The sequence below is a fragment of the Suillus fuscotomentosus genome, assembly GCF_016647785.1.
Source record: "Suillus fuscotomentosus strain FC203 chromosome Unknown F5891scaffold_203, whole genome shotgun sequence".
Lineage (NCBI taxonomy): Eukaryota > Fungi > Basidiomycota > Agaricomycetes > Boletales > Suillaceae > Suillus > Suillus fuscotomentosus.
Genome location: NW_024539715.1, coordinates 4,246 through 70,770, shown reverse-complemented (window position 1 = coordinate 70,770; position 66,525 = coordinate 4,246). Strand labels below are relative to the sequence as shown.

At 46.5% G+C, this 66,525-nt stretch overlaps 7 protein-coding genes across 7 annotated transcripts; all 7 read left to right on the top strand.

The window, feature by feature from the left end:
• Positions 1-20,706: 20,706 nt before the first annotated feature.
• Positions 20,707-20,886, top strand: F5891DRAFT_901016 (uncharacterized protein; the record flags this gene model as incomplete). Its single annotated transcript, XM_041373465.1, has 1 exon — positions 20,707-20,886. A coding segment is annotated over one exon (180 nt), but the record flags the coding sequence as incomplete, so codon positions are not given.
• A 219-nt stretch (positions 20,887-21,105) lies between these two features.
• F5891DRAFT_966965 (uncharacterized protein) lies at positions 21,106-21,327 on the top strand (the record flags this gene model as incomplete). Its single annotated transcript, XM_041376249.1, has 1 exon — positions 21,106-21,327. A coding segment is annotated over one exon (222 nt), but the record flags the coding sequence as incomplete, so codon positions are not given.
• Positions 21,328-21,534: 207 nt separating this feature from the next.
• On the top strand, positions 21,535-21,999 carry F5891DRAFT_904765 (uncharacterized protein; the record flags this gene model as incomplete). The annotated part of the gene is made up of 1 exon (XM_041373528.1): positions 21,535-21,999. A coding segment is annotated over one exon (465 nt), but the record flags the coding sequence as incomplete, so codon positions are not given.
• A 909-nt stretch (positions 22,000-22,908) lies between these two features.
• Positions 22,909-23,828, top strand: F5891DRAFT_1199776 (uncharacterized protein; the record flags this gene model as incomplete). Its single annotated transcript, XM_041368785.1, has 2 exons — positions 22,909-23,376; positions 23,448-23,828. 2 exons carry the CDS (start codon positions 22,909-22,911, stop codon positions 23,826-23,828), a joined length of 849 nt encoding a protein of 282 aa, XP_041216901.1.
• Positions 23,829-24,516: 688 nt separating this feature from the next.
• On the top strand, positions 24,517-24,790 carry F5891DRAFT_905439 (uncharacterized protein; the record flags this gene model as incomplete). The annotated part of the gene is made up of 2 exons (XM_041373535.1): positions 24,517-24,652; positions 24,699-24,790. Coding segments are annotated over 2 exons (228 nt in total), but the record flags the coding sequence as incomplete, so codon positions are not given.
• Positions 24,791-27,883: 3,093 nt separating this feature from the next.
• F5891DRAFT_988196 (uncharacterized protein) lies at positions 27,884-28,816 on the top strand (the record flags this gene model as incomplete). The annotated part of the gene is made up of 4 exons (XM_041377986.1): positions 27,884-27,974; positions 28,107-28,283; positions 28,323-28,442; positions 28,539-28,816. 4 exons carry the CDS (start codon positions 27,884-27,886, stop codon positions 28,814-28,816), a joined length of 666 nt encoding a protein of 221 aa, XP_041216899.1.
• Positions 28,817-31,121: 2,305 nt separating this feature from the next.
• On the top strand, positions 31,122-32,664 carry F5891DRAFT_988195 (uncharacterized protein; the record flags this gene model as incomplete). The annotated part of the gene is made up of 7 exons (XM_041377985.1): positions 31,122-31,248; positions 31,324-31,415; positions 31,477-31,639; positions 31,693-31,860; positions 31,908-31,939; positions 32,023-32,318; positions 32,397-32,664. The coding sequence occupies 7 exons, from the start codon at positions 31,122-31,124 to the stop codon at positions 32,662-32,664; spliced, it is 1,146 nt and encodes a 381-aa protein (XP_041216898.1).
• Between the last annotated feature and the right edge of the window lie 33,861 nt (positions 32,665-66,525).

Here is a 66,525-nt window from a genome sequence, read left to right as displayed (position 1 = left end):
CGAGTAATATCAAGAAGAGTTGTAACACTTTGTTTTCGAGTGGGATTTGCGGCTTTGGAATGCGAGGTTGGTGTATTATCAATTGTGAACGTTGCTTCAAGATCATCTAGCTTGAAATCCAGTGAGTTTGACGGTTCCTCCCATACTGTGGCGCTGCAATTCTGATCATTGATTTTGGTCCAGAAGAAGGGCTTCAGTCTTGGCCCAGTGGGTTTTGCTTTATTTCCTATCCTGATTGCAGATCCACTCGGTGGGGGCGGAGGTGGAACTCCTGGGGGTCTTGGTGGAAACTGGAATGATGAAGCGTTGAGCGGAGGAGGCAGCGGGGGTGGAGGTGGTGGAGGTGGAGGTGACGAAATTGCGGAACCTGAAGAAGGGAATGATAGGAGTGGTGGTGGCGGAGGAGGAGGAGGGGGAGGGGGAGGAGGGGGAGAATGAAAGGTCATCTGACTGATGTCCTTCGACTCAATGGTGAGGGGCTCTTTCCGATTTGGAACAGCCCACGGAGAAAGAGGTGGTGGAGGTGGAGGGGGGAGACGCCGGTCGCGTTCAATGTTGTGCTTACATCTATTTCTTCGGCGTTCGCACAAAAATCGCTCTAGATTTGAAAACCTGTGGCGGAGGTGGAGGGGGCGCATTCCTTGACTTGAACTCGATTTCTGACATAGATGTCGAGGTCGCAGGCCAATAGCTGCCTGAGCTTTGAAAACCTCTGTCTTCAGTGCTATTAGTGTCGTTGTCTCGCTTGGCAAGATTCTCAATGGTGCGGGTCGCAATGAGTTGGGCGTCCATGTCGGAAGCTCTTTCCTCTTGCCTCGTTTGAAAACGTGAGTAGACTGATTCAAGAGCTCGTTTGAGGTACACAACCTCCTTGTCTTTGGTGGAAAGAGCATCACTCATTTTACTCAGCTGATTCATAATCAGCTGCGCCACATAGGTTATGGATGAGTAACATGCCTGAAGCTGCAATTTATTCATTTCTTCATGGAGCGAGTGAAGCCCTTGCCCTTTCGCGCTCTTTCCTTGCTTGGTCCTCCTAAATCAAATGGATAAACAGTTGTTCAGCGAAGTGAATTAATATAACCCACAACATCGCGCGCGTTATTCGAAATTTGAGAGTTCAAGCGCTCAAGTTCCGCCTGTAGTTGGGTAGCTTCCTTCTCCTTCTGCATCAGCCGTTGAACAAGTTTGTTCTGTCGCAGAATCGGTTTGACCATTACCACTGATATAACAGTATTCGCACCTCATTTCCCCCTTTGCTAGAAGTATTCGGCTTCTGCTGATTTGATCCTGTGCGTTGTTCAAGCCTTGTCTTGAGTGCCGAGTTCTTTGTTGTATATATGAGATTATTAACAAAACGAGCTTGGATGCACGCACCGTCTGGATCAGATCATCTATTTGGACACGAAGGTTTTCCAGCTCGCGCTTCGTCCCACTATCGACGGCATCTATAATTATATCCTGGCCAATAATGGGCCGGATTGCATCCAGAAACCTCGTAATCAGAGGGATCCAGCCCAAGTCACTACGTGGAGGGTAAGTGCGCTTCAAGACACACCACGAACCAACGCTTACATATCATCTGCAGTAAAAATCTGATCCAAAAATGTATCCACTATAGCTAGTTGATCAACTTGACGTTCCTGTTACTCTGTCAAATCATGTCATCAACCTTCTGGAAGAGGACTTACAATTCAGCATCACTCTTCATGATAGAAGATAAGTGGTGCAAAATACTCATTGATATAGACCCGAGCCCCACGTTGTTCGCGCTTTGTAGAAGATCATCCAGGAAAATGTCTGATTCAGAGCGTTCCCTTCCGTACCCCTGACCGCCTCGCACGGCGTTTCGTGTTCGCTCTCGTAGATCCTCTTCATCCTCGTACTTCTCCTCCGTATAAAGATCCAGTTGGGTCAGTAGAGAGTCTGGCGGTTTTGTATAGCGGAGAGTCTAGAAGATGGCTCTAGTTATCGTACAAAGTGGCATGATGATGAGCCAGATCATTTCTTACCACTATGACTTCATTTAAGCCACGCCGTCCGAACTCTTCGCGCAATAAGATGCGGTCTTCCAGGGATTCAGGACAGTTAGTGAGGGCATTTACGAGGGCCATGAAAGCAGTTCGTGCCTCCCATATACCATCTTCATCATGTGAGGATGTATTGTTGGCTGCAGTGTCGTTACTCTGGTCTGATATACCCAAAGCAGCAACCAGAAACTCGAAGCGGTACTGTTCATCATAGGCGATGCGATATTCTGATGATGCAGCTATGACGGCCTTGTGACCCTGATTGGGCGAGAGTACGCATATTGCGGCGAGAAGTTCGGCAGCAAGCATGCGTGTCTTCAGAGAGGCACCGTAGAAAGAATACGCTATATGAGTAATGATTGTGGGAGACGACAAAACGCTGTCAAATCCAGCCTACGAACGGATCAGGTCCATCATGAGGCCTAGTCAAACGAAGATCACGTTTACCTGAGTGTTGAGGAGTACCCTGAGGCATTTGATGATCTCTAGCAGTACTGTGCTTTCTATGTCCGCAAGAACTGTCCTCTTCCCGCCCTTACCAACGAGTGCCGCAAGCGCGCTACCTATTGCGTTCATGCCATCTTCCGTGATAAATTCCTCGATCCACGGTAACTTTGCAGTAGACAGATGTACTCGGAGGGAAATCAGATGCTTGACAACCCTAGCATCCGTCTTCATGCTGCGCAAGCCGTCAACATATCGCTTTGCAGATATCGTACTCTCTGCTTCGGCATTCTTCTCTCCACCTGAAGACGCCCACCAGTTACCAAACATACTGCCAGTAGTCTGTGCTGGCAGGGGTTGCGTCGTCTCCGCGACTTTGTCAAATTCGCCACTAGATCGATTGAGAGCGGGGGTCATAACCGGTGGCACAGCGGCGCTTGTACTCCAAGTCACCATTGATAAACGCTTCAGTATTCCTGAGTCGCCTGTTAGCTGTGGAACAAGACGAGGAAGGTAAGCTCCCCCGCCAGAAACTGCCAATGTGGACTGTGTAGACTGAGATGGTCGAGGAGTCCTTCCGTCGAGAGTCGAATGGAAAGCCCGTGCTTGGTCAATAATTTGACGTTTCTTAGCAGCTGGTAATATATACATCTTGTCCCTTGCATCTCCTTTCAATCCCATGTGGTCCTGTTGATAAAATGAAACCGTGGTCATAGACAGATAAGTACAGGCTTTCTTACGAGGCAACGTTCGAACTCGGCTTGATCGATCTCTAATATCTCATCTTCTAGAATACTCGATTGCGTTACCGACATGATGCTTCCGCCAGTCCGTTGCTCGACAAAGACTGGATCGCTCACGCTCATGCGCTTCTTTGACAACGACGGCGACGGCGAGGCAGGAGGTGCCGGCGACGGCGAGGCAGGAGGTGCCGGCTGCTGCCACGCAAAGAGACTCGTAATTGAACCACGCCAATCTGGAGAGGCTGATCGAGCGGTGCTAGTATTCGCCGTCAGTGCATCGAGGGTAGACTTCTTCTGCTTTGTAGTACCCTCCGCATCGTCCGATTCTGCTTGTATGTCCTCAAAGCGCTTCAGGGTGTCCTCGGAAGGCTGTACAGAAAATGGTAAAAGAGCTCGCGGGCGAAGGTACCATTCCTCTGGTACGCAGAACTGCAATGTAGGTTTTTGGCAGGAATTTGCCAAATATGACTGGACGAGGTCGGACAATACTGACGAGGATGAGATCCTCGAAGCTAATAAGGAAGTATACGGTATGATGGATGAGCATTACATTATAAAACAACACATCAGCCTCACCGCCATCCTGAATGATATATTCAAGGTTACCTCCCCCAGCCATGGGCAAACTCTTAGTAAGACCCAAGTCCTCGACCACAAAACGAATGACATCCTCTACGATCGAGCTCCGAGCATAATATACCGTCCAAGTAAACCCGTCATGAATCTCGGGCACACGCGCAAACGAGAGAGACAAGGAGAGAGCCGCGTGTAGCGAAACCAAGCGTAGTGTTGGGGAATGCAAATGGGACGTCAGAGGAAACGTGGAGAAGTGCCTCTGAGATGAATTTATCACTGGATAGTTTGATTGTTTCAGTAGAGGAGCGATGGGAGTCGATGGGTCGATTATGCCTAAGTCATTCGGAAGACGAAGCGGTAAGTTTCAAGACCAAGAAATACAAGCAATACATGTGCGCGAGATTGCGTACCATCCCCGAGAGCCTCGAGTTCCGCCTCTTCCCACTTACGACCATTCGGTTGACTACAAACGTGCTGCAGGGCCCAACCAGTATCATGTAGCTCCCCGAGGACACTAGATATCACTTCCTCTTGAGCAGTCAGTACTCCGATAAGGTCCTGCGCGAGTGCATCAGATGACACGCTAGGGTGGTGAAGAGATCCGTTAGCCAGCAGGACAGGTACAATGAGCGAGTCGTCTGCCATAGCAGTTTACGTATTTTACAATCGTGACAATGCTAACTTCATCCAGTTCGATCACCCGATGATGGCCAGTGGAAGTCAGAAGTTATGTTACTTGAGCTCGTCTCAGTTACTAGAGTCTAGGCCTGCCAGGTCCTGCCTATTCTGCAGATGAATTCCGGACTGGGAAAACAGGTCATGGGAATAAGATATTTATTCTAGGTTCCGGAGAGTGAGGCAAACACCGCGACTCGACTCGCTATTATAATGCACAAGGGGTAAAGTGCTCAAGCGCTCATGGCGAGCAGTCCGTCTTCGATCGATCCTCACTGTCGGGCAACAGACACTTGTCCAAGTTCACCACTACCCCAACCAATATCTTTCCATCGTATCATAAAATGTCGGATCCGAGTGAGTGGAATGGAATAAATACAACAAACAAGACAACAAGTGGGCGAGACTGTACAAGAGAGCCCAACAGATACTGGGAAAAATTGGCGACAATATCATGCCACAGACGAAGTGCCCTCCGTGTCCACCGACGGATGCACCATATAATACACTCTTACATTTTCTCCATATTGAGTGCTGGATGACTGAGCCGGCGCAGACTCATCCGTCATAGACTCTGGCAGCGAGTCTTGAACGTCGCCACGCACCTCGATGAGGTAGTTGTCCTACAAGTTATGAGCATAGAACGACAGGGCAAGACCACCAGAAATATCTCACCTTCACTAACTTCCTCAGTAGTTTTGAAATGAGCTCCTTCTCATACTCCAGTTCATCCACATCCTGAATCTCCGATTCCTTCAGCTCCAAATACCAATCAATCAGCTCATCACGGTCAACTCCCCGCCCAGTCTCACGCTCAACTGCAGACAGATGCAAAACTACAAGGCTCTGTAGTGTCATGTATTTGTCGTGCGTTATGATCATCCTTCTCTTTGGGGCGGGGGCAGGCGGTGGTGCAACATCAGGCACCATGCTGGCCGCGCGCGACGTTGACGATGGTCCAGCACCACCACTGCTCGTAGCAGTGCGGTTCAGGGCCATGCCCAGAGAGCTTTCCTCCTCCATCTGGTCCATCGCTTCTATCTCTGCTGCACTCATCTCGATATCTTGGCTTTCTTCAATTGCATCTGAGGTCTCATTGGCAGGAATGTTCCGCGCCTCGCGCTCGCCCTCTATTTCTTCCTCATCGAAGTCGATATCGTCTTGTTCGACGTGGATGATACTTTGGCGCAGAAGAGTGTATGCTTCTCGCACGAAAACTGGCGTGATTTCTGCTGTGCAGTTGGCACGCGCGATGGCTTCGCTCAAGCGGATCATTGATTCGAGTTGACGAACAGTGATCCTGTAGGAATGACGCCCTGCTCCTGTTGCGTCATCCTGTCGGAGGATACGGTACTTCTCTACAAGAATATCGGCGGCCTCTGGAGTCAGCTGCACAAAAATCAGTAATATCCGACAGACATCAAGTTGTATCCTACTTTGGGGTTAAACGTCCTGGCATACCGGATGTACCGCTGCAGAGCTTCCGTACTGAACTCCGGATTAATAGCTTCATCCTGGAACCGATGCACGTTTACAATGTGCTTAGCGATGTTCAAATCCGTCTTCTCATCGCACTCGTCTAGTACAACAAAGAACAGATCGAACCTGCTCATAATCGGAGCGCTCATAGCGACGTTGGCTCTTAACGTCCGCTTGCGATCGTAGCGTCCACCGATGGGATTAGCTGCAGCGAGGATGCTCGTGCGAGCATTGAGGGTCGCATGGATGCCTGCCTTCGCAATAGAGATTGTCTGTTGTTCCATCGCCTCGTGAATAGCAACTTGGTCGGAAATGTCCATCTTGTCGAATTCATCGATAGCGCAAATGCCATTGTCTGCAAGCATGAGTGCACCAGCTTCGATCGTGAAGTCACCGGTCTCTTCGTCTTTGACGACGGCAGCTGTCAGACCTGCTGCCGACGAGGCTTTGCCGGATGTATAGACTGCTCGCGGGAGAAAAGAGCAAATGTATCTGTTGGTGCATTAGCAGTTGGTTTAGTATGCTTCTTATCAGCAGCTAAAACGCACTTCAAGAATTGTGATTTTGAGGTGGAAGGATCGCCGACAATGCAGATGTTAATGTCCCCACGGAGGTGCATGCCCTCAGCTGTTTGTTTGTGGACACCGCCCATTAGCTGCAGAAGGAGTCCTTTTTTGACAATTTCGTGACCGTACACGGTGGGTGCAATGCTCTCCACCAGCCGAGAGTATATGTGATCCGAGTCGATCATGCTCTTGAGCTCATCAAACTCAGGCTCTGTCAGTGAGCGGAGGAATGCCTGTCCATCTTCTTCACCCTCCTCCTCCTCTCCGCGAACATTAGTGCCACCCTAGAGGAAAAATTAAGATTCTTTAACGTGATCACAAGCACACATACATACCCTGCCATCAGCGTCATGTACCATGCAGGCTAGGAATGCAGTCTTGTACTGCATGTCCCGCACACCAAGACTCTTGAGCCCCGTCACACCACTTCCACCTACACCACCTGTTGACGCGTTTGCCCCACCCTTACTCGCTTCACGCATTAGCTCCGCTTTGTTTCCACCTGGCAGCCCGAGCTGGCTGACATCTGGGACAACAATAAAGGTCCCAGTGAAAACACATTTATCTCCTGCCTTGGCACGTTCGACAAGTTCAGAACGAAGGATGACGTCCAGAGATCGAGGCATGGAACCGGTGGGTATCTCGGATGGATTCTCCTGTATGCGGACCTTCTGCCAATCCGTGAATTTGGAAGTATCGATTTGAAGCTGCCATGCGACGCGGTTTCCACATGTAGGGTTAGGACAGAGACTTGGCTGGACGTATATAAGCGCCCACATCAATGTATTTTTGAGGGACGTAACTTTACCTCGGTGTATTTGAATTGCTGCTCTATTTCGTTGACGAGACCACCGCAGACTTCACAGATGAAGCTACCGTACAGGAGTTCAGGCCTCACTTCGCTAGTGCGAGTGACAGTGCCGCTGATACTCATGAGGGTGCCTATCTTATCGGTTCTTAGATCGCGGATGCCGGATACTAGAGGTAGATGGTAGAATGCGATATTGAATTCTCGTGACTGGAGGTTTGCAGAGTCGGTTGTAGCGGCTGTAGGATTTATCTTGAGGTACTCGGGCTCATATTCTGCGACAAGATTGTGCAGGGCGCGACGGAGGTAGGAAAGGAAACGATAGTACTGCTTCTGAATAGCGTCTGCAAGGACGTCGTCTTTTTGGAGGAGATGTGTAAAGTCGACATAAAGGGTGGTTATCTCGTATTCACGCATAGTGTGGATTTGCTGGATGTAGATCAATTCGCCCTCGATGACCTCAGGAAGGTCGCCATCGGATGCGGGCGTTGAGGCCAATGCAACTTCTTCAGTAAACCTGCAAAAAACAAATCAGAAGACACAAAAGATATATTTGATGTGACCTACGTCTTCAAGAAAGACTCAAAGCTCTCTGACACGCTCTCGCCAACAGCATCTCTAACAAGTGGGACATCACCGTTTTGTTGATTTCTGGGTCGCCTTCTCCGTCTCGCTGTAGCACCGTCTTCTTCTGCCTCCTCAGCTTCATCGTCGTTAAATGCAAGTGCATCAGACGCCGGTCTCCTGCCTGCAGATCTGGGTGTTCCATTAGAAGAGGACATGGCGGCCATGGGAGCGCTGCTTGGTGGCAACGACGACCTAGGTGCTGGTGGAGATGGTGGTTCGTCGATATCCATGTTACTGAATTGAAGGAAGAAAATGGCAAATCGATCGAAAGTTGATGAATACAATTACTTTGATCGCGACGCGTTAAAACACGAGTTTGCCTGCCCTCAAGCGCGAGGTGTCACATCTGTGACACTGACACGTGATGCAGTCAAGCTTAATACTCGCGTGACCATGACTCACCTAATTAGTCTTGTATGCAGCAGCTGCTTGGAAGCATGCAAAATTCAGTACTCTATCTCAGTCTATGTTTTTAGCTTAGTACCAGCAGTGCTGTTGTAATGCAGGTAAATTAGGGTATCAGCTTTGTATGAACTGGTATGATGCAAGATTAGCCTTTATTTGCGAATATCACTGCGGGTCATACTCTGTTTGTCCTCACTCAAGGCTTCAAACGAACGCTTCATTACTGTCACAGATGACCGCCACGGATTCCGAACTAGAGCCTCTCGATCCTGCATATGTGGCAGATGTGCTTTCCAGACCTCCTTTTGTTCAGATCCCAGGCGTGTGCAACGTTCGCGATCTAGGTTCATATCCTACTGCGACTCCAGACGTAGTTACAAAGCCTGGTTATGCCTATCGTTCAGCAGAGCTCTCCAGCATCACCGAAGAAGGTTCATTCTTCAAGTCTGCTTAATATACGAAAACTCACTCCAATGCAAGGTGCACGGAAAATGGTCTCGCTCGGAATTTTGACCGTTTTTGATCTACGATCAGATCCGGAGATGAGGAAGTACAGCTCTCCGATACCTACCATTGAGGGTGTAGATGTAGTCCCCACGCCTGTGTTCAAGAACGAGGATTACAGTCCAGAAAAGCTCGCCAAGTGCGTACGTGCTGCCACCGTACCGCCCCATTTATCACTGACCTTCCTCAAGAAAGTTTGAACTCTACGCAACCGGAACAACAGAGGTATGCGACCTGATCAAATATTTTGTTATGTAATCGAGCTCCTGCAGTCTTTTATGATCCTTTACTCCCAAATACTAGAACATGGCGGGCCCGCATTTGGTACCATTCTGCGCCATGTCAGGGACAAACCAAACTCTCCTTTCATCTTTCACTGCACAGGTTCGTTCATACTTCCTCTCATTTCGGTAGTTTCTTAATTTTTGTTAGCTGGGAAAGATCGGACAGGAGTCATCGCTGCCATCCTTCTCAAGGTAATCGCTACCGTCGGTCTCTTTCAGCATCATAAACTCATCCCTTCTAGCTAGCAGGCGTGGACAATCACTTTATCTCACAAGATTATTCCCTTACACGAGTAGGGCGCGAACCAGACCGCGCAAAGGTCCTAGGAAGACTCTCGAAAGAGCCTTTGTTCGCTGCCAACTCTGAAGCTGCAATGCGCATGCTGACATCTCGGTATGCAAAATACAAATCCTCCAACACTGATCCTCAGCGCATTTCCTTAGATACGAGACCATGCGAGCCTTCTTCAATCTCTTGGAGGAGAAGTATGGCGGCGTAGAGACGTATGTCAAGACCTATACCGAGCTAACAGACCAAGACCTGAAAGCCATTCGTTCAAACCTCGTCGTCACAACAAAGTCCCGGATGTAGATATCTTGATCTCTTGTCACTTACTTTACATCATATGACCGACGCCCATCGCCACTGCCCATCATTTTTTCATGTTATTCACCATTAAAGTATTATGTGCATGTATGTACCGAGAAGTCCGCTGCAAATCAAGCCAGTCAAAATCAAACCTAATCACCCCTTCCTGGGTCCCACCACAGGTAAGCCCAGAGTCCGCCTCGTCCTCTGTTGCATTACCCCTGGTGCTGTCGCACCCTGTAACGTGCTCGCCAGCAGCCCATTCTGCCTTGCCTTTGGATTGAGCGGGCTCAGCGCAGGCTTCTGCGGAATAATCGGTGGCACCGGGAGGTCGCCTGTCACTCGCCGCCGCATCGGGGGTTTGGCGGATACGGGCGGCGAGAGCGGTGTAATAGTGATATCATCCTGAGATGAGGCGTTCCCAAGATCCTGACGTCGCGCTTTCTCGTGCTTGCTTTGCAGTGCGCGGAAATGATTGAGAAGTTCTTGCCATTTGATCTCATCGCGGCCGAGCTTGGAGCGTGAGGCGATGGGATTGGGTATCCTAGAATTTGGTTATCATCAGCGCATGATGAAATGAGAATGCATAAACTCACGCTTTTGGAGCAATATGAAGGAAGCCGGCGGAGTTGACTGCGTTAAGACGGTTACGGAGTGAGACGAAAGCGGTAGATTGTGGGAGCAGCATGAGTAACCCATATAGACACTTGAACAAGTAGGGGTAACGTTCAGGCTCCAGGAGTTGAAGGCGTAGGTCTTCCGAAACATCATCAATCTCTGATTCATCTCATTAATAGATAACTCACAAGTGAACACAGGAGATTCAATCAGCTGCACCAATTTGTCGACCTGGACCAGCAGTGGAACGGTGATCTCCAAATCAGCACTGGCGTGACATTTATTAGTAACAATCAAATACGTCACATAAAACAAACCCACAAGATTGATAGCAAATTTGATGCATGCTCGTAAGCCTGCGCAAGCAGGCACAACGAAAACACTGCAACCGGATTATGACACCATGACCTGTAAAGCGTGGTAAACAGTGCTTGGCCATCTTGCTGCACATGTCACATCAGTCAAGAAATCAAACGAGAATGCGACGAACCAACCCTTGTCTCAAGGCTCTTCAGCCGTTTGCGAAACTCCGCCAGTTCAGGCGAAGTAATCAAGATCATATTCAACTTCTGTACGATGTCGCTTGCAAACTCCAGATCCTGTATAATAACAGTCAGCTAATATTGCAATAGGGACCACGAAAAACAAGCAACCTCTTCTTTCTCTAAAATCTCTGCAAACGTTTTATATATCCTCTCCGTATTGAGATTAAGACACAACTGGCGAATGATGAGACTGCCACGGGCCTCAAGAAGCTTCCTATCTGTGCTGAAGAGTTCGAGAAGATTCATCATGAAAACCTTGAAATAGCTCTCTTCCGAGGAGGACGATATTTGCGCGAGGAGCTGCAGGTCGTGCTTGATAACCTAACAAAAATATGAGTCACGCGATGCAAGTCGATGCATATTTGAGTACCTCTTCGGACGAATCTGACAGCGTCTTCAGCAACGCCGGAAAAGTACCATCATCCATCGCAAGAATCTGACAATCTTCTCAGTTTGTACATTCTCCAGACGGATTCAATCACACCTTCTTGGGTGCTTTCTGGTGCAGCATTATAAGCCACTTCAGTGCAGTAACCCTAGTTTGCTCATGTTCACTCAAAAACTGTATCGTCAGTTCATTAACCGTCGCCTGATAATTAAACTGGTCTGCTTCCTCCTGCACGGGCGAAGGGGGCGTTGGAGCTGGAGCTGGCGGAGGTGGTGGAGCACCCGATACACTATTGGATGACATGCGTGATTGAGGCCTGCTCGAAGACTCCGTGACGGTAGTTTGCATTGTCCCTGAGCGAGGACGCTGTGTCAGGGTGGTCTTATCGGTTGAAGACGACGGCTGGTTATCGGCCATTGACTCGGGAGAAGAGGCGTCTCTGGACGGTGGCTGGACGGTTATTTGCCGTGAAGGTTGGGGATTTGGGGCTGGTGAGCTTGCTGGCGCAACTGGCTTCTCCGTTGTGTTCTGTCGGGGTAGGCTCTCCACTGGTCCGGGTAGGTTTTGAATGACGTTCATAAGTAGCTTGTTGGTCCGGAGCGCAGCCGACTGGATCATAGGAACATGGTGTGCTAGATTCGGGAGTATGGCAGGAATAAGACGAGGCGTGAAAGGCACCATAACATCGGGCACAAATGTCAAAAACTCGGCAAGCCAACGAAGGGCCGTAGATTGTTGAATTTCGTCATCTGCATGCAAGGTAAGTACCGTGCAATGTTAGCTTCGATGGAAACAGCTCACGTTGGTTGTCGAGTTGTTGTATGAGAATTTCTATTATGGCTGCATAGTCTATCCGTACACCCTGCCCCGGAACCAAGGCTGCGCGAGCAGTGAGCACTTTCAACGAACGCATTTAAACAACACCTACCCCCAGTGCCACGATAGTCTTCTGATTTGTGCTCATCCTTTAAACTGAACTCTCCATCATGATCGTGACCAAAGTCACTCTCAGGGATGAAAAGTGCGCGTTCAGAGTGAGACATCGTGATGTCAGGAAGCTTCTCATCTGGCCGTCGTAGATCGGAGGATTCATCATGTTCTTCTTTGCGTTGACGAACCATGCTGACGTCTCTGATTTCACGTAGGAAATCGGCAAGAATGTTTTCCGTGGCTACGCGCACATCCTCGGTTGGGTCTGATAAGTACTTCCTGGACAGATGCATCAGCGAGGACCTCGAGCCACAAACCTTCCGACTCACAGGAGGCCGTCTAAAAACTCTGGGAGGTATGTTATAAGTTCGAGCTCCGGAACCGAGTCAAGCACCGTTATCCATGATACTAAGTAGCTCCTTGTGAATGGACTGATAACATATATCCTGTCTTGCAGAAGTGGAATAAAGCGCGCGAGGGAGAATGCCTTCTTCTGCACAGAGACGTTTTCTCCTAGGGATCGGTCATCGGGGTAAGTAACAAGTATACTCTGCTCCTGAGAATCGAACAGGTCACGAATCCTCTCCGTCTCTGGATACTGCGGAATATACACCGAAGCTGTCTCTGCCACGATATCCTTCAAGAGTCGATCAAGCAGCTCCGCTCCATTCTTGACTGATAGTTCTGAATCAGCGGCTAGCTGAGAAGTTCGGCTCAGTCGTAATGCAAAACTTGACGAGGAGCTACCGCACTTTACTGAGGGCGTCAAATATAGGGTTGAAATAAACAAGAACTTCGCCCTTGGAGACCTTGGCGATGTTGTACAGACATTCGGCGGAGAAATATCGTATTCTGTTCTCAGGATCCGTAAAGCATGCCAGAACAGGTTCGACGAATTTCTCCATGTAAGGGGCGACGTCCACACCGAGGGCAATGGCTGTACCAGCTAGGCCAATGAGACCTCCGTTCCTGATGTGAAGTGGATTTGACGGATTGCTGAACATGTCCACCAACTGTTCAATGATCTGGGTTATACGACGCTGGTCACTTTGCTGGTGGCATTCCCGAATCTGCCTGAGAACGATCAACGCATTAATATTGACTGCAAGTGAGTATTACTACTTCTCTAATTCAAGAGCGGCTGCCTTTCTCTTCTCATAAATCTTGTCTACAAGCTGTTTTGCCACAGTAGTGTCTGCAAGACAATGTCAAGTAATAATTTGACTGTGAGCAAAAGACTTACCCATGACTCCAGTTACCCTGCAGTATACAACAAACCTGACTGCACAGATATTATTGAGAAAAGCGGCGTCAAGCCACCTCTGGTTGACGGAACAAACTGAGTATACCAGCCCGCCGCGTTCGGTGATCGCCACGTCACGTGATTCTCCTGACAATGCACAGTCGCTGAGTCAGCTTACCTCAATTTATTTATGTTGAGGTACTATTTTTGACTCAGATCGCGGATTTTCAAATAAGTCGAACTGTCCAGCGTTGCATATAGGGCCTGCGCAGGTATTACGGTATGGTACTATCAGTCAAAACAAACAGGCAAAGTGTTGAGTATTCTCATACGAGTTATGTAAGACGGGAGGTTGACTATCATTATCACAAATCAAATGGGTTCTAACTTCTTGACTCATTTAGTCTGGTGTTAATCGCCGAGTCACTCAAAGTCCGTTATCGATATTTTTTGAATCCATATGGGCCGTGCGAGAGAGATGGTGCACTACCAACCCTGCTGGCGCCTTCTGCCGCAACTACGGGCTTGTATTATCTTTCAAGAATAAGCCCTCTTTCGGTGCTTTCTCGGTTCGCTCTCGGCTCACTGGCCCGTTCCTCACTAGGTTTGAGGCTTATTTACGTATCGATAAATATCACCCATTCTACCTTGGGCTACCTAGGCATCTCGTACCCTCTCTCTAGCCATGGCAACTACGGAAAGTGCTACTGACGAGAAATCCTTCCACGTGAAGGAGAAACCTCACTGCATCAAGGAGGATATTGAGACACCCACCGGAGAAGACACAGACGAGATTGTTGTCCTTGAGAACGAGCGAGATATTGCAACGCACGTCATTTCCGTGGACGACGATCCTAATCTGAGCCCTTGGACCCTTCGAGCTTTCTTCATCGGCCTCGGCCTTTCCGCCTTTGGTGGATCCCTAGGTAAAGCAGTCGACATCATCCAATCGAGGCTCTTACTCACTTGCACTGCTTCCTAGCTCAAATTTATTACTTTAAACCTGTGAGAGTTTCTTGATCAAACGTCAATTCGGAGGCCTCATTCGGGTTGACACTCCAGCAAACTGTCCTTGTATCTCTGATGTTCCTCGGCATCATATCCTATGTGATTGGCCTTGCTATGGAAACATTCATTCCCCGCCATGGATTGCTCCGATACCTGAATCCAGTGCGTCCGAGTCTTCCACGTAGCCCCTGATCTTGGAGTTCATTCGTATTAGGGGCCCTTCAATAAGAAGGAGAATGCGTTCGTCATCATCATGGCCAGTGCAGCCGCGAACTCTGCATTGGGTACGGAAGTCCTCGCTGTCCAACGGTCCGCTCTCAATCCAATTCTTCTGTCGGTAGTGACTGACGACCCATCAGTTTGTATTATAACATCGTACCGAATACTGGCTCATCAATCATTTTGTTGTTCTCTTCTCAACTGCTCGGGTGCGTTGCGTCGATGTACTCCTTACTTCACCTATCGCTGAAGCCGCGAACCACAGCTATGGGATAGGCGGTCTGATGCGAGGTATTTTTGCATCCGGCAGTAGCTATACTTGGAATCTCAACTCATGACACTGAATCAGGGATCCTCCTCTATCCATCGAAGATGTTGTACCCTGTCGTTCTCCCGTTGCTCTCCATGCTCGACGCTTTCTATCACGATGGCATCAAAGCACGTCGAAAGCTTACGGTCTTCTATCTTGTCTTTACTGCGTATGTTTAAACTTCATAATCTGATGTTCAATTTTTAATCATCTTGACTTCAGAATCTTTATATGGGAGATTTTTCCCGAATGGATATTCCCACTGCTTACCGGTCTCTCGATATTCTGCCTCGCTGCTCCTAACAATGCTACTGTCTCTCGTGTGTTTGGTGGTTCCAACGGAAACGAGGGCCTCGGTTTATTGTCCCTGTGCTTCGACTGGCAGGTAGTGCTGCCATCTCGATCTTGGGAACACTTGTGTTGAACTCAATTTGTTTAGTACATCTCGGGTGGTTTGAACCCGATGTCTATCCCACTGAAAGCTCAGGTTAGTTGGCACACCGGTGCGTACGACGTTTCTAACGTTTACCCTAGCTCTCCAGCTTCATTGGTTATCTTCTCTGCATGTATGTAATTTCAGTCACATCCCAAAATATCACTGAGGGAGGTGAAGGGTTGTCTTTGTCGCCGTATTCTACAACAATATTTGGGAATCTCAGAACTTCCCGTTTGTACGTAATATTCTCGTTGCGCTTTTCAACCTCCAGGCTAACAATACACCAATTAGTTGGCGCAGCTCCTCTTTTACGAGAACGGGACTGTCTACAACCAGACTTTGATTATGGATTCCAACTATGAGGTGGATCCTACCTTAGTGGCAGCACAGGGGCTGCCATTCTACGCCGGCACCTGGGTTGTTAACCTGCTGACAACCAATCTCGTATGCGATGAATGACTGCTGGTGTAAAATGCTTTGCTCATAGTTCCAACGCAGGCATTGGGTGCAACGTTCACTCACTTACTCCTGTGGAACAAAGATGACCTTCGTGCAGCCTGGACTTGGATCAACATGGACACATTGAGGAGTTGGCGTGCTAATTTCGATTGGAAGTTGTGGAAACACAGTGGGAAAAGGGAAGTCACCGCTAACACTGAGGACCTCGACCCGCATTACCGAGAGATGCTGAAGGTTAGTCCTCCTGACATGCGATAGAGACCTTACTATTAACATATTACTCTGCAGTATCCAGATGCTCCGAATAGTTGGTACTTCTTGACGTTCGTTATCTCCTTCATTCTTGGATTGGTCGTCATATACAAGACAGATTCCACGCTTCCCTGGTGAGCAACATTCTCACTCTCCATCTGACGAAATTTTATATCATGTCCCTCAAGGTGGGGCTTCATTGTCGCAGTACTCTTGGCCGCTGTGTCTATCTTGTTCTTCACCGCGTTGTACGCTATCACCGGCATTTCGCTTTCCATCCGCGAGTATTGTTTTTGCTCTATAGGTGCCCTGAGTTGATCTTTTAGTGAAGAAACCCTAGTCCAGATGATTGCTGGCTACCTACACAAAGGAAAACCCATGGCGAACATGTTCTTTGTTCGTTTTGCCATCATTTCCAGTCTTTGACCAAACTGATGTTGGTATTCACAGGTTCTTTACAGCTATGTACGCATCTTCATTTTCACCTCCTCGACCTTTTGATTTATTTTCTCCCTAGAATGCCGTGTCTCAAGCAATGCTGCTCCTAAGCGATCTGAAGATCGCTCAATGTATGTGCGCGTTATTTGTCGGGAAAGGCGTCTCTCACTGGCGGATTCCTAGACGCCAAACTGCCTCCCCGTGCTGCATTCACAGCCCAGATCATTGGCACCTTACTCGGCGCTGGTCTCAACTATGGTTAGGGAGCCATCTTGCCTATTCATTCTCCATATTTGACTTGTTTTAGAATTAATGGATTCTATCATCAATAATCAACGCGAAATACTGTTGTCTGTACAAGGAACGAATATCTGGTCTGGCCAGCAACCTCAAGCATACAACTCGCAAGCCATTGCGTGGGGTGGCCTTGCTCATGAACTCTTTTCGTCTGGTCAAAGATACCAGTGGGTTCCTTTATCCTATGTCATCGGCCTGGTTGTTCCTCTTCCTTTCTGGATCATTCACCGTTACTGGCCGAAACTGCGCATGGATTACTATTACACTCCTATCATCTGGTACGTTCTCAATTCATCAATCACCATTATTCGAAGCTCATTATATGAACAGTGCGTATCTCGGAACTCTTTGTGTTGGAATAAACTCCTCGGTTTTGTCGTATTTCGCGATCGCGTTCTTGTCTCAGTGGTGGCTCCGCACTAGGTACCCGCGTTGGTTCAAGGAATACAACTATCTGGTTGGTGCAGGTAAGCTCTGTGGCCTTTTTATCTCGACCAGTAACATAACGCTATACTATAGCCCTTGATGGTGGAACGCAGGTCATGGTGTTCATTCTCTCCTTTGCGGTCCAAGGGGCTGCTGGAACATCGCACCTTTTCCCGGAATGGTGGGGTGCAGACCAAAACGGAAACTACGACCACTGCTTGTATCTCTAAATACCACGCTCTTAGTCTATTACATCAGGTTGATGTGTTTTTGTAATCATACAGCAGGGTTAAAAATATTTAAGACAGGTTTTAATGTTATCTGGAATGCAAAGAACATTCTTGAAATTTAAACTAACATATATACCATGAGCCCATTCAGCAACTGTTGTTTGAAAGAACATTTCGCCAAACCAAACATTATTGGTCGGCACACACTACCGAAATTCAAGCTCAGTCTGAATAGTGAGTGACACATCGGGGTCAGCAATATCTAAGAGTGCTTTACATGTTGTACAAAATGCGAAGACAATACTTCAAACTTTGGGCAGTCGAAAACTTCATGTATTTGTAGACATTTTCACCTTGATTAAGTAACAAATATATAAATTGGCATAGATGTCTAGCTTAACTTGAAATTTTGGCGGTCAAAGTTTTGTCAAACATTAAAAGAAACAGTTCCTCCAGATGCGGAGGAAACCGGCTGCAATTATTGACCAATAGTATGACATGAAGATAAGTAGTAGAGCCCCCCAAAATGAACGCTGAACTATGTACCAAGTAGGAAGGTGTGGTGGGTGATCAAAATCTAGCTAGCAAGGTGACAGTAAAGGTAAGAAAGAGATATACAAATGAACTAAGAACGAGCTCACCAAGCGAGGTGATGGTAAAGGTAAGAAAGGGGACAAGCTCAATCTAACATCACGCCGCCTGCTAAGTAAGCATAGCTCCACCATAGGAGGACGGAGCCTGAAAGAGGATTGACTCAATCCTGAAAGACATGTGAAAGGCGGGACCACTAAACACGATCAGCACCGAACACGCCCACTGAGAGTGGAGAGTATTTGAGTCAAGCTCAAATGGAAGTTATGTCGCTCATGATGATGCTAGATATCATGCGGCCCATTAGCTTAGTATAAATAAAATTACACCCAACTAATGGGCCTCACACAATTTCAGAAGGCATCCGTGCACCGGTATAGCCAAGAAACAGTTCCTCCAGATGCGGAGGAAACTGGCTGCAATTATTGACCAATAGTATGACACAAAGATAAGTAGTAGAGCCCCCCAAAGATATAAACTGAAGAGATGAATGCTAATACAAAAGGTAGTAATACAAAGATGATGCACACAACATTACACATCCGCAAACAGCGGGTTGTGCGCTGGCCGACCATGAAAGAGTAACCTGCACCAGCAAGGGACGTGGCACCCCCTGCCTGCATCGAGTGACTAGATATCATTGGTCCGAAGAATGTATGCAGTCTCCGAATGAACAATGGACATGTAGGAGGTTTGCCATTAGAGCACAGCCACAGAAATGGATGCAGAGGAAAACGAGAGTCCCACGCAACCAAGAACTGCGTGAAGAGAGGGAGAGGGTCTGAACCAACCAACCAACATTGGATTAACACCCAATTCCCTTCCAGCCATGAATCGGTCTTGTCACGCTAGATAAGGAATGAGAACTCATTGTTGGATAAACCAACAGAAGCTCATTGAGTGATTTTTGACATGTCCCTCAAAATTACATCATCTGGCACTACTAACTCTCCAAGCCGAAGAAGACCATAAAACCCACAATGAAGCTGTGTTATGCGACTTCATGTCTTCTCGAACTTCAGCAATGTGCAGTAGGAGCCTTTCACTGATTTGCTTTCTTGCCTCAATCACTCCAAATTATGGCAAACTGAAAAGCTGTCCACGAATGTGAGGATGAAAGGGATGCAGATAGACTGAGTAAACAGGCAAAAATGGTTGCAGAGAGTAAGGTTTTGACATCAGCCCTGGGACTTGGAGATGATGACCTTGATATTATGCTTGCCAATGTATGTAGGTTCACCACGAGCAGAGGATGACTTTTACCTGCAGCAAATGGTCCTGATGATGTAGCAAGCAGGATGGCTTGCTTCCCGCAAATGTCACACAGACCAACAGAGTGTAGTCCCTCCCCCTACTTGTGAGGATGAGTTTGTGGTGACCGCTGTAAAGATACAACAATGCTTGATACTATACAAAGTAAGTGTCAGCAATATAAAAATGTTGTAGTGGTCTTGCACAGCCTAGTCTGCTATACTTGCTAGACAAGTGTGTTCGACCTGAGGGGTTTGCTATTGGAATAAGTCTATAGTTAGTCAATTGATAAACTGTCAAAAGTCCGAGTGCGAGAAATGAGATCCAAAGGTATAATTACAAGTCCGATGCCAAGGTGTCGGCCAATGTTTTCGGGTTTAGTGGGTTTCGGGTGTGGGTTTGGTGGGTTAATGTCGGGTTCGGGAAATGATTGTCGGGTATAGTGAGCAGTATGCGGAATATCGATAATGACAGGTGTTTCAGATAGAAAGAGCGGTAATATTCGCAATGTCAACTAAGAACTATGAAATATCGGGTTTGACCACAAAGTGTCGGGAAACGGCTCCCTACTACTTGGATGATGAATATGCTATGTGGAAACCAATATATATATAAGTACATAGAAATACGGAACCCTATAGGTGAAAGTAGTGGCCGAAGAATTTCGGGTCCGATGTACATGTAAATAAACATGAGGCGCTGCGGATTATGGGAAAACATGTAATAGTGCTCGCTATGACGTGAGTAATGTGCGAAATAATCAACTACGCACCTAGTGGGGCTAGCTGACAAGACAAGACACGGATAGGACAAGTGCATGGGAAAACATCGGGTCCGCTGGTCAAAGTATCGGGTTCGGCAGATATGCGACCGGTTGCATCGGGAAGTGAATATTGAGCAACAGACATTTGATGTGATGCATGAAATGGCTGAATATGAGCCTAGCGCAAGCTCAAGTGCTACACCACCCATGGGGAGAGTTTGAGTCATCGACTAAAGAAATGGAAGAATGAGATCAAGGAACAGGAAAAAACAATTGTGGATGCCCACTGAAATGCACTGAACCCTGAAACACAAGTGAGATTATCACCAGCTCCTGCATCGGCAACCAGTGAGAGTCTTGTACATCAGTCAGCCTTGGGTCACCTGACACAGACAGAATGTGAACCTACTGAATGCCCTTGTGCTAAAGACACCATTTTGGGTACAATGTCTCCGAAGGAGGTGATTGAATCAGTGGGTTCTGAACACAACCTCAATGCCAAACAATGGGTGGCTTTCAGAACAATCACAGAATTCTTCATCACAAAATATGTTGACAAAACCATGCCAGCAGAAGAGCAACTCAGAATGCTGATGACTGGACCAGGTGGGACAGGAAAGACTCACATTGTGAAAGCCGTCCAACGAGTGATGCAGCATTATGGGTGTGCACATCTCATCAGGTTGTTGGCCCCAACTGGATCAGCAGCCGCACTCATTGATGGCATGACAGTGCACAAAGAACTGGGAATCAAGATTAAGTCAACAAACAAAGAAAAGGGTAATCACACACCAGGCAGCAGTGCACAAAACTATTCAGTCTTGATCAGTGTGCAGAATTGATCACAGCTCCAGGATGAGTGGAAGAATGTCAAATTCCTCCTTGTAGACAAGGTCTCCTTGGTGTCCTTACAGTTGTTGGCTGAGATAGATCATGCACTCAGATATGCGAAAGAAAAGCCAGATCAGTGGTTTGGAGGTGTCACAGTCATATTCTCTGGCGACTTTTATCAGTTTCCCCCAGTTGGAGGGACAGCCTTATACACACCCATCTCACTGTATGCAGGCCAAAATGATGCTGAGATACATAAGAGGCTCAGCCAGCTGGCATGGAAATTGATCAACACTGTAGTCAACTTAATGGAACAGCAACACATGAAAGATGACCTGGAGTATGGTGAGGCAGTGAACTGATTATGTGAGCGAAGATGCACAGAAGAAGACATTGAATTATTCAATTCCAGAGTGATCAAGTCAGCTTACCAGATGGGTGTGGACATGGGTCTCTCTGAAAATGCAGAAGCTGCGGCCATTGTTGCCACAAATGCCATGTGAGAGGTGCTGAACATCTGCAAGGCAGAGACTATGTGCCTTGACCCTGTGAAATTGATGCTGTGCACTGCTTTAGATAAGTCTGGCCGTAAACTTTCCATCTCAGAACATGATTCTCTGCTGAAGATGAATGTATCTGCACTAAAGTCTTCATGCCCTCTACCAGGATATGTCTCACTGTTTGTGGGGATGCCCATGATTTTACACTCCCAGAACCTCTCAACTGACCTTGGCATCACAAATGGTTCACAAGGCATTGTCCAGCAAATTTTCATCACAAGATCATCAGCAGGCTTCAACCATGCATCCTGTGTCCTGGTCCACTTCCCTGATAGCAAAGTGCATCTCAGCAAGCTTCCCCAAGGCTGGTATCCCATCTGTCCTGCAACATGGACCTTTACAACTACAATGGATGGTGCCAATGGCATTCAAGAGAGGTTATGGATCACACGGGCCCAAGTCCCACTTCAACCAGCTTTTGCCATCACTGCCCATTCTGTGCAAGGCAAAACACTGCCTCGAGTTCTGGTAAACCTTCATGAAGGTGGTTTTGCAGCATATGGTGCTGCCTCTCGTGCAAGGGGACACATGGGCTTATTGTTAAGAATGTGCTCAAGGGTCAAATTCAAAGGACTTGGCTTCAGCTCGTGCGCTGCGCCCCTTACCTGAGTATGTGCTCCTAACTTCCGAAGGCTGTCAAACGATGTCTGAAGGTTACTGGACGATGTTCAGAGGGCGTCGGGCAATGTCCGGAGTCTGATGTCCGATACACAGGAATTCTGGCGGATGTTTGGGAACAAGAGATAAGACTAATCTGGACGAAGTCTGAACTAGAAAGGAAACAGCAGAGGACTACCAGAGGTAGAGGCAGAGGTGTCAAGTCTATAGGATTCAATCCTAAGACGAGCGGAGGATGATGAGAGAGAACTCAAGTCGGATGGAGGAGGGAATGAGCAGAGTCTAAGATAATATTTGAACTAAGGATGTACATAGATTCTACAGGGTTTATATACTACTGATGATTTAATGGAGAGTAAGCCAGCGCAGTCCGAAGCTATGCAAGGCTGTGGACGGAGGGTATAGAAAAGTCAAACACTAGTCTATCGGAAAATAATAAATGAACCCGAAGATTAGAACAGAGGAAAATAAAGGCGGAAATGAAACGAGGTACTGAAAATGATTTATAGTCTAACTGGAGTAGGAACATACAAAGGGATAAGGTATGGAAGTTAGACGCAGGTCGGATCTGGACATAGATAGACATTGGCCGGATCCGGACATCCGGAAATGATGTGTGTGATAGGTCCGGGTCCGGAACATGGGATATGACACTTATGCCTGACAGAGCGAGTGACTTCCGAACAGCTCAACAAGCGCATTCCAATAGACTTATCTGTTGAGGTTCAACACTTCTAAGCCTTGGAACACAACACACTGGTCAGAATGGGCCTGAAAGAAGGGGTGACTGTGGCCATACCGGATGCAGAGGGTGAGGTTGCTCTTGCTAGTGTGCCCATCAAGGTGGAATTCACTGGCCAGGGCACACATTCTCTCACACAGAAATGTCAGCATGAGCACACAGATGAAAGCTTGTCAAACAAAGCATTCAGCCAAAATGCTCCACCCATCAAGCAATGTCGCACATTGAAAAATGTATATCCACATTCCCATCTTGCCCCACTCATCCTCCAAGCACCTGCTGCAGCACCTCCACCCACTGTTGGATGCAGATGGTCTATGTCCGACTGGTCCTGCTCATACAATAGCGTGTTCATGGTTTTCTGCTACATGTATGCCCAGGCTGATGAAAACTGGCAGATGACATGGGCCCAAGTGAATCCCCTGTGCGGCACATTGGCAGCATCATTTGAGTTCATACTGCAGTCTGACACCAACTGTTTCTCACCTGAGGTTTTTGATCATTCTAGGGACACTTTTCATGATATGCTCTCAGCATATGATGCCACACAGTTCCCCATCAGGGTGCTCGCATAGCATCCATCGTCACCATTCTCAGACTGTTGTGTGGTGATGATGAGCCGCTCCTGCAGATGGTCCCCATGTCTCCTTCTGGTTTCCCCCCTGCTGTCGCTTTACTGAACTTTGGACTGCCTCAATATTGTGTGGCAGTTCGGAATTCAGACACATCCAATGCACATATGTCACTCCAACTCTGGTTAGACCTTTGGCTACAAAGGCAACTTGTCAGGCTCAATTGTGGCCACTGTGCCTCTGAGAGGGAAGAAACATTCATTGTACCATCACATGACATTGGCCTGCATGATGCCCCTCCTGTAATCTTCTTTGAGGTGATGCCCCACAAAGTTGGTGTTATTGTGCCATCAGATACACTCACCCTATAATGCCAATATTGTGAAGCCTCGTATCAGCTCAATGGAGTGATATATTGTGAACAAGAGCACTTTGCTGCATGCCTCATCGTTGACAAGAGTATCTGAAAATACAATGGTCAGCAGAATGATGGTTGTCCACAGAGAGACAAGACTTCTACTGCAGATCTGGTCAAATTGTCTCAGCAACCTGCACTTGCATACATTTATGCATGCAGAGAGGTCAAGGATATCCAAACCTGACATGCTGCCAAAAGACGATGGGAGTGTCATGTGGACCACAGTATGTACCTACTCATTTAGCATGGCAGCAGCTCCTGGCTCTAAGGAAGTGGAATAAACTGGGCACGCTAACTTCAAGGACAGACATTGCTAAGGTAGGTGATTTACACATGATGCTCTTCCAGTAATCATTTTACTGTGTACAGTTTATCACATGATCATTGACAACTCGGCAGCATGATACATTGATCATCCATTTCCCCACAGTCTAACATCTCCAGGATTATTATCAATATATGCTTCTACCCATGAGCTAGGCCATCGACAGGTGAGCAGTCACCAAGTGACACAAAATACTGGCATCGGGGATCTCATGCAGAGGGAAATGGAGCTCATAGTGAATGTGTATGCATTTCTCAATACAGTTCCTTGTCTGATATCCTCTTGTCAGATAACTTCCATTCTGAAGGCGTCAGGCCCTGTGAACATCTTCTATTTCATAATCAACCCTGCCCACTTTGGACAGTCAGTAGAAAATCTGTACTACTTGTTGTCCTTGTTTCACAATGGTATCTGTGCCTTATATTTAATGGAAAATGGTGAACCCATGATATGTGAGTCTCTCATTTTCATTGATCTAAGCTGGCTGAATGCTCTCAGACTTGTGTGAACCACCAATGAGTGAAGATTGCATGGCTGGCATCTCAAGATGGGAGATGGTAGTGGAAGTCAATATGGGAACCTGGAGGGTGAGTTTCTTGCCATCACGATATGCGTGTTTACGACAGTCAGTTCATCCAGAGAGCCATCACCGTTGTAAAGATACAACAATGCTTGGATACTATACAAAGTAAGTGTCAGCACTATAAAAATGTTGTAGTGGTCTTGCACAGCCTAGTCTGCTATACTTGCTAGACAAGTGTGTTCGACCCGAGGGGTTTGCTATTGGAATAAGTCTATAGTTAGTCAATCGGGGAATCGTCAAAAGTCCGAGTGCAAGAAACAGAATCCGAAGGTATAATCACGAGTCCGATGCCAAAGCGTCAGCTGATGTTTTCGGGTTTAGCGGGTCAGCAGGTTTCGGGTGCGGGTTAGGGAAACGATCGTCGGGTATAGCGAGCGGTATGCAGAATATCAATAATGATGGGTGTTTCAGATAGAAAGAGCAGTAATATTCACAATGTCAACTAAGAACTACAAAAATATCGGGTTTGACCACAAAGTGTCGGGAAACGGCTCCCTACTACTTGGATGATGAATATGCTATGTGGAAACCAATATATATATAAGTACGTAGAAATCCGGAACCTATAGGCGAAAGTAGTGGCCGAAGAATTTCGGGTCTGATGTACATGTAAATAAACATGAGGCGCTGCAGATTATGGGAAAACATGTAATAGTGCTGGCTATGACGTGAGTAATGTGCAAAATAATCAACTACGCACCTAGTGGGGCTAGCTGACGAGACAGGACACGGATAGGACAAGTGCGCGGGAAAAATGTCGTGTCCGATGCGGCCGATGTGTCGGGTCCGCTGGTCAAAGTGTCGGGTTGCATTGGGAAGTGAATATCATGCGACAGTCATTTGATGTGATACGTGAAATGGCTGAATATGAGCCTAGCGCGAGCTCGAGTGCTACACTGTTTTTGACATTCAGACCCCCATGATCCCTCACAGGGCACCAGTGACAATATGACCCTTGCCACACAATGGACTTTCCTATGCAGCATTCAAGTGTATCACTACATATATAGTTGGCACATTGTGTATTCTCTCCAATGACACCATTCTATCCTTCTTGCATTTTCTGGTTCTTTTTTTGGGGTGGTTCTCAGGGTCGGTGTGATTGATGGCACACAGACACCTGTGATGTTTCAGATCGGCTCAGAGGCCTGTTACAGCACACATCAATGTCCTACCATTGGACCAACAGTTGAAGGTTGAAACCTCGGACAACGGTCTGAAATCATGTTCCAAACTGTAGATGACAATGATTGTGACCCTATCAGTCAATGATGTCATGGACTACCAGTTCAGTTGATTAGCTAACTTGCCAAAATATCACTTGACATGCTGCAATCACAATGCCAGAGACTAGGGCCTCCCTGCCTCAACATGAGACCCAAACTGATCCCACTTTTCACCAACACCATCACACCAGCCCTCACTACAGAATCATATACCCCACATAAATGAATTTTGCTTCGCTGCTGGACATTTTCAATGGCGAGGGGGCTTGGATATTCAGTGAGCTTTCCATTGGGCTGCCACCACATGTCTGCTGATGTACTGTAGTCGAACAACAGACCAGGTCCCCCACCAGCCTTTCACATTGTGCCTAGCTTAAATCTTGAGAGTGCCGCACGGGAAGAACATTTTGCACCCATCCCCTGCTTGATTTTGGTGACCGGCCAATTGTATTACATGCCTGTGATCCTGAATAGTACAGACTTCTCTCCTCCAACACATGCGCACACTAACTTTGAATAGCTATCATGCACTCCATTGCCCATGACTGGTCTGTTCATACAGTATATGCTCAAGACCTTGAGTTAGCCAAGAACATTGCACGAGCAGCAGGGAGAATCTGGAAACTTCGTCTGCAGCAGAACCAACTAGATACTGTGACAGAGGTGTAGCACACACATGCTCCAACCTGGTTTGCAAAACGAATGATACTTTGATATGAATGTCCTGTGTCCATTCAATGTGAGCATCCAAGCATGGTGGGCTTGTTCTGTATTGTCCATTGATGAAGACGTGGGTCACCAAGACATACCTCGGTCACTATTCAAAGAAATTTGTGGCAGGACGATGAGACACACCCTAGTCTAAGAGTGATGGTGTCATGGTGAATGGTGATCATGTCTGAGACCACTCAGATCAACCAATGGGGTGAGTATTCTGATCTATCTGAACTCATGTTTCATTCTGTTCAAAGGATTGAGATCAATTGCTCAGAGCCTCGGTCAGACCATGGAAGTAAGCCCCCCTGATACTTGCTGCTGGGCCAGTGCCTGGTTAGGCTGATAGCCAATACCAAGAGATCAAATCAATACCAGTCAGACACATGCCCCCATCAGATGCACCATGATCAGTGTGGCCAGAAGATGTACATTCCCCAGAGCTGCTGTCAGTCATCTTACCTATGTATCTCATAGATGCCCAGTCTTCAATCAGACTGCACTCATGCAGATGGTATACCAGTACCTTCCACTACTTACAGATGTGGTGGCGCTGTGATGCTCAGACCTGCACTGGGCAGCAAATAGGGTATTTTCATATATGTGTCAAGGAGTATAGGACACTACCAGTTTCATTATCATTGTCCACCTTTTGTCTTGCAAGTAACCCTTATCCGAAACTGAACCTGCTTTCCTGTGCATTGCACATCTGCTTATCCGCGCTTTCCCATGCTTTGGATACCTCGGAAATGCATTATGAAAGTTCCTTATCCATCCATAAGTCCATCCAAACACCATTGGTATGTGAATTTCCTTACCTCAAGGCTTGTAAAATGTGTTGCAGCCTTATTACATGTCCTTACATATTTCCTATATTTCCTATCCCTTCCTACTCCGAGTGGGATTCTAGATAGTATAAGTTGCCTATACTTTGGACTACTTACTGCACTTCCCTTATATTATGTACCTCACCCTATAGGTTTGCCTTGGAAATAGTCCCTAGTAGTGCACACTTTTGAGCCCCTATTAGGTTCCTTATACCTCTATACCTAGGATTCCCTTACCTCGCAATATACCTTTGCCCTTACTCCCTTGAAACCTCATTCCTTAACCTCCCTATACCTTGTCCGCACTTTCCTGCACTTTCCGCACCTTCAGCCATGTGTTCCCACATTTCGGATAACCTCGGATACATTCCCATACCTCACGCATACCTTGTCCACTATTTTCCCACGCTTAGCACACTCTTGGGTTCGCGCATATCAATCATCTCTCTAGTAGCAAATCCCTTTAGGGTCAAACACGTCTGTTTAGACATAGCAGCTAGGCAATAGCTAGACCCAACTTTGTCCTTGCTACTCAGCAGGACTATTGTCACCACAGCACTTCAAGGCACAAGCTGGGAGATGCAACATGTGGGTGCAGAGTGTGTGGCCACCCGGTTTGACAATATTCTGCAGCCATTTATCAGGGAGCACATGGCTGAATTTTGGTTTTTGCTCCACATGGCCTCAGCAGTCATTAATGGCTCTTGCGCAATACAGATGTTGCGATCTGATTGTGAGTGCCCAATGAACCTCAACATTGTTGTCCCAAAAGATCGTGATCTCTCACTGGTGGTGCTTATCCTCAAAACCCTGAAATATCACCAATCACAGAACATGGCCATAAACTACTCTTACACAAAGGTTGTCAGCTCCTACTCAGAATTCCAGCATGGTCCATTGAGGATCACAGTATCCTAGGTCTTTGCAAACAGTGTCTTCAAGGTCATTGCCACCACTCATACCACTGCTGACATGACAGTGATGACAGCTGGAGGGCTCGCCATCTTCTATGCATCATGGACATTGGAGGGCATAGCCATCACCAATCACTCAGTGCTACACACCACACCTGGCAAAAATGTAGGTTGTATGGAGAAACAGGACTGGAAAGTCTACAATACAACCTCCTTTCTCAATGAACCCTGTGGACTGCTATGCCTGACATTATGGAATAACATGGCCAATGTAGGACCACATGCCTTTGTCACAGAGTGGGACCAGAGGTTTCCCATCAAGGGCCTGGTCAATCGTTCCAATGTTATCTAGCCTGTCAGATCGGTGTTCTAACATAGAATGTCCATATGATACTGTGATTAATGGACACACATGTCATCTGCCAGCCACACCAATGCCACATGACTTGGTCAGCATCGAGTTACAGAAGCAGAGAATTGAACATGCCCTTATCCGTAGAATAGCAGGGATCAGTAGCAATGACGCAGACGTGACAGGAAATGTTTTGGTGGTCAAGCACGCTCGAGGGAATAAACATGAGATTGTCAACTGCTCAGTGCAAGACATCGAAGGCATCAACACAATTGTCCAAAGGTCATCCAGGCTAACAATATTTGATAATGAATTAACATGGCCTTCTCACAGGACAGTTGGACATGCAGAATTCTGGACCTGAAACTGTGTAAGAGGGTACCAGATCGCTGTGGAGGTTGCAGTTGGCAGAGTTTGCACCTGATATTGTCCCGTTAGTATGTAAATGTAGAATTATATGTTTGAACAACTTATGCTTTTAGCGTGTCTTGAATCATACTACACCCTTCTATGTTATTGTTCATCTGTCAGTGTGGTGTGAAAGAGATGGTGTTCCAACCCATCACATTGAGGTCAGGCCTGCATTCTGATGAATCAGAACTCTTAAAAGCATCAAGAGATGAATGAACATGTCATAGCTCATACTTTGGCCCAGATGCAAGGCAAACAGAACAATATCTCAATATTCACTGTGTTGAATACATGCACTTAAAGATGGTAAGACATATACTACTCAGTCTGCATTTCCTGCCAGTCGATCCATTATGAGACCTGCTCCCAAAAAATATGGCATATAAGGAACCTTGCATGCCTCAGCGGCCAGATACTCCGTCATCTCAATGATATCCATGAAGGCTCCAGTGACTGTTACATCATTTGCAATAGTGTGCACCATCTCTGCACAAATGAGGGTAGGCACATCAAGACTTACAATGCAGTTGGGTTGGATACTTGCACAGTTCCTCCAATGCAAACATCACTCCTTGGGTTAATTGGCCAGCTGCAGGAACTCCATTGGAGTGTAAGTCTGCACTGGTTTGTACATGGAAGACAGAGAACTGTCCCAGCTGACGATTGACTATGGCTCATAAGTTCATAGTGGGAGGCTCGAGGGATATGCACAAACCAAAAACAAAGGTGCCTTGGCAGTTGAACAACTTGACTAGATCAAGGGCTGCTGCTAACATAGTTTTTCTCTGAGCATGCAGAATAAGATGCAAGTAATGGTGGTTTGAGATAGAATGGGCCAAATACCTCAGAGTGCCTTGAGCAGGTGGAATCGGGGTCCCTTCTCGATGTGTGACCAACATTTGAACTGAAACATGGGGGGATAGTGAATCAAGCCTGTCGATCAGAGGGGCAGATTGGTAAGGCATGACAAGGCATGAGTTCAGATTGAAAACATCTGCATGAACTTATTGGATGATGTCATATCTGACATGTCACCATTACAAGAGACAGAGGAGGTGTCATATCCCATATATTCACGCTTCTCTTCCGGACTTTGGACCCTGAGATCCGGTCCGGTCTGATGCATAGATCTGCTTCTGATCCGATATCCGATAAGCTTCCTATTTCATTTCCTGTTCATTTAATATTAAACACAGCGTATTCGGTATTTCCTCTTCCTGTTGTTTCGGCTATACTTATTACCGGTATGATTACTGATCCATTAACCTATGCTTCATTTCCGACCCGCGTTTGATAACCTTTGCACATGCTTCGTACATAGCCTTCGGACCTTTGCTTACTTATCGTTGCGTTATCCTCTTAGTATATAAACTCGTGTATATGTCCTGTAGTACCTCAGTTTGAATATCATCTTAGTTTGTCCTCTTTCCGTCCTCCGGACTTGAGTCCTTCTTACTCTTGTCACTCTCCGAGACTTCGGATAGATTCCGATAGTCTATATCCTCAGCTCTACCTTCGGGTAGTCTTTACTCTGTTAGTTTCTAGTTTGGATACGTCTGGATTAGCCTTATACGCATTTCCGATATCCGGAAGACATCCGGATATACTACAAGACCTGTCCAGACCTTCGGACGTGTTACTGTTAGTACTTTGAAATAAGGGACAGTACTTGAAAAAGGGGCACAGCATACGAGCTGAGGCCGAAGTTCTTCGGATCCGACCCTATGAGAGTACGACCTTAACAGGAGGATAGGAGGATCGGCAAATTGAAGATACCCTGTGACATGTGATTGTGGGCCATGTCATGTGCAAACACAGGTATAATATAAATAGTGAGGTTGAAGGTGGACATGCTCACCAGAACTTCGATTTGACCATTAATACATACTAGGCCATGTCTTCTACTTCATCTGATTCACTCCCTACATCCCCCAGGCCTTCTGTTCTGAAGAGTCCAATGTGGAGATCATTGTATGCGCTATGCACCACCGCTGCAGCCATCAATAGCCACACTGTCAGCAGTGTGCCCATGACACACAACCCAAGGCCACTCAGAGGCATGGGTGATAATGCAGAATACTAGGTAAATGCTGCAGGGCAACCATTCACATTCAAATTTCCTGTAAGGGTCAACCTCGTAGGCCAGTTCAATCACACAGGGCCATACTCCAATCTGCCACATACAGGGGTAAGTCTCACATTTGTTTCATTCAGAGCAGAAGAAACCTCACATCACAGCAATTGAACAGCTCGACCTTGGTGCATTGAAGAAGATGTGTGCACAGTTTGAGCTCCGCCAGCTCGAGGAGCATGAGTCCAATGAGTTCCCACCTGAAGCCATCAGATGCAGTGTGGCCACAATGGAATCATTCAATGTCCTGCATGGTGAGGCCGAAGATGCTGGAAATGCTTGTAAGTGCTGGCAATAATGGCATCACAAAATACAAGATTGACCTGGCTCACAGTGCTCTTGGGCAAGGCTTTCTATCCCCAGGACATGTCCTTCTGGCGCAAATATAAAGAGGGTGGGAGAAAATGTTTGTCCACCATCATGACCACAGATCCTCTAGTGGTGAACATTCTGGATCCCTCCCAGTCTTCTATGCCCCATCTGAGATGGAGTGATATCGGCAGTATGTCATCTTTCAACATGCTGTACATCAGAGCATGGCACTAACAGATATGCAGGAGAGCATTCTATGCAGCCGGGCAGTAAGTCTCTTGACATGATGGCCCATATCAGAAGTGCTGACCGCCACCTTTAGCGAATGTAAATGCCGGAGGGCACAGTACAGGTGCCCCAGGGGGTGAAGGACAGGGATCAAGTGCTGTTGATGGTAAGAACAATAGGTGACCTGCCATGGGTACTGACTGATGCTGGTGATGCCTTGACCACAGAAGACAACTTGCTGTCCGATTTGCCAAACCCATTGGGATGGTATGCCGGACTCGTCACCCAGTACAACCTCCAGTGCAGCAAAGTGGATGCCCTGATTATCTGTGACATTCATGGAGACCTGATCCACCCGCAAGAATACAGGATGAAGCTTGTGACTGGTGACATTGGGATGGTGGAATGTCAGCTTAAATTGTGAGTGTCGAATACTTGCGGGTCCATAGAGCGCAACTCTGACTGTGATCTCAGCAGGTGGACAATATCAGGCTGAAGGGATGGAAATCCAGAAGAAAGAAATGGAATGAGGAGATACCAGGTCATGCTGAAGGAAATGAAGGTCCTGCCTGATGCCTCCATCACTGCTAAGATGTTCAACGACTACATGGGAGATGCAAAGGGTAAGCACAAGGCGACCAATGACCTTGATGAGGAACAGGCACATAAGAAATCCCAGACCGACAAGTTCTCCAACAACTTGGACTTTGTGGAGGACAACAAGGTGGAGATTGAAGGACATGAGATGCTGGTGACAGAAGATTAGGTGTGTGGTCTGAATGCCATGGGCGAGATTTTGCTTGCATGGATTGTACTTTATGATGTGGTTGACCGATGAAGGTACAACAATTCAGATGGTGAGTCTGAACAATGTTGGGTCTTGCAGAACCTAGCTGCTATTCGACCCTAAAGGGTTTCTGGACTAGGCTTAAGGCTCAGAGGAGAGGAAATATCATAAAAACTACTGAGGACTCTGACTCATACTGGGAACTGGTGAAAAGGTTGATTCATTATGTAAGCTACAAAAGTGCCAACATAAGGTAAGGTAAAAACAGTCTCTACAAGTCCAGCCAGAAATGAATCCCTACATCTCATGGGAACTTTAAATCATGACTGTCCCCAGTCATCTACCTAGGCAAACCAAAGCTAAGCTAAACTTAAGAGAACTAACCTGGGGGTCCTCAAACACCTTTTGTTTCCTTGACGCGTATGCCAGGTAAACTGCGCCAGTGAGTGAGGGTCAGGCAATGCAATAAAACAATATCCTCCAGACTTTGCTTTTAGTACTGGAGGAGCAGCGATGCTAAAGTGAAAGAAATGCGATGATGGTTGCATGGATGACAATGGGGAGTGGACGGATAGAAAGAGGCGAACGAGGGCTTCGAAATGAGTATAGGGTTGACTAGGTTTGGTGGAGAACGGAGGGAGATATGAAGGAAATGGTGAAAATGCGCGAAAATAGCGAAAACGGCGAGTAGCGAGGGCGCGGGCGGGCGTATCGTAAATCTGATCGGATGGATGGAAAGAGCAGGAAAATGCGGTCAGAACACGCCTAAGGCGATGGGCGCGCGATCACAGGGCGACGAGATATAAAGAAAACACAAAAAATGTGGTGAAAAAATGGGGGGAACGCGCAAATGCGGATAGCGAGCGAGCAGCTGAGCGCGCGAAGGCGCGGATATGCGCGAATGAAAGCCATGAATGAGGGCTTCAAAACAGATATAGGGTCGATGGGGTTCTGAGGCGAAATGGGCTGGTGAAAGTGCGAAAAATGCGGAGGTGCAAGAGGGAGGAGGAGGAAGGAGTATGGTACAGGGTAACAAGGGCTGGTCCTATCAAAAAGCGGATTGGTGCAATGGACAGAGCCACTGAGGGATGGTAAATGGCCAAAAGAGCTAGATGAGACAGGCCTTTGAGCACCCAGAAAATCCTTATCTCCCCTCAACTTCTCAAAAACACCAAAAACTCGATATCTCCACAACTACTGCTCCAATTTCGATGAACCAGGGCTCAAAATGACCGGATGGACGAGGGGAATACGACCCTAAGTTTGCGAGAGATCCGCTCGAAAAATGCGTGGGAAAAACACCTATCAGTGCGCTGGGGAGGAGGACAAGATGCTGAAAACTGGGGATTATGGGAGAAGCTGGTAAGGAATGACTGTGGTTGGATAATAGGCGAATTTGGGGGATGATTGGAGAGCTGGAAGAGCCTAGAAACACAAGAAACCCTCGTGGTGGGCTCCAGTTGAAAGTACAACAATTCAGATAGTGAGTCTGAACAATGTTGGGTCTTGCAGGACCTAGCTGCTATTCGACCCTAAAGGGTTTCTGGACTAGGCTTAAGGCTCAGAGGAGAGGAAATATCATAGAAAACTGCTGAGCACTCAGACTCATACTGATACTGGTGAAAAGATTGCTTGCTTATGTAAGCTACAAAAGTGCCAACATAAGGAGAGGTAAAAACAGTCTCTACAAGCCCAGCCAGAAATGAATCCCTACACCGAGCTTCTTGCCTTCTTCAAATGTTTTGTATTCTGTGTTTGATTGATGTTGTCCTCTCCAAATGTACATTAAAGGTCAAAAGCATAGGAGCGCGAATGTGATAACTGATGGCCCCAGAAACACGGTGATATTTGTGTGCATATCTGTGAATGCAAGATACAAATTTGGTGTCAGGCTACTGAGTAAGAGTCAGTTCAGCAATGAGATGTTGACCGAGGTTTGGCAAAGTTTTAGGTGAGAGCTCTTGGCTTTGATTTTGCTGAATGTTGGAGCTTAAATTACCCAACCCTACATCACGCTGTTATCTATACACTACATACTTTGTCCTTGATCTATGTCCTACAACAATGGATCTTCAATCAGAACTCCCGCATTACCTGCCCCAACGGCCAGAAGCTCAATGCCGCCTGATCAAACATTCAATTCTTGTCACTAGTATTCTAATCTGTGCTACAGCAAATATCCTGGAATCACTGTATGCAAAGGATCCAGAACCCTACCACACATCTGCTCTCTCAGGTGAATCCTGGGTTATGGAACTGTTGTCCAGTCATCCAGAACAAATACGGTGTGAACTTGGTGTCCATGCACATGTCTTTGTGGGGCTCATATCCGAACTTCATACCCTTGGACACACCAACTCCAAGTTTGTTTTGTCAGAAGAACAACTTGTCATTTTTCTATATACATCGGTCACAGGCTTGTCTATCAGGCATGTTGGAGAAAGATTCCAGCGCTCAAATGATATGATTTCTCGGTAAGTGTGCACTAAGCTAATAGTTTTGATGTCTCATTGTATGTTCTACAGTTATTTTCGCAAAATGCTCACTATATTCATGTCCTCCCCCTTCTATACAAAACATGTTCAGTTGCCGGATGCCTCCATCCCTGCCAAAATTCGCCATAACCCCAAATCTTATCCGTTCTTCAAGGATACCATTGGGGCCATTGATGGGAGCCACATCCACATGTCACCTCGTGCATTTGAATGAGGTCCCTATCATAATCGAAAGGGATTCGTTTCACAGAACTGTCTATTCACTTGTGACTTTGAGCTTAACTTCATGTACACACTCACTGGCTGGGAGGGGTCGGCTACAGACACACATGTCTATGAGGCTGCCAAGGGCCACAACCTTTGCATTCCTGCAGGGAAATACTTCCTTGCAGATGCAGGTTTCCCTCTGCGGCCTGAGTTACTCATTCCTCACCATAATGTGTGCTACCACCTTGCAGAATGGGGTGTGCAGGTGTAAGGTGAGTGTAGCGGCATTTTGCTTTGTGCTACACACTGATTTTTTCTACAGGCCAACTAGCAAAGAAGAACTATTCAACCTCCATCACGCTGTAGAGACTAATATCTCTGTGGGCTTGCAGGGATCTAAAATCCCAACATCTCTATCACTTCCTAATATAGCGCGACTCATATCTCACTCAGCGTGCTCAAGCGCTTCGTCAGCCGCTCATGCGCATGAGCGCTTCAGTTGCGCATCTTCGGTTCCGTCGCCCGTCCTCCGTCCATCCATTCCATGTCCGTTCAGTTTGTCGGTGTGTATTCCAATTCTATTTTCATTTATTCTGACATATCTCCGGCGCTTATGACCATATCTCGTATGTTTTCCGTTATGGACCCTTATATTACATATTATCTCGTATCCACTGTAGGAATACAACACAGAGTGGGGCTATACAAGATGGCTCCAAACTGATATCTTTATGTTGTGGTCTTTGCACTACCTAGTCTGCTATACTTGGTGAGACAAGTGCATTCAACCCAGGAGTCTGCGGTCTGGGAATAGTTCTGGGGGTCAGTGAGTGATGTGAGGTCAAGAGTCTGAGCGCGGGAAAACAATGTCTGAAGGTATAATTACGATGTCCGATGCAAAAAGTGTCGGGTCCTGTTACAAGTAACATCGGCTACATGGCCCCCCTATCATTTTTCCCCTTTGTCCTCGCCCTCGTATGCCTCCGGCTCGTACTTCTCTACCGACTATCCGTTGACCGGATCCTCGGGACCGTTCCCGTCCCTCATCCCCCTCCTATCGCACCAACGTGCGCACGTGCCTTCGGGCTATGACTCGTTCTGACTCGTGCCACCAATGTGGCTTTCCTTATCTTGTCTTATCTTTCCTTTGACTCGTGCATGATGCACATTGTATCATTTACCGTTGGTTCGTTCCAACATTTCTCGGTCTCATTCCGCATTCGACCTTACATCACTAATAAGGCTCTGCTACCAGCGTACCTATACCCTTTCCGTTTCCCCTTTGCCCTTACCTACAGTACGGTAGCCTTGCCCTTAACCCTTTCCACTTAGTATAAGTAGTCGGTCACTCTGTACTAGATTCCCTAACTTGAATCTACTCAATCTTCCCTCGAACATACTTCCCTCTGAAGCCCCCTCAGCTTCAGTCTCTAGTATCTTTTCTTAGGTGCTCATCGCGCCTAAGTCTACCTCGATCGACTACCTCATCGTTCGGACAAGACTGTCCTTACTTTGAGAACGTCAGTGACTTTGAAGACATCCGTCTTAGAAGTCACGTGACACGCGCGTCTCTGATATCTGCCGACTCGACGTCGCCAGTCTCAGTCGCTACACCGGACCCTTCCGGTTACGTCACGAACGTTAGCGGACGACGCCCCTCTTAGGGCTCCGCATAACAGATCTATTTGAGTGCGTAACAGGTCCAATGTTTCGGGTTTCGGGTTCATCGGGTTCGTCGGGTTTGGGTTTGGGTTATCGGAAGCTAATAGTAACACAATAGTGAGCATTGGAAAAGTGAGTGGTGTGCACAATAATAACAATGATAGATACGGACAATGAAGGAATAATGATATTCGCAGTGTCAACTAAGAACTACAAAATATCGGCTTTGACCCCTAAGTGTCGGAGAACAGCTCTTTTCCACTTGGATGATGATGATGCTATGGGGAGTCCAATATTTATGTAGATACATAGAAATCCGGAGCCCTATAGGCAAAAGTAGTAGCACAATATTTCGAATCTGTTGTCCTATGTAATAAGACATGATGTACTGTGGACCATGAGAATACATGTAATAATGTGGTCTGAAACATTAGGGATGTGTAAACAAGTAACTACGCACCTAGTGAGGCTAGCACAATGAGACTGGACATAGGTAGGACGAGTCCGTGTGATATCCGATAGTCCGATGCGAAACCCGATGCGAAACCTGATGCAATGTCTGATGTCTGATGTTTTCAGGTTTGGTACATATTGAGTTGGATAGGATAGGAATGATTTGGGTAATGATTAGCATGTCACATGCATCGGACAATAGACCTCTACAAGGCCACAGAGATGTCAGTCTCTACACCGCTTCGCTTCTCAGTTCGCTTTAGCGCTTGACAGTGCTTATCATTACTTAGTATATATACATGCACCTAAACTGTATAATGAGGATCTTTCTGCCCACACATCGTTGGACTCTAAGTCTAAGTTCTCTCTCTAAATCTAAAGTATCTAAGTACAATATGAGCGCTGCTGCCATACATTACTAGAAACTCTACCAATTAGTTTTCTGACTCATTAAGAGTCGCTGCGCTCCACCACCTGCACGTGCGCACCACTCTTGCTTAGCGTGCGCTTTCGTGATAAGTCGCGTGTTGTCGCTTATCGTCGCCCACTGTCACTCATCAGTGCTTCACGTCGCTTTCACTCGCTCGCGCGCCTTACCAGGCTTGATCAAGTGCCCAGTCCAGTGTTTCCCTCCATATATACACTTAGAGGAATCTTCTCAGTAGCAATCCCCTTGGGCCAACGTATATCTCGCTCATTGAGGACTACTTGAGTATATCTCATACCATCATATAACCCCACTTCCCATTCCTCTTCTACAATGCATCCACTTGAAATGTCATCAAGCGGATTTTTGGTGTCCTCAAATGACGTTTCCATATCCTCCTTCTATCCCCGCCATACGCTATGGATATACAAGCACAGATTCCAGCTGCATTGTGCAGCATCCACAACTTCATTCGCTCACATGATCCTGCAGAAGGTAGGCTACCTGATGCAGACTATTCCCTTGGTGATGCATGTGCCGCCAACTGGGAGCAGGGGGCAGGAGAAGAGCATCCAGTTGCATGCAATGATCTGCATTTGATGCATGATCGCATTGCTGAAGTGATGTGGGTGGACTATCAGCGCATTTTGCAGGAAAGACACACTCTTGGAGATAACGATGATGATAATTTTTCAGACCAAGGTATCTCAGAGGATGAGGAGGATGGGCTGAACTAATTCTTACTAGTAGCATATAGTTGTACTTTTACAATGTTATGTACGTATGTTGTAAGTGAGCTAAATGACAAGCAGCGGCACCTCAACCTTCTACTCCTGATCTGTTCCTTCTCGTCAGCATCAGCAACCTCAACCATCTACTCCTGATCCATTCCATCTCATCAGCAGCAGCAACCTCAACCATCTACTCCTGATCCATCCCTGACGAGTGATTCTCATCAGCAGCGGCAACCACAGCCATCTACTCCTGATCCGTTCCCACTAGCAGAGACTCAGAAAATCCATGATTATTGTAGGTATGGGACACGCAGTACAGGAAATGCATACTACATGTTAGTACAAGAAATGTGACGAGCAGTAAGACAAGTAGTGGGATAGTTCTACATAGACTCATCAAGGAGTCCTGAGATAAATGCACAGTGCACATGTTACAATATCATTTATGCTCCTATTCATTTTTTCACCACTTACCTAAGCGGGCTGTCCATGCTATGTTTGCTATCTCTTATCTTCCATCAAACGGGCTGTCTGTACTATGTTTGCTATCCGTCATCTCTTATCAAGTGGGCTGTCTGCCTTCTATCTCCTTATCTTGATAACCATTTACAAGCTCCGCTTGAACATTCACTATATAGACATGTAGTCCATCAATTGTACTCTTTACTTTAATCTACTGGGTTTTACCTGGAACTTGTCCTTTAGTAAGGTCTCCAACCTTACTATCTAAAGAACTACTATTCTAAGGGAGTCGCCTACACTCGCCTTAGCCAGAAACCTTGATCTCTCATCTGAGAGAAGAACCACATCCGTCTTGCTGTTTAGCAGATCGTCCGTTCGGACTTAGACGGCTCGACTTATCCCAGTCGTAACAAAAGATTAAAGTCTTAACCATAATGCCTCCATCTGTGACATTTCATTAGACACCACGACTTCGTTAACTCCTTTGATCGGAGCATTGAACCTAGGCACATTACCACCCATTCCACCTTTGAACACCATGTCTACTAAAGAGACAGAAATCAAGATTGGTACTCCCCCAGAATTTGATGGAGACTGCGATGAATCGCACAGGTTCATGCTGAACTGTAATGTGTATCTCGATATCAATGATAAGATTTATAACAATGATAAAAAGAAAGTAATCTTCACACTATCATTCATGACCAAGGGAAATGCTGCTGCTTGGAAAGAAGACTTCATGGAAGCCGCCCAAGATCCCAAACGGGTAGGAACCTCGGGAAGTGTGATCAGATACGGGACTTGGCTCGACTTCAAAGTAGCATTCAAAGAAGCCTTTGGAGCCATAGACCCGGCCGGAACCGCCATGTCCAAAGTCCGCGCCCTTGAAATGAAAGGAGATCTCCAGACCTATATTTCCAACTACCGCCTTCTTGCCCATAAAGCGGGGATAAAGGAGAACATCACCAAGGTAGAATTTTTCTGTGAAGGCCTAGACAAAGGCCTCCGTAACAATCTCTATCATACTGGAGAAAGTCTTGATGACTTCAAAACCGTTGTCGCCACCTGCATCAACCTAGACAACACATTTCAAAGGTTGAAAGTGATCCAGAAGCAGGAAAACCCACAGCCCTTCCAGAAAAAGAAGAAATTTGGAAGTAAAGAGGCATCTGAAAGAAGGACAATGCTTCAACTGCCACCAAGTCGGACATCGTGCCAACGATACCGCATTCCATCCACACGAAGAAAAGAAACAGAAAGCCCCTATTAGGAGGAAGACCGAGAAAGAAGAAGAGGAAAGCAGCAGTGATGAAGTTGAAAACCGCCGCTTCACTACAGAAATGTATTTTTAGAAAGGAAGGCTGCCCTGACGTCAGTACTTCCCATTCCCATACGACTTGTACAATCACTTGTAAATAGAAAAGAACTCAGAGTTCCTGCCACTATCGTTTCTGAAAATTGTATGAAAACTGTCGAGACCTCTATGGTCGTAGATTCAGGAGCATCAGGAACATTCATAAGCGATGCTTTTTGCAAGTTACACAAGATACGAACCCATAAACTTTCCAAACCATTTCCTGTCATCACTGCTGATGGATCGGATGCCACGGGAGGCCTTATCTCCCGATACTGCGTTCTCACTGTCAAAATTGATAAAAGAACCATGATGGGAAAGTTTAATGTGGCAAGGCTTGCGAAACGTGACAAAATCCTATTAGGATACCCATGGCTGAAAGCCCTCAACCCCGATATCAGCTGGTCATCAGGGACACTATCACTTTCAGAAACCGAACAATTCCAAAGGATTGAACAAGGGATTGACCACACCAGAAAATGCAATAAACTTCCTCTTATATTCTCTCAGAACAAACCACCTATCACCACTACCAAAAGACCCTCTGTATGGAAAAACTCTAAACTGAAGGGAGCAATGCAGGTGAAGGTGGTTACTGTTGAAACCCCCTTACCCTCCGTAGTGGCCTCCATAGAAGAAGTCCCTGATGAAGATGGTCCTCCTCCCCTTATGCCCGACCAAGATGAAGACCACCCTGATTACAACACCAAAGAGGATGTATGGTCGGAAAACTTTGCCCCCACCGTCGAAGACATCTCCATCTATAAGCTCAACAACGATGAAGTCCTCATTGAGTATGCCTCGGACAGATCTCAAGTACAAGTTATTGAAGATGTATCCTTCGACACTCCTCTCACTTGCGATGGAACATCGAAAGCAGAGCAAGTGTGCAAGAAGACCAGTAACAAAGCCCAGGAATTCGCTGTAGCCAGAGAAATAGCAAAAGGAAAGACAAGCTTTCAAGAGCTCATTCCGACTTATTTGCATGATTATGCGGATATCTTTGCAAAGGATGGTTTTAACAGACTTCCTCCCGAACAACCCGGCATTGATCATCATATCAATCTAAAACCTGGATTTATCCCGAAAACGTCGAAAATCTACCCTCTGTCAGGCAAAGAACAAGAAGCAGTCAAAGTATTCATCGAAGAAAACATGAAGAAAGGATTCATTGTACCCTCGAAATCCCCTCAAGCCAGTGGTTTCTTCTTTGTAGGAAAGAAAAGTGAGGAATTACACCCTTGCCAAGACTACAGGTACTTAAACGACTGGACAGTCCGAGACCAATATTCTCTTCCTTTGCCCAAATCCCTCATTGAACGGCTTTATAATGCACAATACTTCACTAAGATAGACATCCGGTCCGGTTATAACAATGTCTGCATTCATCCTGATGATAGATGGAAAGCAGCATTTACCACCGAAGAAGGGTTATGGGAGCCCACTGTAATGTTCTTTGGTCTCACCAATTCACCTGCCACTTTCCAGAGATATATGAATGATCATTTCCAAAAGGAGATTAACCAGGGATGGTTGGTCATCTACATGGACGATCTTCTAATCTTTTCCAAAGATCTAGATGAACATCATAATCGGACCAAAGTTGTCTTGGACATCCTACACAAAGAATGGCTATTCATCAAACCAGACCAGAAAAGTGCATCTTCGACGCAAGAGAAGTGGAGTATCTAGGGATGATTATTTGACCAGGAGAAGTAGCACTGGAGGCAGGGACCAATTTGCCCACAGATCAAAAATTGAACCCAGTGTGATCTCAGACAGACTTGGATCACCTTGAATTCTAACAGAAAATGATAACAACAATTTAATTTTTGTGTGCATTTTTCTTAGTTTATATCAGCTTGAGCTATATTGTCACATATGAATTTTGTTCAATATATACACACATTTTCACCACACATCACATTTACTCTGTCATATCTTTTTGTTCTGATTTTTCCCTGGGGTCACATGATGACCACATTTTCAATAAGTTATAAACTTACAGTTTGAATAAATTCAAACTGTAATTATTTTATGTCTATTCTTTTGTCATTGGAAGCAAGCTGAGATATTTTTGTCTGTAAATGCAAGCAAGATAGTACTTTAATTTTGATCACATTCTAAACAACTATTAATTTATATCACCCTATGTTCTTCCTATGTCTATACTGTTGTTTCCCTTATTTATAATAACAAACACAGTATCAGTCAGGAGAAGAAAAATTAACAAAATGTGAGGATAATACATACTGTGTACTGTAAACAAAATTGGTGATAAGATAAAATCAGACTTATCTTTGTTGGTGAATCAAATTTTGACCAAAGTCAACATCGACAGTCGACAGTTAACAGTCAACAGATAAATCAACTGTTGACTGTTGACTGTTGATTGTCGACTGTCGATGTCGACTTTGGTCAAAATTTGATTCACCAACAAAGATAAGTCTGATTTTATCTTATTATCAATTTTGTTTACAGTGCAAAGTATACACCATGACTACATAGGACATGCCAAAGTTTTGGCAAAATCAGCTGCAATGTCAAACTTGCAGCAATCCAACCTGTTTCAGCCCCCAGGGGTTAATACAGTGTGCTTCGAGATGTGTTTGTTATAACCTACAGGATTAGTGATGTTCCGGTCGGCAACCCCTTGAGAACCCCTGCCATGGTGAGATATACTGTGTACTCTTCGAATTCAATGTGGCATTTCCAATCATTGCTTGCAGTGTACAAACACCATCCTTAAAGAATGCAATACAATTTTTGTTAATTGTTATATACATAGATGAGGAATATGGGCAGGTTTAAAAGCCCATGGTGGTCATACACAGACGACAAGACTCTTTTCTGACTGTTGGACGGTGTAATTTCACATTGGGCATGTCCATAATGATGGATCCATGAGATATACTGAGTCTGCAGGTAGTGCACACTTGAAGGACATTTACAGTACACTAATATTGATGAATGAATCTTAGATGTTGATATGCTTGCTGAGGAGTGTCAGGTCACTTTGGAATTTTGAACGAGTTATTATATAGCTATGAACCAAACATCCCATTTTCAGACCAATGGTTGTATGCACATCCAATAGATAGATGCCATCTTTAGCTGAGGCAGTGTTCGCACTGAATGTGAACACATTGATGGTGTTGCCATTGATGTGAATGTCTCCAAGTTCTGGAGTAGTAATGAATCTGTTGTATTGCCAAAAAAAAAAAGTTCTTTCTGTCAATCAAGACCAATGACTTGGACCCCATGAAATGAAGCAGACATTGCCATAGTAGTGAATGGAAGAAGAGCAAATAGGAAACAGAAAGGAGATAAAACTATCACCACGCAGCGACACAGCATGATGTGGTGGACACAATTGCGCCTGAGCCAGTGGTATCTCGTGCTTAAATATTGTAGATAGGTATAGTTTCGTGGACCTTAGATAGTGCTTTATAATATTGCATAATGATTCTGAAATTATTAAGCACTAGCAGGTTTATGTTTATCTAGCTCTAAGACATAGTAGTGAGTCATGTGGTTGAATCCTGGTTTCAAGTAGCCAGCAACCTCATCAACAAAAGTGCATGGCGCATGCCCTTATAGTGCTTACAAATCACTGCAAGACTCACATGAGGTATGTATGAGGATTTTGGTGCGCCACCGAGGTGACAGGTGACTCTGCTCAAAAAGGCAACTGCGCGTCATGAAGCTACCCACCAGTACATGCTTGGGAAATCACCTATGCAGTATCCATCCCTAGACTCAAGACAAGCATAGGTGTGCTCAAGCATGTGAAAATGAATGAAGTGCCAAAAAGTAAATGTACACAACTTCACAGATAGATAGTATGTAGACAGTTGTCAGCAATGTACATACATAGTATGTAAGTGAAATCAATGCAACTACTATATTGAACAAGTGAAAATGAATGCAAATGAGTCTCAGGAGTCAGATGTGGATGAATGAAAGACAATCACCAGGCACAAACATGCCGGACAAAAAGTCGGTTGTTAATAACACTGCTAAAAAAGGTGTGTTATTAACAGGCGCACGGCCATGGGGTGGTGACATGGTGCTAATAAGTCTGTTGACCCCCATGGTCTTGGTGGGTCGCATTCTAATCTTCTGCCATTCCTCACAGATCATTGATCATTAACTTAGAAGTTTGCAATGCAACTCTTTCAGAGAAGCAAGCTATTGTCTGACATGGGATTTGAGTCTCTTGCAATGAAAATTTCAACTTGTTTTCCCTCTTTCTCACACCAGTTGAGCACTCAAAATGGCCAACACAAAGCCTCAGATACTAATGTTCTCCTTGTTCCTGCCTCTGTGCAATCTATTATTCTTCCAGATCAAAACTTACTTGTCTCGTCATTCCTCCAATTTTCATTTCCATCAGCTTCAATTACCACCACTGTGCAAATACTTTAGTACTGACGGCCCGGACAGCTCCGAGTCATATCTCAATCATCTCCATGCAGGCAGCAAGTGCAAATGAATTGCAAGTTGCAGCTTGAGCCACTGGCTTCAGCTTTGCAGCCCAAGCGCAGTGACCTGGGCCTGGGCCTGGCTCAGCTTATTTAGACCTGGCTTGGGCCAGAACAGGTTGGATTGCTGCAAGTTTGACATTGCAGCTGATTTTGCCAAAACTTTGGCATCATGTCCTATGTAGTCATGGTGTATACTTTGAACTGTAAACAAAATTTATAATAAGATAAAATCAGACTTATCTTTGTTGTCATGGTGTATACTTTGCACTATAAACAAAATTGATAATAAGATAAAATCAGACTTATCTTTGTTGGTGAATCAAATTTTGACCAAAGTCGACATCGACAGTCGACAATCAACAGTCAACAGTCAACAGTTGATTTATCTGTTGACTGTTAACTGTCGACTGTCGATGTTGACTTTGGTCAAAATTTGATTCACCAACAAAGATAAGTCTGATTTTATCTTATCACCAATTTTGTTTACAGTACACAGTATGTATTATCCTCACATTTTGTTAATTTTTCTTCTCCTGACTGATACTGTGTTTGTTATTATAAATAAGGGAAACAACAGTATAGACATAGGAAGAACATAGGGTGATATAAATTAATAGTTGTTTAGAATGTGATCAAAATTAAAGTACTATCTTGCTTGCATTTACAGACAAAAATATCTCAGCTTGCTTCCAATGACAAAAGAATAGACATAAAATAATTACAGTTTGAATTTATTCAAACTGTAAGTTTATAACTTATTGAAAATGTGGTCATCATGTGACCCCAGGGAAAAATCAGAACAAAAAGATATGACAGAGTAAATGTGATGTGTGGTGAAAATGTGTGTATATATTGAACAAAATTCATATGTGACAATATAGCTCAAGCTGATATAAACTAAGAAAAATGCACACAAAAATTAAATTGTTGTTATCATTTTCTGTTAGAATTCAAGGTGATCCAAGTCTGTCTGAGATCACACTGGGTTCAATTTTTGATCTGTGGGCAAATTGGTCCCTGCCCCCAGTGTAGGGATGGAACAGGCTAAAGTGGAGGGCATTAAGCATTGGCCAGTGCCCGCTAATGTTAAAGAAACCCGTTCATTCCTCGGTGTAGCACTCGAGCTCGCGCTAGGCTCATATTCAGCCATTTCACGTATCATGTCAAATGACCATCACATGATATTCACTTCCCGATGCAACCCGACGCATACCCGCCGAACCCGACACTTTGACCAGTGGACCCAACATTTTTCCCGCGCACTTGTCCTATCCGTGTCTTGTCTTGTCAGCTAGCCCCACTAGGTGCGTAGTTGATTATTTTGCACATTACTCACATCGTAGCCAGCACTATTACATGTTTTCCCATAATCCGCAGCACCTCATGTTTATTTACATGTACATCGGACCCGAAATTCTTCGGCCGCTACTTTTGCCTATAGGGTTCTGGATTTCTATGTACTTATATATATATTGGTTTCCACATAGCATATTCATCATCCAAGTAGTAGGGAGCCGTTTCCTGACGCTTTGTGGTCAAACCCGATATTTTTGTAGTTCTTAGTTGACATTGTGAATATTACCACACTTTCTATCTGAAACACCTGTCATTATCGATATTCCGCATACCGCTTGCTATACCTGACGATCATTTCCCTAACCTGATGCTAACCCGCCGAACCTGTACCCGAAACCCGCTAACCCACTAAACCCGAAAACATCGGCCGACGCTTTGACATCGGACTTGTAATTATACCTTCAGATTCTGTTTCTCACACTCGGACTTTTGACGGTTTCTCAATTGACTAACTATAGACTTATTCCAATAGCAAACCCCTTGGGTCGAACACACTTGTCTAGCAAGTATAGCAGACTAGGCTGTGCAAGACCACTACAACATTGTATAGTGCTGACACTTACTTCATATAGTATCAAGCATTAAATCTTTACATCGGGTTCTGCAACTTTTACCGCGCATTTGTAGCTCACTACTCCGACATCGCGCGACCCTTGATAGATCTTACCAAGAAAGACCACACCTTTGAGTGGACTGCTGCCTGCCAAGAATCATTTGATTCTCTAAAGCATGCTTCCTATCTCAGCCAGTCCTACGCAACCCCGATCCCACTTGACAGTTTGCGCTAGCTACTGATGCTTCACTTGCTGCCACCGGTGCAGTCCTCCTTCAGACCGATGAAAACGGGGCATACCATCCATGCAGGTATCTCCCTCAGTCGTTTAATCCTGCTGAAAGGAATTACGAAATCTTCGACCATGAACTCCTTGCAGTAATCCGTGCCCTCAATGAGTGGCGTCATTACCTCGAAGGAAGTCCTCATCCAATAATCGTTTTCACTGATCATATGAACCTCCTGTATTTCCGGCAGGCCCAGAAACTGTCTAGACGGCAGGCACATTGGCAATTGACTCTGTCCAACTATGATATTCAACTCCACCATGTCCCCGGTACCAAACTTGCCACACCAGATGCTCTCTCCTGCAGACCTGATCATAGTCTTGGCAAAGATGATAATGAAGACCGCATCTTGCTGCCTGACTCTATGTTTATTCGACTTCTGGATGATGAGCTTAGCACTGCTATATCTCTCAATTCCCTCGATGATCCTCTATTTGCTACCGCCTCTGATGCCTTGAATGGTGTCTGTCTTCCTCCTATGAAATCTGCTCTTTCTGACTGAAGACTTGTTAATGGCGTACTGTTCTACAAAGACCGAGTGTATGTGCCTGTTGCACAACGATCTGACATCCTCCGACGACACCATGATCACCCCACTGCTGGTCACCCCAGTCGCTTCAAAATGGAGGAATTGATCAAGCGGGATTATTGGTGGCCCGCCATGGGTTCCTTTATTCACAACTATGTTGCTGGCTGCGCCTTATGTCAGCAAATGAAAGTTGACACTCATCCAACCATGCCGCCGTTGCGTCCCATTCCCTCCTCTGCCACTCACCTGTTTAGTCAGGTCTCTGTTGACCTGATCACTGATCTTCCGCCTTCTAATGGCTTTGTCTATGCCTTTCGATGTGCAGTTAGTGGAGAAACGGAGCAAGTTGGATTGGATATGGACTAGGTACAAATGCGATAGCGATTTGAATTAACGAAAGTTTGGGAAGCTGATTGGGTATGCACTGGAGGCATTGTATGGCGCGTGAAAGGCTCTAACAATGGAGAAGCTTGAATGTATGGTGTGATGATGACTGCGTGTTCTCGGAGGTATAGGGTAAATGTGTTGCTTGACCATCTTCCCATAGATTTAACCACATCGAACAGGACTCCTCTTAGAAGATACTCTAGGGTACCACCTATTCGCAGTCCATGTCCCTTAAGGTTTGGAAGGTTGGCGGTATGCGCAATGGAAGAGAGTCTCTTGGTGAGTTCTTTCTTCGAGAGGGGCCTTAGGCCTTTGGGGTGCTTCCAAGCGAAGAGGTGTGCTTTGTTGTCGGATGCATTGATTCGAAGGTGGTTCTCTAGAGCAGCTTTTGGGTCTGATGGGTGGTCTTGTTGCGCCCAATAAACATCCTCTCCTTCTAGCGGAGATGCTTTTGTGCTCGGGACATGGAATTTTGTAACCGGTAGTCCGTTGCGATCAACGGCAGCTGAAAAGCAATCTCGAGTGACGTGTTTGTTGGAATCAAAGGCTTGGATCATAGGTACTGTAAACTCCCCAAGTCGCGCTATGGAATAGAATGTGGTTGTGATACAAGCAAAAATGGCTGCATCTCGAGGGTCGTTGAGATTGATGTGCGAGCGAATGGCTGAGAGAATGTCTACTGTGAACGGGGCACGTTTGGAACACTTCGAAGAGGTTGGGGCATGCTTGGCTGCTCCGTCTAGAATAGCCTTAAGTTCTTTGGCATCTACAATCCACGGACGGCTGTGTAACAAATGCCAAGCTTTCAATCCTGCTGCATAGTTGGCCAGTGCTGATGCTGAGTACGAGCCTGCACAGCTTGATAAAAATGCAAGAAGGAGGGTAGGGGGAATTGGGCAGTGTTGCTGTTCTGGGATGTTGAGAGTGTCGCAATATACATGGAATACTAATAGGCCCGCACCGTAAGTTTCCTTGGTGGATTGTGCCCAAGATGCGCCCATAACCTCTAGGATACGATTGAGCTGTGCGTCCAAGATATTGATATCTGGTACCTCTTGGGCTGTGCGTGTTGGGAGCCGCGCATTGCCACCAGATGGTAGCCATTTATGGAGGCGTTCATGAGCTAGGCAGTGCAGCCTTAAGGGTGAGGGAAGAGGAGCGAGGTCAGGTCTGTAACGTTGGGGGGGAAGAGTGTTGGGCAGGGAAAGAGGATTGGGTACTAGCGGGGCGCTAAAACGGGTGCGTGGGGTGGTCGAACTAGTCAGAGATGGCGTTGAATATGATTTCGTCTTCTTCTGTGCGCAGTGCTCTGGCTCGCTCAAAGGCTTGTTGGCGAGCGAGAGTTCTGTCGACAACTTTAGCGGCAGCAGGGGCGTACTTCCCGTTATGGAACAGGCAAAGTTCTGTTGGGGTGAGGGGAGCTGTAGCATCGATGACGAGTTCTCTGATTTGAGATGGAAGGTGGGGTTCAGGGAGTAGAAGGCGCTTAGGTCTGAATACACCTCTGGAGATGTTGTCGGCAGGGTTAGATTTGCTGGGGACATACTCTGTGCAGATTTCAAAACATCTGGGTAGAGCGTGAATGAATTCGTGTATTCGTTGGAAGACTTCATTGACGGCCTTGTTTCTGTGGCTTCCTTTCCACCAGCCTTCCACCACGCCCGTGTTGTCGCTGTAGACAATGATGTGGTTGCCAATGTTAGGGAGAGAGGCAAGGGTGTAGACCAGGAGCTCGAAGCCAACGGCTTTGGCCCAGCCAATGTCCCGCTTTGTGTTGTTGGCTGTCTGCCAGCCTGGTATGAGTCTCCAAGCGCGCCATTGGTCGCCGACGACAATGCCAATGCCAATGCTCGAACTGGCATCAGAAAAGGCGAGAGGTTTCGAGAACTGTGCTGGTTGGTGGATTGGGCGGGCTACTCCGCCTGATCATAGCAGTTCTGCCCACCAGTTTAGGTCTGGTTCAACCTCTTTATCGGGGCGATGTGGGAGAAGTGGCTTCTTCCGGCAGATGGCGATCATATGTTCGAGACTCGTAAGGTACGCTCTACCCCTTATCACTGCTGCGGAGGCGTGCATCAGTTTTCCATAAAGCTCGAGTGCTTCTTGTAGCACGTGTGCCGGCTTCCTTCTCCATTGGTGAATGGCCATTAGGTACTTTTCGACCTTCGTGAGACACAGCGCGACTAGATGGAGGGAGAGGTCCCATAGGAAGCCGATATAGATGGTGGTGGGAGAAAAGGGCTGGTCTTTGGCAAGTTGCCAGAGGATGCCTAGATTGATGGAGGCGTCATCGATGTCCTGTAAGTTGGAGCAGAAAAGGAGATCATGATCTGATCTTGGTGAGTTGCCGGATATGTCTTTGATGGGCTGGGAGCAGTCCTCGCTAAGTTCTTCTGTTGAACCGTCATCAAAAACATGGCCGCCAAACCATATCCTACTGCCGGTTTGATGCATGCCTCATTTGGCTAGGTCGCGGTGCCATTGTGCCCGCTTTTGGTTGTATTCATCCCGAAATTCTCTTCAGATTCTAAAAAAGATGTGGTCATCTACCCATTTGTCTAATGGGCCTAGGCCTTTGAATCGGAAAATCTCGGCGCCCGCATCTGCCACATGTCCATAAGCGCCTGCAGAAGGCATCGCTCCGAAAGCTGTGCACGTGTCAACATAAAATTTGGTATTTGATGTGCGTACTACAGCAGCAGGCCACTGGGAGGGGTGGAGGGGGATGGTTCTATAGGCATCTGCGACGTCGCACATGGCCGCCTCCAAACCTGGAGGGAGTCTCAATATAAGTAGGTAAACAACTGAAAACTTTCCCCAAGTAGTGGGGAAATCATTAGCGTTGATATATGAATTGATGGATGGGTTTGGAAATTGGGGATCGAAGGAATGGGGGAAGGAGAAGTTCTGAATTAATCTAAATTTGCCCGGCTTGCCGGGCTTCGGGATAATCGAAAGGGGGGAGGACTGGAAGGGTCCGATAAGTCTGGAAAGGGTATAAGTAGAAAAGGGTCCTATGTAGCGTGTGGATTGAAGTTCGTTCTGTATACTGGCGAGAAATTGGTCTTTGTAAGTAATGATGGAAGGTTTATTAGGAGGGGATTGTGTAGAAGAGATAGTAGGAAAATTTAAATTGAAACCGTAACGAATACCTTCGGGGACTTTGGAAAAGCGCAGGAGGAGTCCTGCATCACGGAGCTTGTTAGTCCAGGCATCCGCTTTGTAAGGTGTGATGGGATTATGCCTTCTGCACTCTAGGGCAGCGCTGGGCTCCATGCATGAATGCTCCGCATCCTGAGCAGATGTGTCGGGAGTCGTGTCTATTGCTGTTGCATCCTTCATCTCATTGCCAGGATGTGCAGAGTTGTTTTCCTTCCTTCATCCAGAGGGCTTTATGGATGCGCTCTGAGATGGTGTCGTGTTTCCCGTCCCAGGTAAGGGTTGCTGCGCAGTCGATTGTTCGGTGCGGGTTGCATCTGAGACAGATGGCACAACAAGGCAGGGGCGCGTTGGGGTCTCGAAAGGTTCTAGGTTTCTTGGTGAACCTAGAGTCTGGCGATGGAGGCGGAGAACACTTTTGGGAACTGGAAACCAAGTGATTGTGCTGCGGTTGAACTCTGCTCGTGGATGTAGCTGCGATGGCATGAGGCTAAGTGTCGTGATGTAGAAGGAAAGGAGGGAGGGATTGGAAGGTTGGTGGTTTGGTGGTGCGCGGTGGCCAAAGAGTAGTCCAGAAGGGGATGTAGCCACGATGGCCAGATTTGTGGGGGGGGTTGGAACATGATGTCTGAGTTTGGTTGGGGGGGGGAGGAACATGATGTCCAGGTTTTGGAGGGGGGGGAGGAACATGATGTCTGGGGTTTGGAAGGGTAGGAAGTCCGGGGAAGGACATAGCTGTGATGGCCAGTTTTGTTGGGTGGAACGCGATGTCCAGGGTTTGGTGAAGGGGTTGTTGTTGTTTGGATGTGATGCCAAACGTTGTGCAAGGGCGGTGATCGCCAAATGAAAGAAAAGGAGGATAGGGAAGAGTTAATTTTAGTGTACATTTGTTTAAGATTTTTGTAAGTGTACGAACCTGAATGGAAAGCTGTTGGATCCTAAACTGGTCGAAGATCGCCTCTCGAGCTTCATTTAAGAGGTCTTGGTTGATTTTTGCTAAGCTCCAGCTGTTCAAGCTGCCAATGGACAGGTGCCATCGCCTTTGCTGTTGGGCTTGGTAGAGCAGCAGTGCTCGTTGCTTATGGGCATTGAAGTCATGCCGCCAGCGATGGTTCTGCAGAGCCGACCAGAAGGCTACATGCATGTCGATTCTGTCGTCCGGCCAATCATTCTCTCTCATTACCGAAATCATACGAGGGGCTGCCTTGTTGAGCTGCTCCCATGTGAGGTTTTCATCTTTCAACATGTGTGCTTTGGGGTCTCGCACTGCACCGGCGGGGATCCATTTGTGAAGTCCGTCTGAGGTGGGTAGCATAACGAGGGTGTCCTCATCTGCTGTGAAGGTGGCCTGGGATGCTTCTTCTAGGCCAGTGTTTGTGAAATAGAACAGTTCACAATAGTCTCCAGACTTCATCTTTCAGACAGCGTATTGGCATGGAAGGATGACTGGGTTGGAGGGGACGTCAGCATTACGGATTGGGGCGTACTTTGACTTGTTCTTTTTCCGGTCTTCTAAGATAGCAGCTTCCTGTTCCGCAAGAAGCACTCGCTGTCGTTCCACCTCTGCCTCTATTTCTTGTCTGTGTTCGGCTTCTTCGTCTTCCAGTCTGTCTGCCCATCGGATTTTGTCCACATTGTTCTGGATGCGCCAGAGGTTAGCTAGCAGGTCTGCTGCCTGTTGGTTGTCTATTGCATTGCTGATGAGTTGTGCGCGAGCTTCTGCATGCTCGGGCGACAGGAAATTTGGGATGACAGCTAAATTAGGGTTTTCTGCAAGGTTTGGCATTATGGTAGATAGCGTAGTAAAGAAAGGCAGCGGGGTATAGTAGATGATAAGAGAATTCTAATAATGAGAGACTGTAGCTCGACTACTGATGTGAGTCGGAGCAAGGTGTGTTGCGCCACTTTGCTTACTCAAGCGTAGACTCATTTCTGTGCTAGCCGAGGCACAAGGCTAGTGCAGAAAACCAATTCTGTCATGGTCGTGGTAGACCATGGCCTTATGAAGGGGGTAATTATTACTCCTTGCAGTAAAACCATTTCCTCGGAAGGAGTAGCTAAACTCTTCTTCAAAAATGTTTTCAAACGGTTCGGACTCCATGAGAAGGTGATCTCTGATCGAGGACCCCAATTTATCTCGAAATTCTCTAAAGAACTAGCTCGCCTCCTCAGGTATCAGATCACCGCCTCTACTGCTTACCACCCCCAGACTGATGGTCAAAATGAATGACTCAATCAGGAACTAGAAATGTACCTGTGAATCTACTGCAGAACTAACCCCCTTGAATGGTCCGACCATCTCCCTCTCACAGAATTCGTCCATAATCATTGCAAACACGACGCAAGGAATAAGTCCCCCTTCTTCCTCATGATGGGATATGAACCCAGAGGAATCCCTCATGTCCTCCCATCCTCCGACATGCCTGCAGCAGAAGAATGGCTAAGGACCCTGCAGAAGATATGCGAAGAAGCGATCTCTTGTCATAACATCACTATGCAATGAATGGCAGAAAGGTCGCACAGAAAGAAGTACACCCCCTGGAAGATAGGAGATAAGGTGTGGCTTACCACCACCAACCTCATGACAAAACTTCCATCCAGGAAGCTTGCACCCAAACGCTATGGACCGTTTCCCGTAACGGCGGTCTTATCTCCCATCACTTTCTCCTTGAAACTCCCTGAACAATGGAAAGTTCACCCCATGTTCCATGCTTCCGAATTATCGTCCTATCAGGAGACAGAAATACATGGACTGAACTATGCAGAACCACTTCCAGATATAGTCAATGGCGAAGAAGAATACGAAGTCAAGGCTATTCTTAGCCACAGAAGCACGGGAAAACGAAGATGCTATCTTGTATCTTGGGTCGGGCACTCCTCTGGCAGCAATGAGTGGATTCCCAAAGAGAACCTGTGGAGTTCTAAAGAACTCCTAGTCACCTATAAAAGGAGACATAAACTGAACTAATAGTCGTCTGCTCCCGCCTTATTGAAACCTACCAAAGCATGACTCCTCCTCAGACACCATCGCCTACCAACTCCAATGTTTCTCACCTCTCCCTACGTGACACATTCTATAAACAAAACATCATTAATGTCGAAGACAACGTCATTGTAGAAACCACTCTCTTGTCCCTTGCTCACACGGAAGAAATAGAGAACCAACTAGCCAAGGAACCCACACATATCGCTGCCCCCATCCTATCCCAAATCCACATCATACGAAGCACCGCAAAGCTAGAGCTCAGGCTCAACGACATTGAGGACGATGCCCTCAAACTATCATGCCAACACATCCAGAGATGCATTCGCTCTCGCATGATTCAGCTTCTTCCTGGTTCTTTTAGTGACGTCTGCAAAACAGTTACACGAGTTGTTGCAGAACGAAACACGACCCAAGTCGGTCGCCCACCAAGCACTGTTGCTAGCGTTACCACCATTGATGTACCTCCTCCAAGTCCGGTTAGAGAAGATTCTCAACCCCTACCCATTCCCCCACCAACCAGAATCTATGCAAGAAAGACCCGTAAGGGAACGGTTGTCCATGGAGTGACTAAAACAAAGTCCTCCAAGGGAAAGAAGCGGGAGGTAATCGACCTTACCCTTGATCCCTCCACGTCCACCATTACTATGAAACAACCCGACCTCTCTGCAGACAATTTCATCTGTCACCAGTGCAAAGCACTTGGACACCACCATAAGAACTGTCCGCAATACCACTGCCGCGTATGCCAGGCCCAAGTGCCAGGTCATCTTTCTATCTACTGTCCATACACTCCAAAGAAGGAGCAATTTCCATTGGTCTACACCGACAAGGGATTTTATGACGCCCTGGCTGAATGGGAAGCCAGGGAGGACCAGAAGCTTGAGGAGGAACTAGAGCGCACTCATCATGAATATACGGTGATGCAGGGATGCACCAAAGAAAACGACATCCAATTTCATAATGCCGAAGCCGACCCTTGCTACTACGATAACATGGACAGTTAAAGTCATAGTCGGTGACTTTGACCATAACAACGGGGTAATGTTACAATAACATTTACGCTCCTATTCATTTTTTCACCACTTACCTAAGCGGGCTGTCTGCGCTATGTTTGCTATCTCTTATCTTCCATCAAACGGGCTGTCTGTACTATGTTTGCTATCCGTCATCTCTTATCAAGCAGGCTGTCCACCTTCTATCTCCTTATCTTGATAACCATTTACAAGCTCCGCTTGAACATTCACTATATAGACATGTAGTCCATCAATTGTACTCTTTACTTTAATCTACTGGGTTTTACCTGGAACTTGTCCTTTAGTAAGGTCTCCAACCTTACTATCTAAAGAACTACTATTCTAAGGGAGTCGCCTACACTCGCCTTAGCCAGAAACCTTGATTTCTCATCTGAGAGAAGAACCACGTCCGTCTTGCTGTTTAGCAGATCGTCCATTCGGACTTAGATGGCTCGACTTATCCCAGTTGTAACAGCACATCAAAGTCATCCTCTGAGTCCAGCCCAACATAAACAGCAAGATTGTTCTCCCCTCCTGCATGGGAAAATATCTGCAGGAGGCTGGCTCTTTGATCAACCAACAGATCTCCATCTACACTGCACATAATTGCCAGGCCACAGGAGATCATGGTTGGTACAACAGGAGCTGGTGGGTCAGGCAGAGGGGCCATGTTTTTCTCGATCGTGTCAGTCAGGCGATTAATACTACCTTGCATATTCATCACTGCAGCCGCTGGAGTGATCTTTGCGGTGATCTTGGCAGCACTGCTCACGCCTGTGTGTGTGCTGCTGGCATGTGTCAAGACTCAAGCCTTCTTGAAGGCAGGTACCTGGGATGATGGTGGAGTGGCCTAAACCTCTCTCGATGGGACGGACAGAAAGATGTGGGGTTCTACTCTACTACATCTGAGCTCTATGTCTACACTACAAACACTGCCAAGCACTGGTGAACCTCCACCTACTGCCTGGCCCCTTTCCTAGGGGCCCCCACTCCACATGCCCCCCTTTGAAAACAGCAACACCCTTGTCGCCACACTTCTCTCTACCTGCTGTCTTGCATCTTGTGTCTTTGCTGCTGATTTCCTTGCTCTTTTCCTCCTTCCACTTTGTCTTCTAAGTTTTCCTCGTCCTCGTCTATGTCTGTGTTTTCATCGTCTATATTCTCCGGCTGTTCGTCTATCTGTCCCTCGGTACGTTCTCTTTCTCTCCTTTCTTGTTCTTCTGCTAATTGGGTACCCAGTCTTGGCATGAAAGCTCTGAGACGACGCGCGTGAAATTCTCCGTTCATTGGTATGCCTGCCAGTGTTTCAAGCTTGTATGAGTTTCATAGTCTCTCTATGATGCGACATGGGGGTGACCAACGTGGTAGAATTTTGTGTTTCACTTTGAGCGTCGTGTTGAGGTTACTGTGAAAATATTGAACCAATTGTCCTTGTGAAAACAGAACTTCCCTTGGTGACTGTGCAAGGACTCACTTGTCAAACACTGTTTTCTGCTTGAGGGCATGCCTTACTGTGGCATCGTAGCCGTCCAATTGTTGCTGGGCTACATATGCCATATGAATGCTTGTGTCTGTGAGTCATATTGCCGATGTGCTGTTGGACAAGTCAGTACGTGGGGTGTTGACAACTTGACCTAGTAGTAACTCCTTCAGCGAGAACTTGAGAGCTGGTAGGATGCGATAGTTGAGTGCGGTGACTGCGTCATCCAGGTGATCGGGCCAGCTGTTTGGCAATTTGTCCCATGTTGCGCCGTTGTAGTCATTTTCACCTAGGTCTTGGGCGCATAGGTGTTTCAGTATGTGTAGTAAGATTTTGTTAGTCCCTTCTACAAGGCCGTTGATCCATGGCGCATATGCTGCAATTACGTGTCGTTTGCATGCCCATTTCACACAGAAATCTTTGACTTTGTTATTGTCGAAATGCCGCCCTCCATCTGTCATAAAGGTTTCAGAAGGTATGAAGTTATGAAAAATACTTGATAGGCTATCAATTGTTGTTTTCGCCGTTCCTGCCGTTTTGTATTTGAAGACCCAAACATGTTGGGAGAACGTGTCAAGATAGACACCCAGCGTATGGTAGCCCTTTGCTTTGGGTAAGGTTAGGTAATCTCCTACTAGCAGTTTGAATGGGTGCCTGTGGGTGATTGGTTCTAACAGTGAGTGTAGGTGGGCCACGCCGAAGTTTTTACACTTAGCGCAATTTCCTATAGCTGTCATAATGGACTTGTTGAGTTTGGGGCTGTAAATTCTATCTGTTAGTGCCATTTTGATCATGTCCCTACCCCAGTGTCCACCCTCAACATGCTGCTGTGTTGCTGACACCTTTGCCTCTTCTCTAGTGATACATTCCACCCTGCTCCAAGCTCTTACCGTTGTTCCACCCTTCAATCTCCATTATTTCCCATCTTTGATCATATATTGCGACACCTGGTGTTTTGCTCTTCTACGGTCTCTTAATGGTGCGTCTGATCCTATTTCCGCTATCGCTTTTATGACTCCTGTAAAAACTGGTTCGTTAGTGAATCTTTCTAATAGACTTACCATTATTCCTGGGGTTTCCGTCGTTGTCATCAGGATATCATTGGTCAGTCCTGTCACTGCTTCCCAATCCTCACTGACAGTCCAATTGCTCCTGTCTTGCAGATTAGTGTCCCATGTTTGTCCTTCCCACTGCCTACTTAACCCATCTGCGACTATGTTAAGCTTCCCCAGAATGTGATGAACATCGATGATGTTGTGTGCTAATATGCCATCACACCAACGTGCATGCACCGCATTCAAGTGGTCGTTGATGAGCACATCTCGTAGTGCTTGACAATCTGTTTCGATTTCCACTGGGAAGCCCCAAACGATATCTGAAAATCTATCTAACCCAAATTTTAGTGCCACAAATTCAAGTAAGAATGGTTTATATTTGTGCTCAGCTGCTGATGTCTGTTTTGAAGCAAACACAATCGGTAGGAGTCTCTCTATGACTTTCCCTGTTCATTTCTCTGTCCACACCCTCTGTGATAAGACTGCCACAAAGCCCTCTTGACAGCCATCGGAAGTTACTACAAATGGTGAGCCATTGTATTGTGGAGCTTGCAAAATAGGTCTTGATACTAATGCTGTCTTCAGGTCTAAGAAGGCTTTATTATGTTCATCGCCCCATCGTTCTGCCAACTTGAAATCTCGGAGTGTGCGATGGTACATGGCCTTTGAGTACGGTATTCTTAGCGGCGCTAGTTTCATGAGGTCCCTCAGTGGGCCCTCCCTTTTCGCATATCCTCACACCAAGTCTCTGAAATGGCCCGTGAGTCCTAAAAATGATTCTAAGTTCAGTGCATCTGCTAGTTTCTCCCAATTTACGATAGTGGTTAACTTCTCTAGATCCGGTTGTACTCCTTATGGACCCACTGTGGCTCCTGCGAATGTCGTGTTGGTCATAAACAGCCTGCATTTCGAAGGTGATAATGAAAGTTTCTTTTCTCTGCACCATTGGAATATTTGGGTGAGTTTTTCCATCATATCTTGGAACATGTCTGCTGAACATCCTCCATCGTTGACAAATAGCTCCATGGTTCCATCTGCGATCAGATTGTGTAGATGGGTTGCCATCATATCCGTGAATGTGGATGGTGCCCTGGTAAGCCCCATGGGCATCTGTTTGTACCAAAACCAACCTCTGCCTTCTACATAGAATGCTGTGAATGGCCGTGATTCTTCTAGTACTTCGACCGTGTAGAATCCGGATGCGAAGTCGAATACTGAGACATATTTGTGTCTGCTGAGACGCTGCTGCTGTCACCTTGTGGCATTGGGGCTATGATGGTGTGTTGATTAACTTCATTGAAATTCTGACATATTCTCCACTTTTGAGGTCCTTCCGGTTGTTGTGGTGCTCCTGCCTCCTGGACTTCTCATTCAGGGAGCGTGAATGCCGGTGGTAGCCCATCTTGTTGACATTGGATGTTAACTTGTTGTCATAACTCTTACAGTGTAAGTCCTTGTTGCTCGTGTACTTTCTTTTCTAATATGGTTGTAGCGGCACATTTGATGAGGTCTGGGGGCGCTCTTTCTATGATCCTGGCTGTTAACATTTCGTCTATTCTGCCATGTAAGAACTTGAGTTGCGGTGGCGTGAGAGCTCGCTGATGAACTCTTAGGTTGAATCTTGTGCCTTCTGGTATATTGAGTACGTGCTTTGCACCTGGTACTGGGAGCACCTCCGATAGCGACCCTGCAAAGACGTCCACAAATGATCCTACTAGTGCTTCTGCCTGTTTGCGTTCATCTGCCGTTAGGTTATCGCTGTACTAGACTTTCTTCACGACAAATGTGACTCTTCTCGGGTTCATTGGGTCCGTGAGACACGTGAATATGGCTGCTTTGTTTTCTAAGAAGTTAGCTGGTATCTCATTGAGTATTGCTTCCAATGATTCCTTGGGCATGTCGCCGTCTTCCGTTAACACACAGATTGGTATTTCTTGTTCTGCAGGCATCGAGTGATCAATCGCAGGGCTTTGTGGATTCTCTTGCGAAGAGGATTGGACTTCCCTTGAGGGGAGTTCGCTACTCCCCACTACGTGTTTCCACTGTCTTATCCTTCTTTCTTTCGCCCACTTCACCTTTTCCAACAGTGTGTCGATGTTCACATATTTGATCTCCGTCAGGAATGTGTTCCAATCTGGTGGTGCTGGCGACGTTAAGTCCCTTAACGTTCGCGGAAGTGCATCACAAACTGGTTGGATTAGGATTGGTGCACTGTCGACTCCTGCATCCTGTACTAACTTCTGCAGCGTGCTGTGAAAGTGTATATGTGCCCATGTTTCAATTCCTGCAATTGTGATGCGTGTTCCAACTTCCTCTTCTTTTATTCATAGCGCCATTCACTCCTTTTGATACTCTAGCTTAGTTTTGTCTGCTGCAATTATTGCGGGCCATTTGGTGATAAATGCCACTCTAATCATTGTCCAACTGACTTTGTGCTTTGTATCCAGGTTCGTCCACCATAGGTCTGCCTGAGATCCGGCTGAGATAAGGGTGCCTAACAGTTTGACTTTCACTGCTTCATCTCTGATACCATTGACCAGGATATACATCTCTGTGGCACGCAAGAAGTTTTCTGCGTTCTTGTCGCTTCGTCCGTGGAATACAGCTGGTGGGCCTGTAGAGTTAGACATGCGGGATGTATGTGTAGGTGTAATGTTGGGTGGTGTGACAATTGGTGCTATGAATAGCGAGGTAGGTTTATGCAATGGTGTTATAGCTTGCGTTGCCCTTGGTTTCACAAATGGTGACCAAGGCTCTCTCAGTGGACTCGGTGGTTCTACTGGGGGAAATTGGAGGCTCTGTGTCTCTTCGTGACTTTCTTTCTCTATACTCTCGTCATTGAGAAATGAGAAAGTTATCAAGGACAGATCGGGTGCGCCTGGTAACAATTCTTCGTCGTCTGCTAACTGCCATATGACTTCATGTTCTGACTCTTCTTGCTCTTGCTCTAGCTCTCGTTGATCGATCTCTGGTGTGTCCAGGGGTGATGAATCTGAAGAAGGTAGTGTGGTATCGGATGATTCTGCGTTACTATGTGTTTTCTTCTTGAATTGGCCTTTTTTATCTCTAGGTGGGGGTTCTCGCTGGGTAGACAGTTTGGCTATAATGTGGGTTTCAGTGGAAGAACTGGCATTATACTGATTAAAGGCTATGCTTTGTACTTCTTCCTCGTGGATTGACACATGGATTGACATTGTCTCTAGATTTCTTTTGTCTTCGATTTCTAGAACTTCTGTTGTCCTGTTCTGGACTCTGTTCTAGATTCTGCTTCTGGGCTTGGGCTCTGGCTCTAGCTCTGCTCTAAACACTGTACTCTGGCTCTGGCTCTGCTCTAAATGCTGTGCTCTGGGCTCGGAGGGGGAACCAAGACGAAGCTTGGTTGAAAACAATCTCGCTCTGTTCACTAGTTGGAGTGGCCTAAACCTCTCTCGATGGGACGGACAGAACGACGTGGGGTTCTACTCTACTACATCCAAGCTCTATGTCTATGCTACAAACACTGCCAAACACTGGTGAACCTCCACCTACTGCCTGGCCCCTTGCCTAGGGGCCCCCACTCCAATGGTACTACTAGTGTTGCTGAAAGTGGGAGGGATGGTGACTCATGACTATTAGGATGACAGGACATGTCACCAGAATTGTACAATGCGGTCTCAAGAGAGTCAGGCAAAGTGTTTGTGCGCAGGCGCTTACTGGACTGGGAGCCACCAGGAGTGGCACCAGAGACGCTGCCCCCTATGTCCATGTTGAGAAGATCAAGGGCTCCATCTGGACCATCAAGTACATCATCTACAGCGATAAAGGTGGGGGCTGCAGTAGCAGGGTGGAAGGAGTGGCATCCATGAGCACTGCTGTTTTCCTCCAAGATGGCCTGCATGTCATTGTATGGAGGCCACCCTTTGTTGCAAAAGGGGTGCATTGCAATTCGTGACTAACTCAATATCAGTTGATAGTGTCACAGTATATTTTATCATAATGACATACCTTTGGGGCCACATATTCATCCCAGACACTCGCAACAGCAACTCCCTCAATCCCAGCCCCACGAACATTGTCCCAATGGAAGCCTGATACACCGCGGTAGATCTCGATTTGATTGAATGTTTTCTTGAGCTAAAACAATCTTGTTAATTCAAGATTAATCAAGATAAGAAATCATGTACCAAAGTCCATTTCGTCTTAACCATCTTGCCCGTCTTTAGTGGGCCTATTGTTTGGATTGCATGATCAGCATTGATAGCAGCCACTACGCTGCTGTAGGTAGGCATTGAGAAGTTTCCACCATCACCGCCTGCTGCCCAGTTCTCAACAAGGTGATGAAGTAGGACATCAACCTCTGAATCTTGCCAATGTGCCTTTGATGAGTTGTCAGTTTGTTGTGTGATTTCTGGTTGGGCCATGAGAACAGTTGTAAAGCTGGCACAGATAGCAGTAAGGGCAATAACACTATTACAGATTCTTTGCTGACAATGACAATCAATAAGATAGGGATAGGGATTCATGGTAGATGTACAGGTAGGAGATGTAAAATTAGAAGTCCGATGCTTCAAGCCGATAGCTCTCATCTAAAACTTTGCCAAACCTCGGTCAACATCTCGTTGCCGAACTGACTCTAATGGTGTTTGTCGGCCGAGTCGGGGATTGGCGCACGCGCCGCTACGATACACATCGGGGTGAATGATATTTAAAAGAGGTTTATATGTTGTACAAAATGTGAAGACAATATTTAATATTTAAACTAACATAAAGATGGGTGCACAACTTCAAATTTTGGTGGTGTTTTGTGTGTAATCCAAAATATCAAATATTCACAACCATATTCCCACAGACAATAGTATTACTCACGATAGGTTTTGAACACTTCAGAAAACTCGCTAAAGCTTGAAAACAAGCACAGCCGCATGCGGCAAATTTGGAAGTCAGGCTCGGCACCATGGCTGAGTTCGAAATATGCCTGCTGTTCGCCAACAACGCCTCCGTCGTTCTGCACGACTTGGAGGCAACCCTCCAGTGCGCTCTAGAGCGATGGATCCTGAGCCGTCGACATCTCAAATACAACCACCTCCCCCCAATCCAAAACCCAAGCTGACGATTCAGTGGCAGAGTGATGACACTCTCACTGACGTCTTGGTCACCTGGCTCACCGAACACCCTCCCGACTGTCGTATCTTATTCTACTCTGATGGCAAGAAACCACCTCCCTCTCTGGATTCAAGTTCTTCTGCTCGTCCCTCGGGAAAGGACAAGTCTCAGATCTACTCTGTTATTGCTCAGGTCATCTTCGAACATCACGCAAAATATGGGCTGGAATATGCAAACAGTCAGAAGAAATTTCGTGACTCTGTCAACAACCGTATCACAAGGTATGTCATGTTTATATTTTTTGTACTATGCGCTGATAAGATCCTTAGTCTCAAAAACAAATATAAGCCCCTTAAGGCTAAATTCAGCACAACTGGTGCTGGTGTAGTCCCTCTTGATGACGCCTCCGCTAAAAATCTACAAGGTGAGCATTCTTATTTATTTGTTTAGCGGTTTGACCGATTCAAATTTGTAGAAGAAGTCTGTCGTGAATTTCCATGGTACAAGCAACTTGACGCCATCTGGCACTCAAATCCCTCCTTTGCAGCAAAAACTACATCGTCCAAGCCTGGCGTTGACCATGCTGGTGACATGTACGCGCTAGTACGTCCGCATGGCAGGGCTGGCCCCTCTGCACATACCAGGGGTGCTACCAGGGCTCAGCCCCCCTCTCATGTTCTGCCTCCTCATAGCCGCCCATTTACTGATTCACAAATTGATCCTCGTCTGCTAGCACCTGCTGCTCCTGCTGCTCTCGTTCCTTCACCTGCTCCCGCTGCTCCCATTCCTTTGCCTGCTCCCACTGCTCCCATTCCTTCACCTGCTCCCTTTCCTTCTGCTCCTCCCACTGCTCCCACTCCTGCTTTTCCTCATTTCCCTGCTCTTCCTATTCCTCCTGCTCCTCCTGCTCCTCCAAATGCCGACTTCGATACCACTATGGGCAATGTTCCTGATCTTGACGACGATGACGACGACGACGACTTATATTCCGCTGCTTTCCGTGCCCCTCTGGGCAATGCACTAGACCACTTGGATGACGACGATATGGACACTGATGCCCCGCACCCTACTTATGACCTTAACAGCCCTCCAAAGGTTGCCGGGAAAAAACGACAACTCCCATCATCGCCGTCTCCTCCTCCTAACCACCCCATCCCTTTTTCAATCACGCAGAAGTCACCCACTCCTTTCTACGACAGCCGTGCAGCATTCGGCGCTCAGGGGCCCTCTGGCTACGACGCACGATGCAGACTGTCGTCTATTGCATCGTTGTCGCCAGGGATGACTCGTATCTCATCGACACCTTCGTCGACGACTCACAACACTTCATCGTCAGATTTTCCTGCGTCTCCGACCCTCCAGACCTCAATATCAGCGCAACCGAAGACCACAGGGTCGAAGAAGAAGAAAGCAAAGTCCGACATTCAGGAGCAGGTTGAGAGGGTCAATGGTGAGATTGGGAGTATTCAATCGGACATCACATCACGCCATAACCTCAAGCACGAGCGCTTCCTCGCGAAGCTTGATGTGAAGAAGGACTACCATCGCGAGACGAAGAAATACAAGTATCTTCGCGAGGCGCGCGCACATGAGGCCATGCAAGCTGCCGCCAGCCATCAACGAGAGCAGGAGACCAAGGACGCGGAAATCCGCCTTCGCGAGACAGATGTCCGAGTGCACGAGGCCCAGGCCCTTGCGCTTGACAAGGAGGCAGAGATGTGGCACCTGAAGATTCAATTTCACCAGATGACGCAGAGCGGTAGTACCGCTTCTGCGTCTGATAGCTGACATGTTTGCTGCTGTTGTTCCCCTTCCTATCATACTGTCCACTAGCAGCTTATTTTTGTATCATCATTGCTGCTTTCTGCTGTCGCGTTTTTTTGCTGCTGTTGCTATCTGACTTATGAATTTCTTTTGTAGTCTGTTGTTACTTGTTAGATTGATGTTGTACAAGCTGTAATACTAGTAGTACATGTACTATTGGTGAATGTGAACATGGTGCTTTTTTTTTCTGCTGGTACTTGTAAGATTGATGTTACATGTGTTGTACAAGATGTACTACTAGTAGTACATGTATCATTGGTGAATGTGAACATGATGCTTATCCTTCCCTACGCTGTGCTTTTGATCTAGGGCTATCAAAGAGCTGATCCATGAGCCTTGCACGAGTAGCCTGGCCAGGGGTTCCTTCATATGACCTGTCACCCACTGTTTCATTACCCTCTGGATCCTCAATCTCTTGAGGGACAAAAGCTTCACCCTCGGTACGAGCCCACTCCAGAGACTGATCATAGTCTTTATCCTGCTTGCGACGACGAGTTTCAAAGCAGATGATCATGTTGTGCAGGATAAGACAACACTTAATCCAATGCACAGCAACCTGCAAGTCCTTCTCTGTCTGAATATTGATGCGGAGCTCTCTGAGAGACTGGAACTGCCCTTTCAAGACTGCAAATGTATGCTCAACACGCACACAGATCTTTAAATTCATTAATAATAATAAAAAAGCAGAAAATAAAAATACCTTAGAAAGGTGGTAATTAAATGTCCTCTGGTCCTTTGTCAGTCGTCCATTGCGAGGCTTCTTGAAAGGGGGGATACACCATGGCTCCAATGGGTATGCACTGTCTGCCCAAACCCAGTGATCATCTGGGAGAAGATTGGCATGCTCTTCATAGAGGCGAGTGGATCAAAAAGCATATGCATCATGGACACTCCCAGGTTGACCAAGAGAATAATCTACAATCATGAGGTTATGGGGCATGATAACCGCCTAAAATTAAATTAAATTGTTGCCCATGAAAAATAAATAAAAATACATTACTTGACAGCCAAGGGAATACTTAGATTTCCTATCATAAAATGTCTCACCAAAATAAGCAGGTTTGGTGAAAAGATCTATAGTTGAGCCATCAATGGCTAGATAGCCACCCCTCCACTCTGGACAGGTTCGTGTCTCAGCAAAGCGCCGAGCCAGCTCAGTATCCTCAGAGTTATCTTCTGGGAAGAAGATAAACTGATCGTGCTCCTCAAGCAATGCAACCATCACACAATTAGTGCAGTTGACAACCGACCCAACACTCACACCCGCCCATTGTGCGACATCCTCGAGTGAAATGGCATTGCCGTAGTGGCCTGCACAATTTAGAAAAATAGCAAGCTGAATGGAGACAGGGAGCTGAGGATTGTTGGACTGGTTACAGAAGATAGGATGACCGGAGATCTGGTTGAGGATATCGTCAAATATTTCTGGATTGACGCACAGTTTCTGGCGAAACAAATGAGGCCAGTGTTCCTCATGGTGAACCAGCATATGCAGCTGAGGTGCCCGAGGAGGAGGCTCATCAGGCTTGTGGAATACACGTGCCCTCTCTACCTCATCACGAAGAGCAGCAATTGTGTGCTGGAGCCGGTCGTAACGCACAGCAGCGTCATCTGAGTCGTCAGATTGGTCACTGTGGCTGGAAATATCTGAACTGAGGCCCAAAAGGTGGGACATAGGGGACATAGGGGACATGGGGGATATAGGGGATGGGGAGGCAAAAGCCAGATCTTCCTCATCCGAGGTATAAAGCAAGTTTAAGTCCGAGTCGGTATTAGAGTCTGAGTCGGAGTTGGAGCCCTGGTCATCCAGGAGTATATTCAAATACCGTGAGTTGGCTAATGCCAATG